Source organism: Onychostoma macrolepis, chromosome 21 (assembly GCF_012432095.1).
Source record: "Onychostoma macrolepis isolate SWU-2019 chromosome 21, ASM1243209v1, whole genome shotgun sequence".
NCBI lineage: Eukaryota > Metazoa > Chordata > Actinopteri > Cypriniformes > Cyprinidae > Onychostoma > Onychostoma macrolepis.
Window position 1 is genome coordinate 25015986 of NC_081175.1, and position 72089 is coordinate 25088074.

Below are 72089 nucleotides of genomic sequence, written 5' to 3' on the forward strand. Positions count from 1 at the left end.
CATGATTGGCTCATATTTCAAACAATTGAATATGCTTTTTTGAGAAGTTTAACACTGTGAATAGAGTACTAATTAATCCCAACACAACCTCAGGAGGAGGACAGACAAATCAGAATTAATCATGTGAGGTTTATCTTTGCTTCATTAATGCAGACGTTCAAGCCCTCTGATCGCATGCTGGTGCAATTCCCCTCGGACGCGGCAGCGGTTCAAAGAGGACAATGAAAAAGTTCTTCTAAAACTGGAAGATTTCTCTTCATCTTCCAGCTTCTTTCTTTCTCTCTCTCTCTGCCTCCAAGAAAGATACTCCACTCTATTACACCCACTTTTCCTGCTTCCCGTCTCTCCGCAATCTCCTCGCTCTCCCTCCCGCGCCGCTTCCCTCTGTTCGTCTCTCTAATGATCAGTGGAGCAGTGTCTCTAAATTATTTAATGATCATGGGAGGAATTTTGGATTCTCTCTCACCTCGCTCTCTTTTAGCACATCCTCTCCTCGAGCGCTCGACACGGGGAGGAAATTCGAGAGCGAATAAACCATTTGCTCATTTGGTTTCTGTGCATGTGAATACCACCTTCATGAGTTTTCTTCCCTCTGAGAAAGAGGCCGACTGCGTGAGCATTAATGTGTGTCCGGGAGCAAAAGGGGAAGGATAGACAAATCCATCATTCCCCTGTGATGTGCTCTGATCGGATTTGGAGATGCACAGGGATAGAGATTGCTCAGGGGAGTGTGTGTGTGTTGGTCTGTTCAAATGACTGCAATTTGTTTCCCTAGGAATTTAGTTCTTGTGTTTTTGTTAGAAAATACAAACAGGCAAATCATGCAAATGCTCTGAAACACACAAACAACATATAACAGATATTTATTTATTTACTTATTTTTGTGAAATGTATCTTTGATTTCTGACACTGGAGAGGTTTTCATCGTCTCTGGTGCAGCAGAATGAATATAAACGCTGTGCTCCTGTAAGATCTCTGGCCCGTGCATCTCTGAGGGCGTTTAACACCAACACAATCTCGCTCCAACTGCTGTTCCTTCCTTTCAGAACAAAATCCTCTGCATTGTCTCATATAACATAGATTTTGAAATTATGTAAGGCCTGGAAGGACTCTATTATAAGGATTTGCTTTATTCTACAACTTACAACATTTCCATCTGTTTTTTGTTTTTTTTATTGTACTTTTTAATATTATACTGTGTATATATACTGTACATACTGTGTGTGTGTGTGTGTGTGTGTGTGTGTGTAACCCTAACACTATATACAGTATAATCCACAAAGCTTCAACCCAGTTTGCATACCAAAAAATAAAAAATAAATAAATAAACTAAAAATAAAAAAATAGTGTAGGATTTACTTTGAAACCATTTTCACTCAAACTGTAAATAAATTTCACAAATAATTACAAGTAAATCTCAAACATCATATTATGTAACAGTAGAAAGACAGGAGTATATCAATTAGTAATGTAATGTTATATTGCCTAGTGTTATTTAATAATAGCAACAACAACAATAATATAATAATGATGATAATAAATAACACTAGGCAATATAACATTACATTACTAAGTTGGGTCACACTTTATATTAGGTGGCCTTAACTACTATGTACTTACATCAAAAAATAAGTACAATGTACTTATTGTGTTCATATTGTATTGCAAAACACAATTGCTGCTATTGAGGTGGGATACGGGTAAGGTTAGGGACAGGTTTGGTGGTATGGGTAGGTTTAAGGGTGGGTTAAGGTTTAAGGGATGGGTCAACAGTGTAATTATAAATGTAATTACAGAAATTAATTACAGATGTAATTACATATATGTATTTTTAAAAATATAAGTACAATGTAAAAACATGTATGTACACAATAAGTGCATTGTACCAAATGCTTAATTTAAATGTAAGTACATAGTAGTTAAGGCCACCTAATATAAAGTGGGACCATATTTATATAATTTAACTTATTTATTTTCATTTTCCATTAACTGATAATACACCTAATTGAAGGTAATTGGGATAATAACAGATTTGGAGGTCTTAAATGATTGCGTTGATTTTAATATGACCTAAATATAATAAATATGTATTATAAATGGGAATAATAGGGTAACACAACTGATGGCCAATTTAAAATCAATTTAGAAACAAGATTTCAATATCCATGTCTATGTAAGGGATAATCAACGGCTAGCTATGCATTAAACGATTTGAATGCACGACGTGGAGGCGAAGAACCACCCGACGCGCAGCGGAGCGTGGTTGCCTCCCGTTTATGCCATGGTCATTTGCCAGAATTCACATATTAAAGATGTTAATAATATTTGCGCTCCAATATTTGACCGGAACGATAAAAATGACGGTTATTTTCGTCTGTATTACTATTCAACCGTAAATGTGTGTTACTATGGTTACCAATGTTTATAGGAAGCGCATTAATATAGAACATGATTAAACTGACCTGGAACTACCTGTGCGGTTCAACGAATTGCCTGCCAGCCAATCAGAATCAAGTATTCAGACAGACCATGGCATAAAATATTATATTTTAGAGTAAATAATTTCTTAAAAAAAAAAAAAAAAGTTCAATTAAATAGCAAACTGTCTAAGTTGCATTATAGATCAATGACGTATGTTTCAAAATTAAAATAATTGATAACGTTAGAAATATTAGTAATTCCAGGTTTCAGGGTAATACATTTGTATAGTGCTCATTTTAGATTGACATCTTGCATTCTGTAAGAGAAAAACAGCATGTAGATGATCTGTTTCTGTTTTCTCCTCCCTCTTACTTTTCTCTTCTTTTCTCACTGACATTTTACATAAGCTGAATATTATGTGAAGCATCTGCCCTGCATTTGGAAACATGACCCTCACAAAGCTCCACACACACACCGAGAGAGGAGGATCATTACTAGAGAAAATGAGTTATGGATTTATCAAGGATATCGCATGATACATTCTTCATCAGTCCTTCCGTTTAAATCCGCCTTTATCTTTCCTAGTCCAGGCACAGAGTCTCATGTTAACGGATCTGAGAGAATGTAATTACCCGCAGCTAATTTAGAAACTTCTCAGAAAATGAACATACAGTGAGAGTGAGATAATGACTTATGTAAAACACACATACACACACACACACACTAATTACACTATCAGCCCATTTCTCACCATCAGATTCTCCCATCAGGGCTTTTCTTACTTATCGCAATGGCATATCCTGAATAAACCACATCCGGATGAATCAAAGGGCCTTTTAAATGGAAGAAAGAGAGAGTCATATATCTTGTTCAAAAACGTTCTCAGACAGTGTGTTAAATCTTTAGATGCAATAGATGCAATCACAACAGCCGACTACTCGATTAGTAGGGTTGAGTAATTGATCTAGATTATTATTATTTTTAAAGTAACTTGTTTTTGGTCTTTTAAAGGGTTTAAATCAAGAAACACAACATCTGAGTGTATTGACAGCATGTTGTAGTTCAGTCGCTTAATTTGTTCTTTTTTGTGAGTAAATTCTATTGAGATTTCTATTAAAATCATTTGGATTCCAGACGATAATTTTGCACATCCCTAGCACGAATCTTCTGTGGATAAGGCAATCCCAAAATACACTGCAAAAAAAAAATATATATATATATATCAGTGGAATAAAAATAGACAGAGAAATTGGCTCTGAATATATTTAGCAATCTATATGTTTCATTCAAAATATGTTGGGAATTAATTAGAATTTTAATTAGAATATTTGTAATTAGAATAAAAGTCAAAGTATAATGAATGTTTAATAAGTGTTGAATAATAATAACAGAAATGTTTTAGATTTAATGTGCCTTGATACTATGCTGTTCAGCTTTAAAGGTGCAGTAGGAGATCTTGGAAAATGCTAACTTTAGCCTGATAGCACTGAGGGCGAAAGTCCCACCCTCCCTGTAATTGCCGTCTAAAGCCACGCCCCCTGCATGTATATAAGCTCACAGACCAGAATACCAGACACAAATTTACTACAATAGGCTACATCAGCGGTTCCCCCCCCCTCCGAAGTGAAGTAAACTTCAATGGATTTCCCCTGCTCGGGGAGTAATGTCAGGGAGCAAAGAACACTGTGTAGGGAGCATGTCAATCAGAACACAGTTCATGCACGTAGCTCTCTTCTAACGAGCTGGTTATCTGAATCGGGTGTGTTAACTGCGAGACATACAAAATATGCAGAGCGGGGGGCGTGACTAGAATTGGGAACCGCTTGGCTACATCATGTGTCATTCACCGCTGAGAAAACATTATAATACAGTTAGTAAAAGTACTACAATACCAGGAAGGAAGATCGGGTTGTTGATGTTTGTCTGCCATTCTCACTCTGTCTGCACAGCGTTCGTGAACGCACTGATGACGTATCCTGTCTGCGCGAACCGGGTGCGCAGAGGTATGCAAATACATATGTTGACAGGCAGGTAGGAAAGCCAATCAAAACGCTCGGTCTGGTTCGCGCAGACCTCTTTCTTGGTCCTATACCTTCGACAGAATTTATAAATACAGATAAATACATTTAGACCACTTAACTTAATGATTGCTATCGGGATGTGAAGAGACTTTCAACCAGCATAACAAAAAATGTTTCTGAAGACAATCACCTATTGCATCTTTAAGAATACATTTCCCATAAGGCTTTGCAGAAAGTGAGTGAGAAAGAGAACTGAGTGAGTGATTCAAAGTGATTTTGCTGGAGAAATGAATTAAACCGTGTATAATACAGATCGGAAATTCAGTAAACAGTTTGTTTTATTTTAATTCAAGTTGTCAGTTGTCATTATTGCATGCTAAAAATAAATGTATTGTTATTAAGCTTAATAAAAAAATGCAAAAATGAATGAACCTAGTCGCACTTGAGTAGAGCGCCGTACGTTTGGCCCCTTTTTGGAGTTTTTTTCATTTTATTTTAAGTTTTATTCTGACGAGCAAAGAGATAGAAGTGGAGCGAGTGCATCGCGTGTACACAAGGCTGTCCTCAGATCGTATTAAACCACGGGTTTTCATCTTTAAACTGTTACGGTACACGGAAAGGGGGCTCATTCTGAAATGGTTGGGTGACTGTCTCTTTCACTGTTCACTTTAATGTTCGCTTCTTAATTCATAGCTACTAGAAGCTTTCATTGTGCATACAGTATCGCTTACTGATTATGATGTTATTTTATTTGTGTTTCTATGTTGTATTCCTTCTCTCTCTCTCTCTCCTTTATTTATTTATTTTTTAAATTTTTTTAATAGAGATACTACCTAGCCACACTGTGTGACTATGGGGCCAATGTTGGTGCTTCAGTAATGTGCAGGTTTTTGTTGACGCCACGGACGTTATTAAGGGATGCTGGCAGATCAAGGTTTGATCTGCCATAGTTCATGGGAATGTATTTATAGTGACGGGAAGGGTGGGGGGTGGTTTAATGGTAGACTCAACTGGTTTTATTTTCAAGCTTGTATTTTGTCTTATTATGCAGTAATTCTGTTCTAGTGAGACCAGCAGGGGGTGCTCACCCTGTGGTCTGTGTGGGTCCTAACGCCCCAGTATAGTGATGGGGACACTATACTGTCAGAAGAGCACCGTCTTTCGGATGAGACGTTAAACCGAGGTCCTGACTCTCTGTGGTCATTAAAAAATCCCATGACACTCATCGTAAAGAGTAGGGGTGTAACCCCGGTGTCTCCGCCACTGGCCCTTGTCAATCATGGCCTCCTAATAATCCCCATCCACTTGATTGGCTCTGACACTCTCTCCTCTCCACCTGTAGCTGGTGTGTGGTGAGCGCACTGGCACCGTTGTCCTGTGGCTGCCGTCGCATCATCCAAGTGGATGCTGCACACTGGTGGTGGTTGAGAAGAGACCCCCACACATGATTGTAAAGCGCTTTGGGTATATAGCAATACACAATAAAAGCGCTATATAAATGCTTCATTCATTCCTTCCTTCCTGTTCGATACCTATGACTGACCTTAATATTCTGAGTTGTAATATTAATGGCCTAAATGGCCCTCACAAACGTTCAGGTTTTATGGATTTTTGGTGAAGAAGAAAGATTGATATAGTGTTAGTTCCAGAATCCCATTTGAAAGAGGAGGATATACACAGGTGTAATAAGTTTTATGAAGTGGCATCTCACTCATCTTCGGATACTAAAACCAAGGGTGTACTAATATTGGTGCAGAAGACGTTAAATATTACTATTTTAGATAAAGGTTGTGATACAGACGGTAGAATAACACATATACTGTATATGGACCAAAGGAATCACACTCTCATGCTTTTTTATTTTTATTTTAAAAAAATTCTGAATATGAATCTGTCGTCTTCTCCTAACTGTAATCTCTGTTCGCAAAGATCTTTAGTCACATTTTCGCATTGTTTTTTGGGGAGTGCCTCTCTCTCTCACCTTTTTGGTCTCAGCTCTCACAGGACCTATTATATTTGTTGGGTACTGAGATATGTTTGACTCCGCACCATTTTTTCATGAATGACATTTGGGACTTTACCTTGTCCGTCCAATAAAGATGTTTACTGTTAGCTGCTCTCACAGCAGCAAAAAAATGCTAGTCAACTGTTGGAGTCTTCCTCACACAATGGACAGACAAACCTGGACTGTGTATTTGTTGGACATTGTCTCGATGGAACTCTCAACTTCTCGTGTGCATGGATCTAGTGTGGAAACTGTAAGTTTGTGGCATTCAGCTTTTGATGTTGTCTCATCTTTTCTGGAATCCTTGTGAAAATGATTTTATTGTGGGTTCTGAATTTGCACAGTTGCTTTTTGTTTGTTACTGCTGTCTCAGGAAGGAAATTTTATAAAACATTGTTAAAAAAAATGCTAAAATGGTGGAGTAAAATATTGATTTAAATATACTTAACAAATAATGTCTATAAAAAAAGGAGGCTCTACTCCTCTAACCTGACTGATCTTCCTCACCTGCAACACAATTCACTGACATCGGTAATAAGCAAGAGAAAGAGTCAGAAGTGGAAAGAGAGGGAGATTTAGAGGTGTATTGGAGCATAACACCCTGAGAATCGGATGGACCGGAGGTGTTAGTGGAGGAGGACATTTATATTCATTCCATTTGTGTGTGTGTGTGTGTGACAGTGATGTGGGCAGCACTTTTAACACTCCGTGAAGGTTGTTCTTTGTGCAAAATAATTAATAATCTGCATTATAAGCCTGCGTATGAAAGCCCTGCATTGTTTCTGGGTTGTTTATTACTGAATGTCGTAAAAGTGAAATAAAATGCAGCTTTGAACATGAACAGAATGGCCTTCAGTTGACCGCTGTTCTGGACAGACTGATTTAGCTGGTAAAAAGGACATGACTTTTAAAGTTGGACACTTAATGTTGAAATGTCAGTGCATTAGATACTAAATACTGAAGCAGCGAATCAACTGGTGTTTTGGTGATTTATAGTGGAAGTCACTTCTTCTCATTTTCACAATATATTTATTTTATTTTGATTTAAGCTCTAACAAAGTTTTTGTATGTTTTTCTTGTGCTAGCTTTCTTGAAATCCAGCTAACAATTTTCCGTTCTAAAATGTTTTCAGAACATTCATAAATTCATACATTTTGAGACATGACATATTTCTTTAAGGAAAAAGCATGTTATTTTTAGATTTGCAGAACGTTCCCCTAAAAATATGAAAGAGTTCAGATGCAAAAGCCTCTAAGTGCCGTCTGAAATTTTCTTCAAAATTGAGCATTTTTGTCAGGCTCCTATATTTATGTTCAGTTATTTCACTTTAATGACATTGTATAGGTGCTTTTCTATGCAAATAGAGTAAAATTACTGAACCTACAAGTAGGAGCCTGATAAAAATGCTCATTTAAGAAGAAGATTTCAGACGGCACTTAGAGGCTTTTGCATCTGAACTCTTCATATAGAAGTGTTTTGTGTAAAATATTTTATGGCTGTGAAATATTAAAATGACCGTTATGGAACATTCTAGATAAGCTATTTCATGATTTTGAAAATAAAACATAAAAATAAACTTTAGGGAACATTCTGTATAATCAACCAATCAATCAATCAATCAATAAAAATTTGAAAAACTTCCCTGAATGTTCTAGTGATGTTTTTGATTCAGAGAATGATTCATGATTCATGATTCATAACATTCCCAAAACATAATTTTTTTTTTTTTTTGGTTAAGCAATGAAAACTTTATTTACTGAACTAGTCTGTTCTTTCTAGAATTTCAGAATGTTTACTAAAGGTAACTTTTATGGAGCTTTTGTATAAGTTATTTTATGGTGGTAAAAATAAAACCTAAAAATAACCTTTAGGGAACATTCTGTGTAATCTTTTCTCTCTCTCTATGTGTGTGTATAATATATATGAAGAAAAAATAAATTAATAAATTAATAAAAAAAAAAAATTATATATATATATATATATATATATATATATATATATATATAAACTTAAAAGAACATTCCTATTACATTATTAGGGATATATAAGGGAATGTTCTGTATTTGCTGGGAAAGATTTTATATAATGCCAAGGACATTCCTGTAATCCTGTGTTTCCAAGTGCTTTTTGGGACAGTTCACTCTCTGAATCACAAAATCTGATCATAAATGCTCACAGGAGGTGCTTTTGAGATGCATTCAGTTCACTTCAGTTCTTTTCCCTCTGTTTCCCAGATTGTGCCTGTGAACTTCCTGCGTGACCTTCAGCAGTTGTGTCACGCACTTACAGCTCCACCGCTTATTAAAAATCCATCTGAGAGAGAAGGAGAAGCCCGGGATTTTATATGTCCTTGTTACAGCTGTGAAAAGACCTCCGGATAGAAAGACTTTCTGCTGACTCACTGTCTGTCCTGCTCTTTTGTTCTTGCAAGACTCGCTCTTCTCCTTCAAGCACTGTTATTACAGCTTCACTCATTCTGTGCTGTATGTTTTAATGCTTCAAACAGAGAATAGCAACTTTCATCCTTTTACAGTATCTCTCAGAGAAACATTTTGTGAACTGAAGTGGTTCGTTTGTAGACTTGAGGTTGGGGGTGAAAACTCTTAAGGGAACCAGCGCTGGCAGAAATATATTAATCAATTGCAGTCTTATACATAATTTAAAATCTCTCCTGTTGATCCAGCAACATGTTCAAACAGGTACAGGGTTCACTAAAATCATTCAGTTATTTAGTGATTTCAGTTTTCTTCTGTGCACTGATCTGATGCACATTCAAATAACAACAAAAAGATTTTGAAAAGAGAAATAGAATAGTTTTGTTCTTGTCAATCTGCCACAGTTTACAGAAATACATGTTGTGTAAGATTAAATCTGCTCCCATAATAGAAAGAAAGAGGATCATGGGTAATGGAATCCAAGGCAAGAGAATATAAACCGCAAGGGGCCATTCAGAATAGCATACTTTCATACATCTCTTACAATTTCTGTTTCTAGCTATATATTCTAGATAATGTACACGCACCCAGGCCATCCAAGATGTAGATGAGTTCGTTTCGTCATCAGAACAGATTTGGAGAAATGTAGCATTACATTACTTACTCACCAATGAATCCTTTGCAGTTAATGGGTGCCGTCAGAATGAGAGTCCAAACAGCTGATAAAAACATCACAGTAATCCGCATGACTCTAGTTAATGTCTTGTGAAGCAAAAAGTTGCATGTTTGTAAGAAACAAAACAAATCAATACGTTTTTAACCTCAAACCATTGCTTCTGGCTAAAATATGAGTCTCTATCAATAATATTGCTTTCTCCAGTGAAGTCATCTCGTCTGATTCAGGAGCGAATTATGCACAGATCAAACACCATTTATAAGTCAAAACAGGTCTAAACAAATGTGTGGATGGAATCTGATGAGAGCGGACAACAGGGGATGGACTTCAGTGGAGGAAGATATTAATGTTAAAATATTTTAATCCTGGATTTGTTTCTTACAAAAATGCAGCTTTTCGCTTCACAAGACATTAACTAGAGTCGTGCGGATTACTGTGATGTTTTTATCAGCTGTTTGGACTCTCATTCTGACGGCACCCATTCACTGCAGAGGATTCATTGGTGAGATACTGATGTAATGCTACATTTCTCCAAATCTGATGAAGAAACAAACTCCTCTACATCTTGGAAGGCTTACATTTTCAGCAAATTTTTATTATTGGGTAAACTGCTAGAATGTCATGTGACTAAACAGAGTACAACTCTTTGAAATGTTTATGTAATCTGTACTCTTTCACATACTATTTTTAAAAACAGTAGGCAGTTTTCAGTGTAGCTGTTCAGTATGAAATATACTAATATTTCATTCTGAACTCACAGCCACCTTCACTGAAACACCCGGCATACACCAGCATTACTTCTGATTCAAATGATGCACAGAGAAGGAAAATTAAAAGGTGATTTAAAAATGTCATTAAAAATCATTAAAGAATCATTAAAGAATAAATGATTTAGTTAATTTCACTGAAGACAATGAGAGATAAAAGGAAAGGTGAAAATGAGACCAGACAGGTGAAATGCCACTAACAGTTATTTTATTTATTTTTTTTAAAAAGGTGAAGACAGAAGGTGAAAAGTGAGAGAACAAGATATTCTGCATTATAAGTTGTTATTATAGACAGACATTCATCAGGATTTTTTCCATAACCACAGCCACTAGATGATTAGGTGTGTTTTTATTTATTTATGTATGGCTCATAGTTTTGGACTTCCTGTTTCTGGCTCTAGTTTAAGAAACCTGTCCAGACAGCCAGCCAGACCGCTGCATGCTAAGAATTTGGCAGTGCTGCAGTGCATTATGGGACAGGCCTGACCTCCTGTAGAGAGCTGAAGGAAATCAGCAGTTCCCCCGGAACAGTGCGGACAGAAGTTAAAGGTCATGATGCAATAAATAGACATTGCTGGATAAAGATGGAGGGAGGAGAGGGCTGTAAAGCAATGAGATGCAACCTGCATTTCTGAAACTCCTTTCAATTTCATTCAGACTGATTCGTGTAGCTAAAGAAAAGGAGTTATGATTTACAAAAGACTGGTTATGTATTAGTCCTCAAGTGTGTCCTCAGCCACTGTGACTGTTTCAGTGAACCTGTAAAGGCTGGAATGTCTTTCCACCACAGAAAGACACTGAGAGTTTGTAAGCAATAACACATTAGCCTAAATCAATATACAAATAGGTGAAAGCGCAGCTAAGGGATTCACTCACGGCTGGTTTTGTGTGCAAATATTTGAACATGATGTGAATTCATTATCATTTAAATGAATGCAGAATTAGCAAAGTACGGTATAAGCAATGGTCTGAGTGAGCAAGTCCAGTGTTTTCAAAAAAGAATAGCTGGAAAAGAATGATAATGTTAATTTGTAAATATTATTATATATAAAATATTATAACATTTACTTATCTGACTTATCAGAAATGTTCAATTGCTAAATTGATTTGATTGATTATAGTTGTTTATTTATGTAATCATAGTCTGTTTATTAGGTTGTTTTAATTTAATTGTTTTATTTACTTTTTGTTTCTATGTATGTTGTTGGTAGGTTAGTTATTTGTACATTTAGTTGTTAAAATATTTTTTTAGTTTATTTATTAGTTAGTTACACTGTAGATGTTTGTTAGTCAGTTAGTTGTTTTTATTTATTTATTTATTTGTTGTTAGTCTGTTAGTTGATTCTTTACTTATCAGTTAGTTGTTTATTTAGTAGTTTAGTTAATAGTCAGTTGCTTTTTCTTTTATTTATTTAGTTGTTTGGTTCATTTAGTTATTTAGTTAGGTGTTTATTTAGCTAATTGTTTTAGTCTGTTAGATGTTGTCAATTTATTTAGTTATTTATTAGTAGTTGTTTAAGCTATTTGTTTTATTTAGTTGCTTATTTAGTCTTAGTTGTTATTTACATTATTCTATTTTTTTAGTAGTCAGTTGTTTATTTAGTTGTTTAGTTTTTTGTTTGTTTACTTAGTTGTTTAAATATGTTAGTTGTTTATTAATTTAGTTTATTAATTTACTAGTTGTTTATTTTATTTAGTTGTCTTTATTTAGTTGTTTATGTAGTTTGTCTGTTACTTGTTTCTTTAGTAGACAGGCTCGTGCTGATCATAACGTTATGCTCAAATAAGGTGTATGAATGCATGGGAATTCATATGTCAATAAAAATGTAGAATCTTAAATCAGATGCTTTTTTTAAATTTTTTTATTGTATTTGTGCAGCTGTAGACATCCTAGGATCAGCTGTGAAGTGCAGATCCTCTGATGTGGACAGGAGGATATGGTGATTTACGGGCAGGTCCATTAAGACGAGGATAGATGATTTGGGGTTGTTGTGAGATGCTGATGCTCAGGAGTCATAGAGAGCCATCTGTGTCCAGCAGCTTCAGCTGATGTGTGTTCTGACGTGTCTGTCATCATTGTCTGTGATGAACATCACAGAATTACGTCACACCACAGACGCACGCGCACCACATATGCAACCTCCAGTTTCATAGAAAATACTGTAGGGTGTTGTAAGTGAAACTGATTTCCATTTGAAACTCATTAGCCACACACATACATACACACACACACACACACACACACACACTGCGCATGGTTCAAATAACTGAGGTGCTCCATTCACAAACAAACATTATCACACAAGACATTTTGCATATGAAAATAAGGAGTAAATGTTTGCTTCCTCTGTAGATTAATAAACTCATTTGCAGGAAATGGAAATTTGATTATATTCTCATCAATTAATGTTGTCATCTTGTCTTTATGACTAATAGAGTTGTTCTGACAAGGATGTGGCCTACAGCCTCTTACTCTCGCTCTCTCTCTCACACACACACACACACACACACACACACGCACACATCTGTACAGAGAAATGTAGACATTAGGTGTGTGAGAGTTGATTCTCTTCCTCAGGTCTCACATGAACAGATGGAGTTCATTGATTATTCATAGCTGCCGATGGATGCGTCTGTCACATTAAGGGAGAGAAGAGACTTGCGTGTGTGTGTGTGTTTAGATGCAGAGCAATCCCTTGGTGAAGTGATGAGATTTTAGATGAAATACACCATCAATAAGAGAAGGACAGATGGGGAATATACCGACACACAGGAAGAAAATTGAAAAATAATGTTATTGGATAAGATCAAGTTTGTAACAATTAAACTACCATTATGAAAGATTCAAATACTTTTACTCCTACACCAATTTTTATATCCTAATTTAATTAGATTAAAGAATATAAAGTTTCAGGGTTGTACAATTAATCATTTATTTCAAATATTGTGTTCATCATTTCTGTGCAATGTTATGCTATGTTTCTATGCTATGTTATGTTATACAAATATCAAATATATAAATATGTATATTCAAGATTTTTTATGTTTTTGCAGAAGTAGTAAGTCATATTGTGAAAGTGAAAACAGTAATATTGTAAAATATTATTACAAATTTTTAAATAATGGAATTTACTCCTGTGAAGCAAAGCTAAATTTTCAGCATCATTACTCCATTAAACCATGTTAATATGCAGATTTAGTGCTCCAGCAACATTTCTTATTATTCATTTCTTAATATTATTAATGTTGAAAACTGTAATTCTGCTTCATATTTTTGTGGAACCCATAACACATTTTATTTCAGAATTCTTTGTTAAATAGAAATTCAAAATTTATTTGAAATAGAAATCTTTTGTTATCTTATAAACATCTTTGCCATCTTTTACGTGTGTGTGTGTGTGTAAAATGCACACATGCTCCATTATTTTATTTTATTGTTAAGTAATTAATTTACTTGTTTGTTCATTTATCCATTCATGCATTCATAGCACTAAATAAAACGGGTCACAAAAGTCTAGATACGTGTTTGAAAACTTAAACTAATTTTACATCACTGTTGTAATTCACTCCCTAGTGAACACCTCTCTTAAAATTATATGTAAAGGTTAATCTTCAGGGCTGACAGGTGTGTGTGTGTTTCAGTGTCATCTCAGGCCGTGGCTTTTATCCAGATGTGGCATAAACATCAGCTCATTTCAGCAGCTCTCTCTCATCTGCTGTGTGATTGGAGCCAGAATTCCGCTCAACAGGTGCGTGAGAGCGGAGACTCAATCTGGAGGCCGCTTGAATAATGAGGAGAGCAGGTGTTACTCGGGCAGCAGTCTGGCAAAAATCATAATGCCCAGATTAATCTGCCTGACATCACACTCTCAAATCTGGCAACCTGCGCATGTGTGAGCCTCGAATCCCAATTTACATAATTCTACATATGAGAAGTATGTACTGTTCTAAGTTATAAGTATGAAATAAGGAGCAAAACAAAGAGGAGTTTATTTTTTTATCCAATCAGATTGCTAATTATTATTTTATTTTTTTCTCTCCATTTCTGTCACCTGATGGAGTCTGGGTTCCTCGCCACTGTAGCCTTTTGGCTTGCTTAGTTGGGCTTTAAAAGACAACTATACTCAGTAATAATATTAATTTGATGGCAATGACACTGTCGGATGAGAACAAAACAAACCTTGAAGTGAATTTAACTGAATATGACACATCTGTAGAGCTGCTTTATATCTGAATCAATTTAATTTCAGAATCAGATTAATTTTGCAACATTGACACTGTTATTGAACCGAACTGAATCATCGCTGAACTGACTTGAGCTGAATAATGACACTATTGTGTGCTTTTCAGCTTTTGAATTTGTATCATATTTAAATAATTTACTTGATTTTGTTATTTTCTTTTTTATTACTGTGAAGCTGCTTTAAAACAATTCATACGATATGTATTATGTATGCACTATACACATGACTTGACGTATTTTCATAATTTACTTTATTTCATGATATACTTTTGAGTCTTTTGTCTTCAAGCTTTTTACATTTTTTGCATACTTATGTTTTTTGCTCAATTTTCTCAAAAGAGACAATAATGAAGATGAAGCACATATATTTAAGCACAATATATTTAATTCACTTAAAAATAGGCATTACCACATTATTTCATCTAAATTACTTTTTGGTTTAATTTCCAGCACAAATAATCATGACAATTAAGATTTTTTAAATAAATAAAATAATACTAAGTCTACTTCAAAATTGTATGTATAACAATGTATTAGGCGCCGTTTCTTTATTGTTAATGGTGAAATTGACTAGAAGTTTCTGAGTGAAAATTCCAGAATAGTATGATTTGGGACATGCTAATGTTAGTCTAACATACTTCATAGGGTGGATAGTATGCAGATTTCAACTTTTCGAGCAGCCAGATCTACTGCGAGCTTCAGGGTGATTTTTAGATTGAAAGTATGACAATGTTACAATCTATGTATGATAATCTAGCTGAACTTTTGCCAGACAGACCTTAAACATGGTAACAATTTGTGCCACACTCTGCTAATTGACGACTGTTGAGTCTTTCACACAGAGCGCTCGTGTGTCAATGAACTGTATGAAAATGATTGACGGTGCGTTTTTGGCCCGCGGGCCACAAGTGGAACATCCATGGCGTAACTGGCTGGCAGAGAGAGAAGAAGGTGAGAGAAAGAGTGATTGATGAAGAGGTGGAAGATGACAGATGTGTAGAGAAGAGCTGAGCTGGAGAGAAGAATCTCGGCCCTGTTTAGGATGTAGATTGATTCAGTCCAAATGACGGTGCATTGTTTCACACAGCGAGAGTCTGTTATTTCACTCTGTATTTTGTTCAATCTCTCAGTTTCTCCCCGACCGTGCGGCTCAGAATAGAAACAATCATTTATTCATCGATTGAAAGATCAAATGAGAGAGAAAGGGAAGGGGAAGAGGAGAGGATGACAGGACGGACAGCTTGCAGCGGGAAAGAGAGAGAGTGTAAGAGAGCAAGCTTACGGAGGGCAGGAGAAACAGGAAGAATGAGAGAAGGGGGAAGGGAGAAATTTGCAGATTGAAGATTTATCGTTGAGCTTTACCAAGAGAGACTGTAAAAACCCACATGAGAGCGATAAGAACACTATCTAAATGGAGAAGGAAAGAGAAAAAGAGATTCAGAAGGAAGCATTTGACTTTTTAGGGCCGTTTCCAGAGAGATAGAGGGATGATAGTTTCTCATTCTAAACGTCTAATACTTTTTGCCTAAATCCCATCATATTTTCATCAGGACACGAGGGGTCACTGCCTCAGGTCTCTTATATTCATGTGCAGCTGTATCTGCTCACTGCATTACTGCCCATTTCAGTTCCATTATTAACTTAGAAGGTGCACGCTTCCTCTGAATTTTTTGATGAAACGGTTCCTCCGTTTTCTTTTTTTTGTTGTTTTTTTTTTCTTCTTTCTTTTTTTAAATCAACATAAAACTGCTTTTGCTACTCATTTGGCTCCAGGTATTTCCTAGTAGTGAAGCAGTACACTCTCAGAAATAAAGGTACAAAAGCTGTCACTGGGGCGGTACCATTTCAAAAGGTACACTTTTGTACCTATTAGGTTCAAATATGTACCTTTAAGGTACCAAAATGGACCCTTTAGGTACAAACATGTACCTTTTGAAAAGGTACCGCCCCAGTGACAGCTTTTGTACCTTTATTTCTGAGAGTGTAAGAAATCTATGAAAGGATTTTCTCCACTAAAAATTATTTGGATGGTGAAAAAATATACATATATTTTTTTTATATTATATTTATATTATATTTTTGTATTATATTAAATTGTTGTATTGTATTATGTCAGGTTTTATTTATATTTTTTTAAAAATTGTATTTTTAACTATATAATATTTTAATAAGTTGTAATATTTTATATATAAAGTCATGGCCAAAAATATTGGCACCCTTGGTAAATATGATCAAAGAAGGCTGTGGAAATTAATCTGCATTGTTAATCCTTTTTATCTTTTATTAAAAAAATTCACAAAAATCTAACCTTTCATTGGATAATAAGAATTTAAAATGGGGGGAAATATCATTATGAAATAAATGTTTTTCTCTAATACACATTGGTCACAATTAACGGCACCCTTTAATTCAATACTTTTTGAAACCTCCATTTGCCAGTTTAACAGCTCTAAATTTTCTCCTATAATGCCTGATGAGGTTAGAGACACCTGACAAGAGATCAGAGACCATTCCTTCATCCAGAATCACTCCAGACCCTTTAGATTCCCAGCTCCATGTTGGTGCTTCTTCTCTTCAGTTCACTTCACTCATTTTCTATAGGGTTCAGGTCAGAGGACTGGAATGGCCAACAGAAGCTTGGTTTTGTGCTCAGTGACCCATTTTTGTGTTGTTTTTGAGGTTTGTGTTTGGATTATTGTCCGGTTGGAAGATCCAAACATGGCCCATTATAAGATTTCTAACAGAGTCAGTCACTTGTTGATTTTTTATCTGTTGGTATTTGATAGAATTCATGATGCCATGTGTCTAAACAAGATGTCCAGGACCTCCAGCAGAAATATAGGCCCACAACATCAAAAATACAGCAGTATATTTCATTGTACACATGGGGTACTTTTTATCCCTGTGTTCACCAAACCTGAGTGTTTACTGCTAAAAAGCTCATTTTTTAGTTTCATCTGACCATAGAAGCCAGTCCCATTTGAAGTTCCAGTCGTGTCTGATAATTGAATATGCTGGAAACCCTCCCAAACAACAAGTGGTGATGTAGGTGCTGTTTGACATTTTTTTAAAAGGTTTTCTGACCCCGAGACTCTGCAATTCTCCAGCTATGGTCCTTGGAGAGTATTTAGCCACTCAAACTCTCCTCCTCACCGAGCATTAGGACGATATAGACACACGTCCTCTTCCAGGCAGTTTCGTAACATTTTATGTTGATTGGAAATTATTAATTATTGCCCTGATGGTGGAAATGGGAATTTTCTTTTCTTAAAGCCACTTCACAAATTTGTGAAGCTCAATTATCTTTTGCTGCACATCAGAAATATATTCTTTGTTTTTTCTCATTGTGATGGATGATTAAGGGAATTTGGGTTTTGTTTTCCCTCATATTTATATTTCTGTGAAACAGGAAGCCATGGCTGGATAATTGTATGTTCATAATCACCCTGGAGTGCTCAAAATTGTGAATATGAATGGGAATATACTTCAGAGATATTTTACTCATAAGAATTTCTAGGGGTGCCAATAATTGTGTCCAACATGTGTTTTAGAAAAACATTTATTTCATAATGATATTTCCCCCCATTTTAAATTCTTATTATCCAATGAAAGGTTAGATTTTTGTGATTTTTATTTTTATTTTTAATAAAAGATCAAAAGGATTAACAATGCAGATTAATTTACACAGCCTTCTTTGATCATATTTACCAAGGATGCAAAACCAAGGGTGTATATATACAATACAATACAACACAACATAGTATTAAAACATAATCAACATTCTTCTGAAATTAAGTGTATTTCAGCAGTTTGCTGTCTAAACATATGCATCTTAGCATCTTCATTTGGGATGGAATAGCAGTTTTGTTTTCGATAAAAGTTTAAATCAATATTAATTTAGTGTCCCTTCTAAAATCATTGCTGTTTCATAGTGTTAGTATCTGCTCCTTCCATTCCACTCCACAAAACATCAATAATATTCAACTTAAAAATACAGTTAAAAAAGTCAAAACGGTGTTCACTCCTGCCATTTTACCCTTATAAAACTAGCTTAGCAAGTTTAGCATCGTGTAATTCTTAGCCCCCTGTCCTAGTAGATGGCAGTAAAGTGATTTGTGTACCACTACATTTGGGTAAGAAAGTGTCTTCAAAGTATATAATTTTAATATAATTGGAGCCCTCAACAGGCAGGACAAAAACTAGCAATGCTCAGCAGTGTTTTAGTTGAGCTAGCCATTGCTACATTATGCCCATGTGGGCTCATAAGTGCAGTATGTTGTAAAAACTTGGTGGTTGTTGTAATGTTTTATTATCAGCCCACTTTTTAAAATTGCAACCAAACTGCAACAATGTTAAAACGTTTTGTGCATGCTGGACTTTGACTGTGGTTTGTACTGTATAATAACAGCAATAATGATTACAATATTTGTCAGACTTGCTTTAAAATAGGAAATAGAAAGCTATAACCTTTGATCAGTCATGTTACATGACTAGCACATGCTAGGACGTTTTTATAATATTTGTTAAAACTGCAACTAAAATGCAACTTTTGTACTCTATTATAACAGTAATAATCATTAGAATATTTTTCAGACAGGGCTTAAGAATAGGAAGCAGAAAGCAATAATCTTTGATCAGTCATGTTACGTAACTGAATGCCATGATAACTTTTTTAGCAGTTTAATGCAGAATCTGTTCATGAACTTTAATTCACCCTATCCTCCGCATGTATAACAGCTAATGAAGCTTGTCTAACTAACATCAGTTAACATCTAGTTAATCAAGGTAGTCTTGTTGGTTAAACCATAGCAAAAACCAGGATTACGAAGCTAGTTTTTGAGTTTCTTTCAACATTTGGAATAAAACCTTGACCTCACGATGAAACACACTCAGAGATCAATACCGAATGATGACATCAGGACATAAATCCTCTTTTATTGATAAGAATCATCGTATTACGGGTACAACACACATCCAGCTAAGCGCAAAAAGAATGAAAGCTGGAATTAGCTTTAGCTAATTAGCTTCATAAGACAGTATGAGCCTTGATAAAATGAGTACATTATATATTAGACTGCTCAATGATGTTATAGTTTCATATTTCATATTTTAGATGTCCTCCAAAGTGACGTAGAGACATTTTACATTCTGATATCAATCTTTTTCGTGACAGAAATGTGGCTTTCTAACGCCAACAAACTAAAACAAAGACACTGAAGCATCACCCAAGCAGACGGTACTACTGTAAATTACAAAAAACATCAAACTGTAAATCTACAAAAATCAAGAATGGGCGTTAAGAAACAAGCCACTCGAACAAACCAGATAGAAACAAGCATCTTTTTTTTAATTCCCAGGTTTCTAAAGAACCAACCCCACCCTCCCTCCCGCCCACCATCCCTTATCCCAAATCAGTCATGTATGGCGTCACACAGGTAAACATTCCTTTGAGCACACCTGCGCATGTAGAAACTGCTCATGCAAAACTAAAGAATCATTTTACAAGAATTCACCAGCACGGAGACTAAAACAGAGTAAGATTGTACCTGAACCATCTGCTAGTAAAACCGGCACATCTGTTACGCGGAGTTGGCGTATCGTAGCAATCACGGGGCAGATGCAGCTGACATCCAGTTACAAGCACAACAACGTGTGTATCAGTAGCCTGAAGGGTGATAAACTCACCAGAGAAGGTTTAAAGTCAACATGAAATTATGTTTTTGTGTTATCAGGATATTCGATAAGAAAAATGTTGGACGAGATTTGATTTTATCCATTGGGAATTGATTGCACTGGTAAATGTGACCAGAATGATGGATATGTTCAAATAAGAGTTCTTGAAGGTGTCATCCAAAAATGAAGGTCGTTTCAGAGGCGGAGCAAGTTATGCAAGTTAATTATGCATATTAAGACCGGGAATGTGTGATTTCATGTTGACTTTAATAGCACGCTTTGGTCTGTTCTCAGGTGCTACATACATGTAGGTCGTTATAAAATACCATGATATGGTCCGCGTCACAAGAACTTAATCGCAGGTAAGTTCAAGTAAAATCTCACGAGAGTCCTTTGAACAAGCTCCTTTGAACAGTCAGCGCCTTCAGCCAATCACATTTTTCCGTATTACCTAAAGAAATGAGCTTTGCAAAGCACACGAGTTGGACTTAGGATATTGCACAGACTGGTAAGCCGTCCGTGTTAGTTTGCCAAGTGAAGCACCATCGGTTTTCCTGCACACGCTCCGTTTATGAGGTTGAGTGTGGGCTACTAGTCCGTAACTAATCCCAACGTTCCCTACATTTCAGTGCGCAGAAAAGCATGGAGAAATGTCTTTTTAGTGCTACTGGAAAACATCTGATCAGACAGTGTCCTAGAAAGTAAAGTTGTTTTGTAAAAAAAGAAAGGCGTGGCTTTATTTAATTTTTTTGGCATCTGTTCATGATTTTGTGTTCTATTTTCCATTCACATGTCTATTGTTCAAGTTTAGTTTTCATTCAGCATAGCATTTTTTATAACAATCTGTTGAAGAACATTCCTAAAGATTGTCTTCAGATACTCCCACCCAAATCCTCCAAGGTTACAGTTGCTCCGAGCGGATGACGTGGAAAAGCGTAACGTTGTACAGGACTTGATGTCCGTTATTCCAGGCGTACAGCGCGCGATCTCGTGGGTTGTAGTCCAGCATGGAGATGTGTGAGTACTTGTTCTGCAGAACGATATCGATGTACTCGTATGTCGAGGAGTTGGTGTGGTAGGCGTAATAGACTTTCGTCCCTCCCGAGTAGCCGTTGGTCACGTACAACGTCCCGCAAATCATAAACGACTCCCCGGCGCTGCGTCTCGGGTGATTGGTCGTCCAGCTCTGGATTATATGCAGGGTCAGGGGGTGGAGCTTGCTGATGACGATGTTACCCGCATTCTGATTGGTGGCGTAGACGGCCCAGAGCCCACCCTCGTCCACCATGAGGTCGATGTCAGAGTGTCCGCCCCAGGCGTAGTGGTAGGTGTTACTGTAGCCCGCGTTGTCCAGACGCTGAGATTTACTTATGGTAGAAGTCTTGAAGTCAAACTTGATGATCATGTTGCTTTGGAACTTGTTGAAATATATGGAGCCGTTGTAGACCACCTGACCTGTCCCGGACCAAGGGTGCGGCAGGCGGTGAGACGTGAAGTTATCTGACGTCATGAAGTCCGCCATAGACTTATATTCCCGCACAAAACGGTTGTTATGATAGCCGTCCATGTACCACACCTGAACAGAAGTGAGAGAGTAAGTGATTAATATAAATTAATTAACAATACAAGGAATTGAGTTAATGAGACACATCCCTATAGCACGAGTATTTTGAGCAGATGTGCATTAGTTTTCATCTAGAGGATGTCGTTTTTAGCATTTGCTCAACTAGAGTATGTCTGCCGAAACATTCCCTGTCGGATGTCTGCGCAACAGGCAGCAGATGTTTGTCAGAATGTATTGAACGCGATCTTTTTAAGATGTTCATCAGGGTTGTGCACCATTTTTAAATGAGAGGCAGCAAACAGGAATTTCAATTGAAATTCAGATTTATGTTGAATCTTGAATCTTGGCTTTACAAAGTCTTATTTGAAAATTTTGTAGCTCAAAAAACCTTGAAGTGTGTAAGTGGATGGATGGATGGACGGACGGATTGATGGACAGATTGAGGGACGGTTGGATGGATGGATGGACGGACAGACGGACGGACAGATGGATGGATGGATTAATAGAAGAATAGATAGGCTGATGGGTGAGCGGATGGATAGACAGACAGACGGACGGAAGGACAGATGGTCAGAATTGTGGCTTGACATTCACAGAATCAAAACTCGAGAACAGAAGGTTAAACTACAGACTCATCCTTTCAGCGATCAATGGAAGTAGGTCAAGTTGTTCTTTATTTTGTCTGTGCTTGCATTAGATTTTTTTGTTCTGGCATGAATTTGCCAGCACAGCAGGACGTGTTCAGCGAGGTCTTAATTAAATTCCAGACTGAAGGTGTCCATCCTTCCCTGGCTGTGGCAGAACGCAGGCGGTGAAAACTGACAGCCAGGAAGTTGCTGTGTGCCAGGCATTACGAACCCTATGGGGATAATTCCAGATCATTCCGGATAAAAGCGACTCTCCATGGAGATTTCCCAGCATGGCTGGGGCTTCTGTCTCTTGGTGTGCGAATGGAAAGGTAGAGCAGTCACGCATATGGAATATTCCAGAGCCTCGCGGCCCAGCGGGACGTCTGTGTGCTCTCTTATAGGAGGCACGATGCAGTAAACAACATCTACTATATATATCAACATACAAACTCGCTCTTTCTGCATGTTTGAACATACTGCACAACCTTTATCTCTTTTGAAACCCACAGTTGTTCACTGTAAGGCTGTAGCAATAACACTTGATTAGATTTCGTTGTGTTTTAACAGCATTTTTCAAAATATAAACTGTTCCAAAGCAGCTTTACACAGTAGTTTGGTAATACTCTCAGTGTGTGAGTCCTGGGCAGAAGTGGCAACTAATAAAATCCCCAAAAGTAGAAGGATGTGCCAAGAATCAGCTAAGGGAGCTCATCCTTTGGCCAACACCGAAATAACACCATAAAACATTTTTTCCCCCCAAACAGATGTTTTTTGAGCCAGGATCTGGTCAGCTTTCCATGTAAAACCTGGCTGTTGTTTAAATGTTGTTTAAAGAAGTCTCTTATGCTCACATTTATTTGCTAAAAAAAAAATAGTAATACTGTGAAATATTATTTTAATTTAAAATAAGTGTTTTCTTTTTAAATATATTTTAAAATGTTGTTTATTCCTGTGATGCAAAGCTGAATTTTTAGCATCATTACTCCAGTCTTAAGTGTCACATGATCCTCATTCTATTATCATTAATGTTGAAAACAGTTGTGCTTCTTCATATTTTTGTGGAAAATGTACTTTTTTCCATAATTCTTTGATGCAGTGTTATTTTAGTATCACTGAGATACTATTGAATCAGGTTTGATTTCTATATTTTTCATTTTAAGTTTAGTAATAGTTTTATTAATCTAGTTGTGTTTTTCTCATTTTTAGTATTTTTTATTTTTTTTTGTCAATCTAGTTTTTATTAATTCATTTTTTGTTTTATTATTTTAGTTTATCAAGTTAAACTAAATAAAAATGAGAAATATTGGCTTGGCAACTAGCTGAAATCATTTTTAAATATATTTTCTTTTATTTAATTTAACATTTATTTTATAAGTAACATGTTTTTTAATGGTTTTAATTTTAGTTTCTGTTTTAGTTAACTACAATAACCCTGCTTTAATGAATAGAAAGATCAAAAGTATAGCATTTATTTGAAATAGAAATCATTATACATGTCTATACTGTCACCTTTGATCAAATTAATGACTGAAAATATAAATTTATTAGGCACCCCAATTTTATAATAAACAATACAAAAAAATGGATATTCATTATGAGATCTGAAATGTGATGTTTATATGCAAATAAGTTGCTTTAGTGAGTCAGATGTCAATCATTATATGCTAATAAAACTCCTTTGCAGAGACGAGTGTGTAAAACACGGTAAATAATCCTCTCTGATACATGCAGAATAAATATGATTTTATCCTGTGCGATTTGGATGCCTTTTTGTTGATTTGTAAAGCTACTGGTAGCATTGCCAATTTAATTTCTGTATGCATTACCTTCAGGCCACAAAATACCTTTATGGCCAGAAGTTGGAAATCAAATAGGAAAAAGATCAGAATATAGAACGCAGCATTAATATTTGACCATATTCTGGTCGGTCACAGGGTGTTTGTTCGGCTTTAACTTAACACTCATGCAGAGCTTGAATGCTGCTCCATCTCTGCTTGGTATCTCTGACAGCAACACGCTGCTCTGCCAAAGCTTTTTATCTTTGAAGAGCCAAAAACCGCTCTGAGATATTGCTTATTGTTCACACCCCCCCACACACACACACACACACACACACGTCTCTCTCTCTCCATGCTCTGTCTGTCTCACACATACAGCCTACGGTCTCATCAATCTTTGAGAAGAAAGAGCCTCCAACCCAAAGTGTGAGAAAAACAGAATAAGAGGGAGGGGGAAGCACTAAAACCGGGTCTGTGGGTGTGAATGAAGGTAATATGTTCACCAGCCTGATTTATAATTGCTCTGCTGCGTTTATGGGGTTTGGAGGGACTAGCTTGCGCAAGGCATCACTTTAATGGCTTTTTGTGCTCGTAATTGTGTATTTTGAGGTGAATGTGTCTTGTTTCTAAATCAGAGGTCTAGTATGAGTGTTTGCAATGGGATCTAATATTTTTTGGTTTTGTATTGGAGTAGCTATGTGTTGTTCTTTTGTATTTTCCAGTCTGCTGTACACTGTACAATTGGTGGTTGGTGATCATTGATTTTTTTTAATTTTTTTATTGTAAATAAAACAAAGATTATTGGAATGCATTGTACGTGAAAATACAATTTTAGCCTATCTACTTCAACATTTTACGTTTAATTGAATGGAACACATGAAGTTTTGCCATTTTTTGATAATTATTTTTGGAATTTACTAGCAATTTGTGAGTAAAACCTTTATCACTAATTGTTTTTTTGTTTTGTTTTTTTCAGTGTACCATTTATATAATTCTTTGCCAAATGTAATAAGAGCTAAACTACATTATGAATATAGCCACATCATTGCTATACTCATAATATAAGAAAAATTCAAGAAAAATGATAAGGACACAAAATGTCTTTAAATTGTTATTTTATAAAGTAAATTCATTTAAGTGCCCTTCTTTTCGGGGATGCACAATATATCGGTACCAATTATCGGATAATATTCATTTATTTTTTAATTATATATATTTTTTTGTACATATTTAATATTTAATTGTACATGGTAATTTTCCCTATGTTTACTTTTAGGTTATTTTTGATTATCTAATTTTGGAAGAAAAAAAACCTAATAATTGTTAAATGCAGTCTTCATTAAATCTAATATAATTTCAAATAGCACATTTTTTGATGCCTAAATTCATTTATACAAAAAAAAAAAAAAATAAATAAAAAATTTCAGTATCAGCTATATATAGTAATAATGGTTCATTTTTGATGAAATTTTGGTGCATGAAGATCTAAGAATTCAACTTTATTTATATACAGTAGTGCTTTACAGCTTCACAGTAATAGACAAGAAAATACCAGAATTAATGATGCAAACGTCATCAAATATGAGACAAATTCAAATTCTGTTGTAAAGCAGCTCCACTGAAGACAATATTGTCGTTATTCAGCTCAGGTCAGTGTTGATTCATTTCAGTTCGATAAGTCTCTTGATTCCAATTTGATTCAGCTATAAAGCAGCTGACAATACTGTCATTATTCAGCTCAATTCACTTTTTAAGTTTTGTTCTCATCAGTGAGAACTGGAAAGCTGCTTGCTGAGAAACTTCTCACAAACGCAGCAGTTAAAGCATATGCAGCTCTGGGATGCCAACCGCTAATTGCCAATTTGTCATTTAGCCACACTTTAATGCAAAGCTGCGTGCAGGACATTTATTACAGGAACAGTCGCTTGCAACCTGGGGTTAAGATCCTGGCCACGGATGCAGTGCTGATGCCTCATAGATCAACCCGTGTGGGTTCGATACTATAACGTTTGGTAACCGGCCCAGATCTTTAACCACAACGACATGCAATCCTACAGATAAATAGGTCAAATGTTATAGCACACTTCTGCTCTACCATACAACATCCCCACAAACCCTCTTCACACTCTCACAAATGTCTGAGAAATGATTAGGCTAAGAATCAGCTTATACACACGGGCTACCAGGAACGTCTCACACTCATTTCCAGCTGCCTTCATTCATCCTCCACAGTCTGCTGTTTCTTAACCTCCACCCGTTATCACAAGCCCCTCGGCGGCCTCCATTATGAGCCCCGCTGGAGCACTTCACATCTGGACGAGTGGAAAATTATTTGGCCTCGCTCATTTTTCCCTCGTGCCACTCTGAGTCTTAGTGACCTGACTTCAACTCCGTGAATGTCCAACTTTGCAAACGAATTGCTGTTTTGGACTGGATCCTTGTGTAAGTGATTCATAAACTGTTTATAAATGTGACCCTGGAGCACAAAACCAGTCTTAAGTCGCTGGGGTATATTTGTAGCAATAGCCAAAAATACATTGTAAGGGTCAAAATGATCAATTTTTCTTTTATGCCAAAAATCATTAGGATATTAAGTAAAGATCATGTTCCATGAAGATATTTTGTAAAGTTCTTACCGTAAATATATAAAAACTTAATTGTTGATTAGTAATATGCATTGCTAAGAACTTCATTTGGACAACTTTAAAGGTGATTTTCTCAATATTTAGATTTTTTTTTGCACCCTCAGATTCCAGATTTTCAAATAGTCGTATCTCGGCCAAATATTGTACGATCCTAACAAACCATACATCAATGGAAATCTTATTTATTCAGCTTTCATATGATGTATAAATCTCAATTTCGAAAAATTGACACTTAAGACTGGTTTTGTGGTTTTGTGGTCCAGGGTCACAAATGTGTTTGAAATGATAAACTGTAAAAGCAAACTCACAAACAAATTATTGCAAACTTTTTTGATTCTTTTGTTCCAGTGGACTCTCAAACTGTTTGTAAATGTTGTTTGAATTAGAAATAATGTAAAAGTAAACTTGCAAACAAAAGGTTCTTACGAATAGTTTTTTTGATTCTTTCATTCCAAGTCATTCACAAACTGTTCATAAATGTTGAATGAATAATAAACCGCATAAAAAGTGAACTCACAAATGAGTGAGTTTAAAAAATAAAATAAATGTCTCTGTAAATGTTGTTGGAAATTAAGTAAACTCGCAAATGAATGGTTATGAACTGATTCTCACAAATTAATGTTTATTGCGAACTGGTTCTTGTTCTAGTGGACTCACAAACTGTTTGTAAATGTTGTTTGAATGATAAATAATAATAATAAAGCAACCAATTCATCTGCCACACAGTGATCGTGTGTTTTAGCAGATCCTGATGATGGAATAAATATTTAGATGATGAATTTTTTGAAATGGCATAAGGACAAAGAACTTCATTGTGCGTGTTAACTTTTCTCTGTGTACGAATATAGGACGTAATTTTCCTCAAGCATGTATATTTGCATTTGTGTATGACGGCTCAGCCTTGAGGTTTGTTTTTCTTATGGTTATAAAGCAACATGGTTATAAAGCGGTTGCCGGCAGCTATGTGCTTGTGGGTTTTTACTGCCGGCATAAAATAACCAGCTATCCTCCACGACCTGCATGTTAATGAATCTCAGAAATGAATCCTGTTTGTCCTACAAAAGGAATTTACTGTTATTCAAATACTAAGAAATGCAGAAATACAAGGAATGCACATTAAACTGATCAAAAGTGACAGTCGTGACATTTAAAATACTATTTTGAATAAATGTTGTTCTGATGTTGAATCTTTAAAAAATGGTTTCCATAAAAATATCAAGTAGCATAACTGTTTTAAACATTGACAATCATAAGAAATGTTTCTTGAGCAGCAAATCAGCAAATTAGAATGATTTCTGAAGGATCATGTGACACTAAAGACAGAAAATTCAGCTTTGCATCACAGGAATAAATTACATTTTACAATATATTTAAATAGAAAACAGTTATTTAAAAATTGAAATAATATTTCACAATATTAGTGATTTTACTGTGTTTTTGGTCAAATAAATGCAGCCTTGGTGATCAAAAGAGACTTCCTTTGACATGACACTCCATTTCCCCAAACGCTTGAATGGTAATGTATGTCTGATTACATGTGTATATATATTTAAAATTGTGAAATATGTATATGTTTTTGCGTTTACACTCACCCTAGTGTCTCCTTCAGGAGCGAGAGGGTCCGTCATCCAGGATCCGAATCGAGACCCGGATGTTTTAATAGTGATTGCATCACTAATGCCGGTCAGCTTACCACACGCTGCAGGATGCACAACACACACATTTAATTACACACACGTATATATAATTGCACTCACACACACACACTTTCTTACGAGAAGCCTATTGTCACACAGACAAGTTTAATGAGTTTAGAGATTTAATGCTGTAATGTTATGATGAGTCTGATTCAGTCATAATTACTGTGGTAATCTTATATCTTGGTGTGAAGGTCATGATTAAATGACTTTAATTGAGTCACACTGAGCTTCATTATGAGTTTTCATGACGCAGAGAGAGAGAAAAAGTCTTCACTGATAATACAGGGAAACATACGAATGTTTTTCATGTGTGTGACAGGGAGAGAGAATATAATAAACGGATAAATCGTAAGATAAATATTAAAAATTATGGTTTTTGACATCCTGTGGTGATAGTGAGTAATAACCGTGGTGTGTGTGTATTTTCCTGCTCGGCCTCACCCATTCAACACACACACACACACACACACACACACACACACACACGCTTGAGATTAACACACTGAGCTGTAATCTGTTGTCTGGAGGGAGATACAGGACTAAATTATTACGCTACTATCTTTAGACTAAAGCCCTGATTCTCTCACACTGCAGACACACATCTGCAGAAAAAACACACAACCTTCTCACACAATGTAATGAAGCAATGTATGAGATTACAGTTTCATTATTGTCAAAATACACTGTAAAAATGATTTTCGAAGTATTAGAATGTTTTACAAGAGAATAGGATTTAAGTCTTTCTACTTCTATTTCATGTTTATTTCAGTGTTACTTGCTGTTTCTTTTTCATTATATGTGACCCTGGACCACAAAACCAGTCTTAAGTCGCTGGGGTATATTTTTTAGCAATAGCCAAAAATACACTGTATGGGTCAAAATTATCCATTTTTCTTTTATGCCAAAAATCATTAGGATATTAAGTAAAGATCATGTTCCATGAAGATATTTAGTGAATTTCCTAACGCAAATATATAAAAACTTAATTTTTGATCAGTAATATGCATTGCTAAGAACTTTATTTGGACAACTTTAAAGGTGATTTTCTCTATATTTTGATTTTTTTTTTTTTTTGCACCCTCAGATTCCAGATTTTCAAATAGTTGTATCTCAGCCAAATATTGTCCGATCCTAACAAACCATACATCAATGGAAAGCTTATTTATTAATCTTTCATCTTTCTTTAAAACTCAATTTCGAAAAAAATAACACTTATGACTGGTTTTGTGGTCCTGGGTCACATTTACTATCAATTTTTGAGGGAAAATTGTTTGTAGACCGTACAGGAAACAAACATGAATTTCACGTGTGAGCACATGTGAGAACATGTTAAATTCATGTGTTCTTGTTTAATCTCATATGATCATATCAAAATGGCATTGGAGGATTTATGTTTGAAATAGTGAACTACATTTTTACGTTTCTGATGAAAATGTGATTTTTGCTGTAAATCTGATGGCTTAGAACAGTAATAGTACTGCATCTTTCCTTGACAAAGCACAAACTCATTCAGGTCACATGTGGGATGAAATGTGCATGGGAATATTTGAGATCCATATGGTTTTCCTGTAAATGTTTCATATCATCAGAAGCGACGCACATGGATGAAGCTCAAGTGTGTGTGTGAAGGAGAGATCAATCAGTTGTTTTAAAGCCGTATTGATCGTACAGTGAAACTGGCCCAGATTTCTCTTCCAGAAACTCAGCGTGAAGGAGAAAGAAAGATGATACACACCAGAGAAAAGATTCTGGTGTGTATGTGTGCATGGATGCTGGGAAATGGAGGCTGTGATGGTGAATGCATAATTTTACTCTCTTATAGCTCAGGAGACTTGAACTGAGTTCTCAGTAATGCTTCATTTAAGTGTCAGCTACATCTCAGATGTTTCTGCTAAAATAAAAACAGACCTCAATGAAAGATTAGTTGACATACAGTAAGAGTACAGAGCTGTAAAATGAATGTGGAGAGCAGCTCAGAACATTTGAGCTTAGTAGAAATGGGTGAAAAATATTGAATACTCAATATTTTTTGATTACAGACGTTTGGTCAAATCACACTGTTTGAGATGTTGAGATCTCCTCTGAAAACTCCAGAAGAGACGCTGGAGAATACTGGGCTCATCTGAAACATTCGAGATGTAAGCAGACGTTTCCAGTTGCTCTCCATTTCATCGAGAAGAAACGGTGAATTTGAAGAGATCTTGTTTAAAATTTGTCTTCATCATTGGGAAACAGCAGACAACGTGTTTGAGAAATCAGATTAGAGTGAATCAGAGACAGGCGAGTTTAGATTCTGATTTTGACTTCATTTCTCTTATAATCAGTGCCTTAATTTGTACCCGATTTTTATAAATCGCTCTTTAGTTTGCTCTTAAAAATAAAGGTTCCAAAAAAGTTTGTATGTAGTTATGTCAGAAGAACCCGTTTCCTTTTAGTGAACTTTTCCGTTTTTCTTAGTGTGAAAAACTGTTTCCATTATAAAGAACCTGAAATAGAAAGGTTCCATTGATGTTAAAGGTTCTTAATGGAACCATGGATGCCAATAAAGGTTTGTTTAGGTAACACTTCAGAATACTGTTCCATCATTAATGAATAACCCAATCTAGTGACTACTAGTAGCTAACAAGAAACTCTGATTAATGAATTAGTAAGTGATGTTAGTCGAATGTGGTAGTTCACTAGCTAATCAGTAACTATTAGTTTTTCATACCTCCCTAAGAACTACTGCACTGTAAAAAGTGATAAGTTGACTTAACCTGTTGCCTTAAAATTAAGTAAATAATAATAATTTTAAAAAAAAGTTAAGTGAACTTGACAATTCACTTCACTTTTTTTTTTTTTTAATTATATCATTTATTTAAAATTTTTAAGGCAACGGGTTTCCTCAATTTTTTTTAAGTTAAGTCAACGTATCACTTTTTACAGTGTGTATACAGGTTCATAATTAAAAGGTCATGGTAACCCCCTTAATGTCTCAAGCGTTACCAAATTCTTCAGAAGGAATTACTAAAATCATGATAATTCCTCACTAATTACTGAAATCATTGTAAGCTTTTGAGGGTTTTGTAAAGTATTGGATAGTAGTTATTCAGGTGTTACTACATCCTTCTAAAGGAATTACAATTTTTTGGATCAGTATTCTAAAGTGAAGATCGCAATAACTCTCTAGTAATTACTGAAGTCATTGTAACCATTGTAAAGGTTTTTGTAAGGTTTTGTTTATAAATTCATTTTTCTTCACTTTAGAATACTGATCTACGTAATTAGTAGTTCCTTTAGAAGGATTTGATTATACTTGAGTCATTACTCGTGGGTTACCATGATCTTCATTTTAGAATTAATTATTCATTATGCATAATTCACATTAATTATGAACCTGTATACAGTAGTTCCTAGGAATTCTCCAGGATATATGAAACAAATAGTAGTTATTGATTAGCTAATAGTGAACTACCAGTTTCAACTGAGTGCTACTACTTACTAAATCATTAATCAGAGTTTCTTGTTTGGTAATGGTAGTTACTATGTTAATAGTGCATTAGTCATTTGTTCCTGTGTTCAATTCATTAACGATGGACCAGTATTCTAAAGTGTTACCTTTGTTTGTTTTTATGTGCTTTTGAAAACCATCATGTGTGCTTTAGAGAACAGAGGAGCCAAAACACTGATCTTAAGAACCTATAATGTGACAAGAACTTTTTTTAATCTCCAAAGAACCCCACAGAACATCTGGAACTGGACCAAATAGTTCTTGTTCGGAAAGTTCTTTTAACCTGAGATGCTGCTAAGAACGCTGCTGGAAGTAATTAACGCTGCACCCTTGATTAACCATCAGATGTTTGTGACACATGGCGGCTCATACCCATGACTTTTTTTGGCTATTACGTTAGGAAGGTATATTTGTGACACATGTTTAGTCTGTGAGTAGCTAAATCAGACAAAGTTGTTGTCCTGTCTCAGCAATGTCCTCTCAGAAAAAATGATTCATAAATTAAGTAAATACTGCTTGTTTTAATTCTAAAATGATAGCTTTTCTTAAATTAATACTACAAGTTTGGTACAAACATGTGGCATAATTTTAATTGCCACAAAAATAATTTGGGGAAAAAAATAAAATTGAGGTTACAACAAGACGCATACAATGGAAGTTAACGGGGCCAATTTCAATTTCTGGAGTATTTACAGTAAGATTATCATTTTATAAAATTAGTTCTGTTAAAATGTGCATTGTTTTAACTGTAAAGGTGTTTAAATGATAATTTTACACTTTTTAAACTTTTTCTACACTGTTGTTAATTCTAATATATTTCTAGTATATGTTAATTTATGTAATTTAATGTTTTATTGTATTTTTTCTTTGTGCAGAAAGTCAAAAAAGCATTTCACTGCACGTCAAATGTATGGTTATGCTCAGGGCCGTCCTTTGGCCGGTGCAACTGGTGCGGTCGATTTTGTGGAGATCAACATAATACCACAAATTGAGCTGATTTTATACTGTACCTGGAATTCAAATGATGTTGAGACAGTATAATGTCTTGGCTAAACTTTGTTGAGAAAGATAAACACGTATTTGTTGTGTGTCTTACCGAGCTTCTGCATGCACGCGCGTAGCCGCTCCTCGAGACTAACCACGCGGGAGTGCAGGTCGTCGTAGTCGTAGGCTCCCATCTCCTGCTGGAGGAGGTTGAGGCTGGACGTCAAGTTCTGCACCTCCTCCTTAAACTGCTGAACCAGCCGCGCGTCCGCTTTGTACTCCTCCAGTACAGGGATCAGCGGACGCAGCTCCGCCATTTTTGCCTTTATGGCCTGTAAGTATGTAACGTGAAAACATTGGAAAGTCTTGCCTACTGTACGTTCTGAAACCTGCCTGAACCCTTGCTGCCTATGCTAATTTGAACAATCTAGGTGTTGAACACTGTTGTGTATAGTGTGTTTGTTCATCTCGACACTCTTAAAATAAACGTTTCAAATGGGTTTTACAGCCATTGGGGTCTTATAGAAAACCATATCTGCCTCAAAGTATGTGGACATCTAAACACCACACCAATGTGCTTCAATTTCAAAACCATTGGCATTTACGACGAGTTGAGACCCATTCACACCAAGGATAAAACTATAATGATAAAGATATGGTTCTCAATTTAAAAGAATGGCGGAGTCCACACCACTTTTATAATAATAACAGCACAACTGAACAATGTCTTTGGAGACACTTACAGAATGATTTTTCCAGCTGATGAACGATAAAAATATTGACAGCCAATCAGAATTCACCTGACTTTAAAGAGGCAAGCGGACAACAAAACTGCAGTGTGCTTGTAATAAACAAAGTTGTCTTGCGTCTGTGTGGACGCTAATCGTTATAGTCGTCTACAACTTGCTTCTATAACAGTTTTTACTCTTCTGGGGAAGTTTTTCTAGATGCTGAAACAAGGATGCAGAGATCTGCTCCTGAGCATCAGTGAGGTCAGGAATCGATGTTGGATGATTGAAAAAGGTTGCAAAGGTCTTCTATGTTCAGGTCTGGGTTTTGTGCAGGTCAGTCCAGTTTTTCCCCACCAGACGACTGGATAAACCATTTTTTATGAACTTCGCTAGTGCAAAAAAGTTCCGTTCTACTTTAAATGCTTGTTTACCCTTGTGAAAAAGAAGTGTGCTTTTTGTATAGAATTGAATTAATTGTATTGAATGTGCACTTAAAATCAGTCATTCTTTATGGTTGTACTTTGAAGAAATGCACTTATTTCAATGTGTTGACTAACATACTAAAGTGCATGTAAAGTACTTGATTATAATTTTAACTATAGTGTGTTATTCAATGTTCACGTAGAATTCATTCTACGTTTAGAGTTAATATTTTTTGTAAAAGTACTAAATCACAATTTCATCATTACAAAGGACCAATAAACAATGATTTTAATTGACCATAAATGCTTGTCTGCACATTCAGCAGTACACTTTAACCATATTTCAGACAATTTAAATTTGAATATAACATTGAACTTAAGTCCTAAAATCACTCTAATTGCATTTAATATAAATGTAAACTAATACAGTTTCATTTAATTGTAAATAACATGCAATTACTGCAAGTTTCTGAAAATATTACATTCAGTTCACACTTGAGTGTATTCTTAAGTAAATTATGTGTACTTATTTTTCACAAGGTAAAGAGACTGTTTTGGGCGTAGTCTTGATTTTATACATCTTTAAGTGATGTTGTAGAGGAAAATTGTTTAACGTTAATGTGTCCACATACTTTTGGCCATGTAGTGTATGTACCAATGCTTAAAAAAATCCACTTTTGTAACAAATGATGCTAATATCAAGAACTTCAAATGTAATACAAACTTAAATTTGCATATAGCACCTCAGGAACCATGAGAAATGGTTTTTAATAAGAGGATTCTTTGCTGAAGTGCTTTAATAAACCAATAAAAACGTTTATTTTTAGCAGTTTGTGTGTGTGTGTGTGTGTGTGTGTGTGTGTGTGTGTGTGCGTGCGCTTGTAGAGCCAGTGAGAGACCAGAGGCCAAGTTGCAGTAAAACTACTCATATCCGTATAAAACTTATATATCTACAAACATTTATCGACGAAATCAAGCGCTCTGAACACGGTAAACAATTGGGAAAAGACTTTATTAGTTGTCGTTTAGAATGCAACAGCAGAAAGGGACACATGCTGAAATTACAACTCACATACAACAATGTGATGTTAAGATTAAATTCTTTACTTCAAAAACGCATATTACTTCAAAAACCAAAGACTCATAGTGACAAATAATAAGAGTAATAATAATATTAAAAAAAAAAAAAATTTAAGCAATACTAGCAAAGATGAGAATAATTATGGTGGTAATAGTAATAATAATAGCAATATAGCAATGAAACTAAATAAAACGTAACAATTCTTTAGAGTAGCATGCAGGAGGAGATCTGATTGGTGGTTGGATAAGGGAGGGGGAGAAGTGTTTCTTACAGCTAATGTCGAATAGAATATGAGAATCGTGACATAAACAGCGTGACTGACGCCCACTTCAGCCAATCGTGGGTTAGACCTGCCTCTTCTGGCCTCTGGCTCTCCTATCATGTCTTTATAGTTAGCCCTGCAAGCAAGAAACAACACACTCAGCACAGGGAGCTAACTCACTAACCTAGCTAACACATTCACGTGCTCTCACAGTCACACACGCACATCTCATGCACTCGCACACTCACACTTGTGTTACAAAGTGCAAACAAAATTACAGTCCATGCATGTGTCACGTAGTATAGTGTGTCATGGAATGCTTTGATTGGTACATTATAGAAAAATCGAAATGTGCAGATCCTATATTTATTTTTAATATTTAATATTTTTTATTTTATTTCATTTTTATATTTTAGTTTTTTATTCTGTTATTATTTTTTATAATTTTTTATTTAATAATTACTATTTAATTTAGAATTTTTTGTTCGGAAATGTAAAAATGTAAAAATGCAAATATTGATAATAAAGTTCACTAATTGTTTGGATCGAATCAGACAGGTCTGCATATTTCGCAAGCATCACACAAGCATTTATAGGTGTGCATGCAATCTGCAGTGTTTGTGTATGAAAGTGTGGAACGATGTGTGCATTCGTGTCAAATATGTGCACTGCTTGCATTTAATTGTGTGTTTACCTTGTATTGCTTGGCGATGTTTTGTTTGTGGTTCTCCTCCACCTGTCTGAATTTGGTCTCCAGGCCACGGAGTTGATCTTCCATCTTCACAACGTACTGCAGGTCCCTCTGGGTCCGCTGGTCCAATACTTGGATTGATTGCGTCATATTTTGCACCTAAAAACACACACACAAGTACCAGAGAGAAAGTGGTTTTGTAAGTAAACACATTTCATATAATTCTTCTTCTTATATGTGTATTATGTGTATATATATATATAAGAAGAATATATATTTTCTCTCTCTATCTATCTCTATCTATCTATATCTCTCTCTCTCTCTATATATATATATATATATATATATACACACACACACAGAATATTGAGTTTATTTTTTAGTTTAGAATTTCATGGTAGATTTTTCTTTAATTTATTACATTTGCTATATATTATTAAGTATATACATTTAAATTAAATATTAAAATAAATGTAAAATGGTAAAAATATATAATAATAGAATATTATATATATATTTAATTTGTTATAACTACATATTTTACCAGATATTAAGTTTATTTATTTTCTTCCACTAAACTTAAAATGATCTGATTTTGAAGAAACGTCTAAATATATCAATATATAACGAATCTAGTGACCTTCAGCAAACTAGCGAGTTCTGCAGCTATTCCATGTCTGCTAATGATTTGATGTGTTCGAGGAGTTGCATCATTGTCTTTCTGAGGAAAGGCTGTTTGCCTTTGTGCCAGCCGTGTTCCAGAGGAACTCATTAACTCTGTGTGTTTGTATGCGAATAATATTGTTGTTAGGCTCATGCCTCTAGGTCACGTTCATCTCTGGAGGAAAGCTCTGGTTGTCATAGATTCTGTGTCTGTGGCAACTTTAGGTAGGTAACATGATGCCCAAGGGCAAACCAATAGGGCATTATGGGTCGGGAGGTCACCTTCTCCAGTAGCTGGCGGAGTTGTTTGGTGCGGGCATCTCTTGAGCACATGGTCTGCTGAGGTGCGACGACCGTACACACACACCTGCCCTCGCTGTCCTGAGCCGAGCTGTACACCTGCCAGGATTCCTCTGGGTTAGCGGGTAAAACCTGACAACGAGAAATATTACAACATCTAAACTTAATAGTTTCATTTATAATCCCAGACTTATTGGCATTGCAAACACATGACACAAGATTACGCAAAATCCCATCTGCTCGTGCCACATCAGACCACGCCCACTTCCCCACCCTCCAATCAAAACGCAGCGGCTTTACATCAGTCTCATTCATGCGCACAGTTCTGTAGTCTATTTGACTGACAGCTGTTAGAGAGAGGCGATCTATCCTGCTCAGCTGTGTCATTCTTCAACTGCTGTAGAGTTACAGATCCAATCACAGTCTGTCTGGAGTTGGTGAGCGTGAGGGACAGATGGAGGATTGATGAACATCCGCTGATGCAGGTCTGGAGAATCCTAAATCTCCACACCAGTGGAATATTACAACACTACAGATTCGGTCTGCTTTGCAGTCTTTTCATGTTATCTTCCATTTTTAATCTGGCCCGTGGTAAACCCCATAGATTTTTGCTAATATTCAAAGTCATATTAATATTAAAATTGTCCATGAAAGAGCTACACAGCTGCGTTACATCTACAGTGTATTTGATGATGAAGTCTATTTGTTCCATTCTTTATTCTATACTTTAACATAAGAATGTGCTCAAAACACGTTCTTGCGTTCGAAAGAATGCTAGGGACTCGAGACGTGTTAAAACGCTATTTTATGTCTGTGTCTTAGTCCTCTTTGCTTCTTTCAGTAAAATCACGGAAAAAAATGCTCCTGATATCTATTGACTTATTGCAGCAATTTTGGTTTATTCAAATAAAATAATAAAAAAGTTGTATTAGAGCTAATTAGAACGCGAAAACATTACGAACTGTAATATGAATGAGCTGAGCGTTCGAAATTCCATGACATCACAACCAGCAGGTCCGTGAACGCCACTTTTTGAAACGGAGAAAGCGCAAGGAGGCGTGCACACACGTTCCTGCATTGGAGAATTTTAAAGAAAGAAAGGAACAGAATGCAAAACAATGAACATTTGTATACAAAAAGCGCTTTAAATGTTGGAAAACGGGAATAGCGACGCGCTGCTATAGTGTACAATATTTTTACATGTTAAAGGCTTAGTATTTGAACTTTTCGTTTGAATTTTCAGGGGAAATAACCCGAGACTTACTCCTATACTCCGGTCGGGATAGCCGCCCTGCGCCGCGGTCAGTTTGGTGGTGTTGAGCCCCACTAGTGATGGCAGTGTCTGGGACATCCAGTTGGTGATCATTGCCATGGTGCTGAGCACCACACCGATCTTCAGCAAAGGCACCGACATCTCTGCGCAATGACCCAAACTCTCATTCTACACAAGCCACCGGGAAACCGTAACGGCGAGCATCGTTGCCCGTGAGCGCCTCGTGCATCACCATCATCCGCATCATCTCCTCTGACGGTCCCGGTTCGGACGGTCTCACGGTGCTCATCTTGATGTATGCCAGTGATTTAATGGAGTCCGGTGTTGTTAAAGTGATCAAAACTGAGCGGTTGTGACCTTCGTCTCCTCGCGCTGCTCCCGTCTGGTGTCTTTTGCGTTATCCGTGCCTCTTTTGTGTGCGTTCACGCCCTTATTGGTCCGCCTTCCCCACGCAAGTGAATTACTCAGGATGGATTACAACTGCACACACCGACTGCTCTCCGTGGATGAGAAAGGAGGCGGCGCCACGCGTTCCTATATAAGGGAACGCGTGAACGCGTCAGGAGCTCCTCTGCGCTTACGAGACGCGCCACCGGGGATATGCACTTGGCAACGGATCGCGTTAATGGCCCGATATTGTCATAGCCACGCGCCCGGGACGGTTGTAAACCGAGCATCCCAATATCACGCCCCAGTCCGGGTCAATGCGAGTGAAGCGATCACATTTCTCCCGCGGGCCCTTTCTTACTGTTGCTCTATTGTAAGCATTTTTAAATGTCAACACTGTGCAAATTACAAAAACACTTTAAGGGGCGTCAAATTTTCGGTCAGTAATTTTCGCGGCAAATTCTCCTGAGGTTTTTTTCGTGCAACCAAAGTTTTCTCTTTGGCGCCAAACAGTTAACAGTCTATGAAGACGTTTTAAACAAAACATTTGAGCTTTTTGTGATTAAAATTGTAATATGTGAATCTATAATAAGGTTAAAAGGTCAGTTTTATAGTTTTCCTTTTCTATTATGAAGAAAAAAAACCGCAAGCAGCGTACTGTTGCTATGGATACCGCTTCAGGCAAACGCGACTTGGTGTTTTCTGACTTGTAATGCCACTTGTTGTTACTGAAACGTTGTTTGACTTTAAATACACAAAGCTAAAGGGTTATTTTAACAAGCACCCTGTCATAAATTACTTATATCAGTGTTTTTTTATTTTTATTCCAGAAATAGTACCATTAGAGGACTCACAAGATGTGTCAAGAGGACATACTACTCATATAAGCGCCTGTGAAATAAATGGAAACATAAGTGCCATATTTGCTTGGAATCTCTTTATTGCAACATTATGTAAATATCTGACATGCACATGTGTAGATGGATTATATATAAGAGAGTCCCGGAAAGGACCCGCCCTGCATTCATCCTACACATTCAGTGCCGTATTAGTGCATTAATTCAGTTAGCATTAGAATGACTCGTGCGCCCCCGTGTTGTGATCGGGGGTACTGTGATGCAATTACACCCGACCACTACCTGGCACTATGACAGAATGAGTAGTGCAGTCTCATGCATCACTTGTTTAACACCTATTATTCACAGACCTAGACATGTCAGTGAGTAGTCGTGACACAGTAAGAGGTGCAAAACACGTCATAGTTAGATGTGCATGAATCGTGATACCAAAAATAAGATATAAATATACTGGGGAAAACCAGGACTATGTGTCACACTTCTTAGCCCAGTGAATATTTCTCAGGGAATGTTTATTATTGTGTTTTTTTAAAGACAATTTTTGTAGAAGTTCAGGCTGCATAAAAGTTTTTAATAATTATACTCTTATTGCCCAGGGAGAAATAGATACAGTTAATTTTGTACATTTAACTTTGTCCCCTGCACTCAGGCATTTTGTCACACTACATGAGATAAGTTGTCACAATGGGAACCTGCTTTTTTAAACTGATTTGAGAATATTGTTTACAGTAGTACAGTAGTAGAAGTATGAAACAAGTTTTGCTGAATAAGGAAATCAAGTTTAAATATACAGAATGTACAGTATGTGACAATATTCCCCAAAATTTAATGTAGCAGGTGTGTGTTCCCCCTAAAAAAAGAGAATGGAACCCTATAAATGAACCAGATTTTAAGTCCAAAATAACTTTTTTGGGGGCATAAATATGTCAAAGGTATGGCACTTTACGTAGACTGACCTTTGAGTGAGAGAGAAACAGGCTGAGAGATATTCGGGGAGTGTCAGGCATCCAGTTGTGTCTCTGTCAGCATATCCAACCTCACTTTAATAAAACATCACACAGAAAACATCTAAAACACTGAATCTAGGGCAGATATTCTTTCCGGGCCTGTCACTGTCTATTACATACACATGCACACACACTTTTTGGTTTGCTTGTGGATCCACAATGATCCGATCTTTCTGTACTGGCCTTAAAGGACCGGTTCTGCCATCATTTACTCATCCTCATGTCCTTAGAAACCTGTATGATTTCGGGTGTCCCGTAGAGCACAAAAATGATTTATAACAGAATGTCTAAGTTGTTCTTTTCCTTACAGTGTAAGTGAATGGTGACCACAGCTGTCAGTCAAGTTTGAAATGTTAAGACTGAAATTTCAGGCTGTTCCTCTCACAAAGCTATGGTGTGACTTGAAATTTAATGCACAACTTGGAAATAACTACTTTTTTAAAGGAATGGTTCACCCAAAATAAGAATTAGCTGAAAATCTACCCTCAGGCCAAGATAAGTTTGTTTCTTCATTAGCATAGATATGGAGATCTTTAGCATTACATCACTTGCTCACTGGAGTGGTGTGGATTGTGATATTTTTATCAGTCGTTTGCACTCTCATTCTGACGGCACCCATTCACTGCAGAGGATTCGCTGGTGAGCAAGTGATGCAATGCTACATTTCTCCTAATTTATTGACGAAACAAACTCATTTACATTGTGGATTGCCTGAGGGTGAGTACCTTTTTGGCAAATTCTCATTTGTTGATATATTCCTTTAATGTGTTTTCCCTAATTTTTACAGTTCAACTGGAAGTGAGCAGCTCAGTCATTCTGATAAACGTCTCCTTTGGTGCTCCATGGAAAAAATCAGAGATTGGACCAACATGAGGGTGAGTAAATGATGAATTTTTAGGTAAACTGTCCCTTTAAATATCTTCTGAACATGTCATCCCTATAGGTAACATGGTTACCATCCTGCACTATGGTTGCGTTTTCATGTGGGAGGAGATGGAGAGAGACATAAAAGAAAGATGGAGTGAATGAATGATAGAGCCATAGAAATAGAAGGTCACTTCAGCACAAATCACTCTGGGCTTGGATTTGTTTGGCCTTGAGATCCCTCAGCGTGTGTGCCAGTGAACAATGCAACTTGAATCACATTGGCTTGTTTTTATTTCAGAGATTAATGAGTAACATATCAGCGCACATGGTAGGACTGTGTTTTGCATAAAAATAGTGCAGCACAGACTTTTAGAACGCTCTCAATGTTGGGCTGACCTTGTGTCACGGCCTCGGACTTGTAAGCGGCAAAAAGACGCTTATCTACAAATTAGTGCCCTTGGGAGGTTGCTTTTCATTTTTGATGGAACATTTGGTCTCGTTAGTTCTCTCTAAACTCTCTGAACTTGACCGTGTTAATTAAATACTTCTTTCAAACCTAGATTTCTTTCTGGCTTTTGATAAAAGCTAACAATTTTTTAATTAAAATGCTGTGCTAAATAATACTTTTCAATAAAGCAGTTTTTGGCTAATGAATCAAACAATCAAACTTAATGCCAAATGTCTATGCTGATTAATTTATGCAACACCAGGAACTTAACTGAGTTTATTAGCTTTTTCTCTATACACATTAACACTAGAATAAAAATCTAGTTTTTTCATGGAGTTAAGACAGCAAATTAAAAATGAAGCTTGAATTGTGGTAAATTAAGCTGCAAAACTGATCAACTAATCAACATTCAACCTCAACCATTGAGGATAAAGCTAAACCTTAAAGGGATTTTTAAACATTGTCATCATGTACTCACCCTCATGTTGTTATTTTTTATTTATTTATTTATTTTTTTAAGATTGACAGCATCTGCTAACATTTAGTTTCATTGGAAATGAGCAGCATGAACATTCTGCTAAACATCTACTTTTGTGTTCAACAGAAGAAATTCAATCATATGGGGTTGGAGCGACATGAAGGTAAATACATTTTTTTTTTCATCAATGAACAGCTTCTTTAATCTATGGAAATCTTTTTCTGCCACTGAATAAAAAATTTGATTTTTGTATCTCGCAATTCTGACTTGTTTTCTTGCTATTTTGATTCTATAACACACAATTGTAAGAAAAGTTTTTATTCTCATTATTGGGATTTATAACATGCATTTGCAACTTTATATCCTACAATTCTGACTTTATAACTGAACTGCATGTTTATATCCTGCAATTTTGAGAGAAAAAAAAAGTCAGAATTGTGAAATGTAAACTTGCAATTGTGAGTTATAAAGTCCAATACTGCGAAAAAATGATTATATTCTTAAAATTGTGAGTTTATAACTCGCAACTGCATGTTATAGAGTCAGAATTGTGACATATAAACTTTTTTCTGGTGCTCGCCCTCATGTTATTTTTCTTTTGTCATTTTAAAGCTTGACAGCATCCGTTGACGTTCAGTTTCTGCTTTTGTGTCCAATAAATGACATGAGGGTGAGTATATAATTTTTTTATTTGTGGGTTTCTTTAATTTCTTTAAAACAGCTTCTTTAATTCTGTACAAACACATGGATTAGTTTTACAAAAGCGCTGATCTGTTTGGTCAGGTGCATATTGCTATTAATTCTAAAACAAGATATGCAGTAAATGTCTGATATGAATGTTTTATAGCTGCGTTCTTTAAGGCAACAGCGATCAATTTTACTTTCATCAATGTGAGAGCAGCAAAACCGTAATCTCGAGCTGGGATTCCCTTTAACACTGTTCTTTCTGCTTTTTATCATCTTTTAATAATTCATGTGTAGGCTGTGCGATTTCTGCAGCCCCCAGCAAAACGATAATATCCTGGAGATCAGGAGCGATGGATGACGATTGGTTCAGAATGTACCAGCAGAAACCATCTGAGCTGTTGGACAGAAGGAGACTGTGGCAGCAGTAACTCATCTGTAATGGTCTACTGTAAAGCCTTCAGCTTGAGGCTGAGTGTAAAAAAAACAGTCCAACACGATATGAGTGATTTATCAATCGGTCTGTGCTGGAGACCTCCCCAATGATTCTGCAGTGTGGAGAGGAAGAAGTAAAGTCCATGTTTTTAGAAGTTTTCTTCTGCAGAACTTCAAATGGTCTGCCTCGTGGTGCCCGTGGTACTGCAGAGGTGTTTGGAACGGAGCCCTGCTGTTTGAACACTTACTCTCCCCTACCCCTGCGCCTCCTCCTCTGCCTCTCCAAGCAGCCTGTTCTTCCTGCTGTTTTCAGTGTTAGTTTACAGAATATCCGTCGGCAGCTGAAATACTACTGGTTCAAACATAGCGATTTATTTTGTGATTTAGGAAAATTTTGTTTTATATCTTGGTAAAGGGAAGGAGAGAAATGTGTGTTTGTGTGTGAACAGATGGTAGATTTTTACATTTCCTTGAAGAAAATGAGTGGTGCTTGGCTGTGCAAATTTCACAGGCGAGTTTCAAGGGTGTTTTGGGTGGTTGCCAGGGTGGTATAATGGTACTAAAGTGTACTTTAGTACCAAGCCAGTTGCTATGCAGTTGCTAGGGTGTTCTGATTATTTGCCAGGGCCTTTGCTATGATTCTAAAGCGTACTTAGTGATGTTAGCGTGTTTTGTTGGTTGTTGGTATTTGGTTGCTTGGGTGTTCTGGGTGGTTACCAGGGTGTTGCTATGCTACTGAAGTGTGCTTTAGCACTATGTCAGTTGCTATACAATTGTTAGGGTGTTCTGAGTACTTGGCAGGAACATTGCTATGATTCTAAATATACTTAGTGATTGTTAATGCATTGCTAGGATTTTGTTGGTTGTTCGTATGTTAGGATTTGGTTGCTAGGGTGTTCTGAAAGGTTGCCAGGGCGTTGCTATGCTACTAAAGTGTGTTTAGCGATTTTATGGTGCTTTGCAGTTGCTAAGGTGTTTTGAATAGTTGTTTGTGTGTTGCAGTTTGGTTGATAAGGTGTTTTGGGTAGTTGCCAGGGTGTTGCTATCCTACTAAAGTCTGCTTAGTAATTTTGTTGTTTTGCAGTTGCTAGAGTGGTTTGAAAATTTGTTTGTGTGTTGCAGTTGGATTGCTAGGGTGTTTTGAGTTGCTATGCGATTCAAGTGTACTTTTGTGCTAAATAGATTGCTGTACAGTTGCTAAGATGTTCTAAGTGGTTGCCAGGGCTGTTGATATGATTCTAAAGCGTACTTTGTGATGTTTGTGTTGCTCGGGAGTTTTGAACAGTTGTTTGTATTTTGGTATTTGTTCGTTAGGGTGTTCGTGGTGGTTGCCAGGGCATTGCTATGCTGTTAAAATGTTTTTAGTGATTGTGTGTTGCTTTGCAGTTGCTAGGCTGTTTTGAATAGTTGTTTGTGAGTTGAAATTTGATTGCCAGGGAGTTTTGGGTGGTTCCCCGAGTGTTGCTATGCTCCTCTGGTATACTTAGTGAATGATAGTGTTGCTAGGGTGGTCTGAATGGTTGTTAAGAGTGTAATTTGTTAGTATTTGCTAAGCATCAGCTTGCTAAGCTGCTAAGTGTACTTTAGCGATTGTTAATGTTTTGCTATGTAGCTTCTAGGGTGTTCTGAATAGTTCTTAGTATGTTGCCTTTTGGCTGCGTTGCTGTTTAGGCTGTTTACTGATATATTAAATGTATTGATGATATGGTTGCTAATATTTTCTCACTCGCTAAGGTTTCTGGGTAGTTTCTTAGTGGCTGGACAACAGTGGCTGTGCCGGTTTGACTTTGGTCATCCACCACATTGGCCAAGATTAAAACTGCCTGACCTATAGTCTCTATAATATCCTAGTCACTGGTTATCATATTTCTGATTGTTAAAAAGTAACAACACACCTTTTCAAATCATTCACTGTCCTTAACACAGAAGGGACAGTCAGTGTGTCTCTGCATCCTCCTGCTGTCTGTCTCTTTCTTTACAAAACAGTAAACACACACACTTGCCCTTTCACAATTCAGATGCTACAGAATTATATGATGGACAACACAAGTATAAAGATTGAGCGCATGCTGATGATAGATCTGTCTTGCTATCGATTGGAGATTTCAACAAACTTGTGTGCATATGATTTATGGGTTGTTAGAGAGAAACAATGAGTGTCACTGCTGGTGAAATGCCATCATATAAACAACAGCTTGTGTTTCCTTTTAAACGCACACACACGCTTTCCTTTTATCTCCCTTTCATACTCAAAACCAGACACAATCGATTAAAGGCAGAGCCATTACTAATATGATAATTCTTCTCATCCACAGGCTAGATTATTCTCTTCTGTGAGAGCGTAGTGATGACCTTTATCTCCATGAAGGTGATAAGACCATAGAAGACACATATCTGTACCGTGGTAATCAAGAACTAATCTTATTCATTCTATAGCTGGAGGAGAAAGAGACATTATCCTCTCTCTTGCTCTCTCCCTCTCTCTCTCTCTCTCTCTCTCTCTCTCTCGTTAATGGAAGGTTGAATGGATTCTACATTTGGACTTGGGCTACATACTGAAATACGATTAGGACATTAACACAAATTGAAAAGACAGCATAAGCATCACTGGGAACAGAAGCATCATGCCAACTGAAACTAAACATGCACGTGTCATCAGAATTATTAGCTAAGTGTTAAATACAGCTTTATGTAATGTATATATAATTTATTTTAATCAAGATTCTTTTAAATGAATTCCAATTAAAAAAAATTTTTATTATATATATATATATATATATATATACAGTATATACAGTATCTCACAGAAGTGAGTACACCCCTCATATTTTTGTAAATATTTTATCATATCTTTTCATGTGACAACACTGAAGAAATGACACTTTGCTACAATGTAAAGTAGTGAGTGTACAGCTTGTATAACAGTGTAAACTCAACACACAGCCATTAATGTCTAAACCGTTGGCCACGAAAGTGAGTACACCCCTAAGTGAAAATGTCCAAATTGAGCCCAAAGTGTCAATATTTTGTGTGGCCACCATTATTTTCCAGCATTGCCTTAACCCTCTTGGGCATGGAGTTCACCAGAGCTTCACAGGTTGCCACTGGAGTCCTCTTCCACTCCTCCATGACGACATCACAGAGCTGGTGGATGTTAGAGACCTTGCGCTCCTCCACCTTCTGTCTGAGGATGCCCCACAGATGCTCACTAGGTCTGGAGACACGCTTGGCCAGTCCATCACCTTTACCCTCAGCTTCTTTAGCAAGGCAGTGGTCGTCTTGGAGGTGTGTTAGGGGTCGTTATCATGTTGGAATACTGCCCTGCGGCCCAGTCTCCGAAGGGAGGGGATTATGCTCTGCTTCAGTATGTCACAGTACATGTTGGCATTCATGGTTCCCTCAATGAACTGTAGCTCCCCAGTGCCGGCAGCACTCATGCAGCCCCAGACCATGACACTCCCACCACCATACCTGACTGTAGGCAAGACACACTTGTCTTTGTACTCCTCACCTGGTTGCCGCCACACACGCTTGACACCATCTGAACCAAATAAGTTTATCTGTGGTCTCATCAGATCACAGGACATGGTTCCAGTAATCCATGTCCTTAGTCTGATTGACTTCAGCAAACTGTTTGCGGGCTTTCTTGTGCATCATCTTTAGAAGAGGCTTCCTTCTGGGAAGACTGCCATGCAGACCAATTTGATGCAGTGTGCGGCGTATGGTCTGAGCACTGACAGGCTGACCCCCCACCCCTTCAACCTCTGCAGCAATGCTGGCAGCACTCATACGTCTATTTCCCAAACACAACCGCTCAGTTTCAGGATCTTGGCAATCTTCTTATAGCCTACACCATCTTTATGTAGAGCAACAATTATATTTTTCAGATCCTCAGAGAGTTCTTTGCCATGAGGTGCCATGTTGAACTTCCAGTGACCAGTATAAGAGTGAGAGCGATAACACCAAATTTAACACACCTGCTCCCCATTCACACCTGAGACCTTGTAACACTAACGAGTCACATGATACCGGGGAGAGAAAATGGCTAATTGGGCCCAATTTGGACATTTTCACTTAGGGGTGTACTCACTTTTGTGGCCGGCGGTTTAGACATTAATGGCTGTGTGTTGAGTTATTTTGAGGGGACAGCAAATTTACACTGTTATACAAGCTGTACACTCACTAATGTGAGTGTCATTTCTTCAGTGTTGTCACATGAAAAGATATAATAAAATATTTACAAAAATGTGAGGGGTGTACTCACTTCTGTGAGATACTGTATGTGTGTATATATATATATATATATATATATATATATAAAATATATTATGCAAATACAAATATATAAATATTACTAAAAGTAAAAAACAAACAAACAGGTGCACCTGTTGCACATCATTTACTTCTGTCATTCAATTTAGTTGTGATTTTGTGTGGTTTGGAGACTGTGAAATCATCTGACGATTGTAGTTTTCTTTCCTGTGTTAACTTTTTCCATTGAAAACAGGACATTTGGACGGGACATATCTGACATACAAATAAAGAGCTACCCATTTATTAGAAATGAGGACAATTCTTTGGTCTTATGTCTCCTAGGACTTTAAGTGGTGCATGATGCTCCTGGCTAGGAAGAGCTGATGCTCATCTCTATCCTGCATATGTCTGAAAGTGCCTGTCAAACAAACTCAAATCAGTGGTGCTTTGCATGATCACACAGTCAAGTCATCTTGTGTAATCTGACCAACTCAATGCTTTAATACAGTAGTTTTAGATCTATTAGGCCCTCTAGAAAAACTGCTGGATGGATCAATTTAAATCCAATCGATGGTTGGCGCATAACTTGGACAGGGGAAATATTTTGTTCCAGCTTGCATTCTGACCTAAATTATGTTACTGATTTTCAAATGAGATCAGTTTAGACCTCATTCTGTCAAACTGTTTCAGGTTGGGAACTAGTTGATAATGAGTGGGTGAAATGATGGAGGTGTTTAGCAAATCTGTAGTATGAGATCCATCAGCTGTTCTGTGGGTGGTGTTATGGGCTTTTTTTCTTAGTGGTGTTCAGTAAGTGGTGTTTCCATTAAGGAGATGTTTTGTGGGTTGTGTTTAGTAGGTGTACTTCTTGAGCTTTTGAGTTTTGGTTCAGCTGCTGTAAGCGGTTTTAAGCTTTGTGTGTGTTTAGGGGTGTTCTGTGATGAGTATTTACATTTTAAGAGATGTTTTGTGGATGTTGTTTTTTGAACGTGGTGTTATGGTGTGTTTTGTACACTCTATAAATAAAGGTTTTTAATAGTTTTTTTCTTCTCAACTTGATAAGAAAAAACACTTGATACACTCTTAAAAATAAAGATTCCAAAAGCGTGTTTTTGCAGTAATGCCATAGAAGAACCATTTTTTCAGTCTTAGTGTGAGGAGCGTTTTAAAAATCTAGAGAACCTTTTTCCACTGTTATGAACCCTTTGTGGAATGTAAAGGTTCCATGGATGTTTAAGATTCTTCATGGAACCATCAATTCCAATAAAGTGCATTTGTTTTTGTGTAGTTTTCTTGAGTTCTTATCTTTCACTCTTAAAAAAAGTTCCAAATGGTTTTTCTTTTTGTCGTGATGCCATAGAAGAACCAATTTTGGTTCCCCCAAGAACCTTTCAGTAATAATTTCTTAAAATAACCTTTTTTTCTTGGTGTGAAGGACATTTTAGTGATCTATAGACAATAGGGATCTATAGGGATAGGCAACGTCAGTCCTAGAGTGCCGATGTCCTGCAAAGTTTAGCTCCAACCCTGAAAAAAAACTCACCTGCCTGTAGCCCTAGTAATTCTGAAGACCTTGATTAGCTTGTTCAGGTGTGTTTGATTAGGGTTGGAGCTAAACTCTGCAGGACAGCGGCACTCCAGGACCGATGTTGCCTATCCCTGATCTAAAGAAATTTTTTTTTTTTGCAATGGAAATGTTCCATGGAAGTAAAAGTTTCTTCATGGAACCATCAATGCCAATAAAGAACCTTTATTTTTAAGAAGAACCATTTTGATTCCCCAAAGGATCTTTCAGTGAACAGTTCCGTTGTCAGAACCATTTTCTTAGAATTGATCCATGAAGGTTCTTCAAGGAACCATAGATGTCAATAAAGAGCGTGGGAGTGGGAGCAAGAGAGTGTTCTTTGGAAGATACTGAATTCGCATCATACATATTCAAGATAAGTGCTTTGGTTCATGATCCATTAAAGCACCACTACACAACTGGTTTTCTAAAGAGCTAGAGGATAAAAAAAGCTTTTTGAGGAGCTCAAGTAGACTCTCTTTTGACATTAATCCATAAACTCTTAGGTTTCTAAACATAATCTTTATTTTTTAAGAGTGTTGAATCCAGTAATAAAGCATGTATGCCATGCTCAGAACAGAAAATGGGCCCTGTGACTCATCTCAACTCCTCCTAAACACACACACAAACTGAAAGCCAACTCAATTTCCACAGCGCAATTATCAAACAATGACAATTTCCTGAGTTTGAAACTAGATCACTGCATTTGTGAGAGACGAGCATATGACTTTGTCCCGACATGCATTTGCTCACACCTGTGCTCCTAAGGTACTTCATGTGTTTAATTTAACACTGACAGTAGCCAAATTGAATCCCAGAATGCTGTTTTGCTGTTTTTGTCCTTGTGTATTTATGGGACAGTTATGATTTTTGGATATGAAATGATTGTATGTGACATGTCTTTCATCTAATACTTGAATGGATTTGATGTGTTTGTTTATATGTTGCGAGGTCTTCTTCTCAAACCCGGCTAAAGCTGAGGAAAATGCCAAATTGTCACCGATTCAATGGGCCGTAAATCTCCGAGATGAGAAGATGAACAGAGCCACGCGGCGGTAATTGATGGGTTTGGCAGAGTCAGTTTGAGATTTACTTGCGCGCACATGCCGAGTAAGCATGCTGCCCCGCTGCGAGCCTAATGCAACATTTACACAGGCTGTACGGTTCACATGCTCATCCTTTCCGATCAATATGAAAATACATGCTACAGTGAGATGCTGGTTAAAGTAATAACTGAAGCGTGAAGAGCTCTGTTTGCATATGTAGGAGCCAAGAACACTGCACACTGGGTAATGTTAGTAAGAGCGGCCAAATGCTCTTCAATTCTCTAGTGCAAAGCTCTAGTTTCTTTCTGTAACACTTTACCATATTAGTGTCCATTTTACCAAGGATGTACACCTTTGGGGGAGAGTTTTTTGAGTTTTTTTGTGTCTCATTTCAGTGTTGCATTGCTTAACAATTAAAATAAAAATAGAGGTACAGTTTAACCCATTAAACACTATACATCTACAACATATTTTCATTCATGCATAATTAAATATGGCATATGTCCCAAGGTATATAGAAACCATTATGACAGGTGGTGACTTGTTGGCCCCAATTTGAGAAATTTCTATATTCGTTCCCTCTCTTTTTGCGAAATAATCATAATCAGGCGCTATTATGTGCACTTTTTTGAATTATTCCTACTCTCTTTCATGTAATTAGTAGTGCTGGTCCCACTTTATATTAGGTGGCCTTAACTACTGTGTACTTACATTTGAATTAATCATTTGGTACAATGCACTTATTGTGTACATACGTGTTTTTACATTGTACTTATATTTTTAAAATTTCTGTAATTACATCTGTAATTAATTTCTGTAATTACATTTATAGTTACACTGTTGACCCATCCCTTACACCTAACCCACCCTTAAACCTACCCATACCACCAAGCCTGTCCCTAACCTTACCCGTATCCCACCCACCTTAATAGCAGCAATAGTGTTTTGCAATACAGTATGAACACAATAAGTACATTGTACTTATTTTTTGATGTAAGTGCATAGTAGTTAAGGCCACCTAATATAAAGTGTGACCGTAGTGCTAATAATAGCAATGTGCAATTACAGCTCTACAAAATGTGAAGTGTATTAATATTACTTAGCACTTCTCAAGTTCTGTTTGGGGTCTCCCAAGGCCTTCAATAGCTCAAAAACGTACTTATATCAGCTTGATACTCATTGACTTGCGTTAGTTATATATGTGAGCTTGTTATAACACACTTAAAACATAATTTAGGTCTCAGAAATATGAGTAAATGCAATAAAATGCAACATTAAATACAGTTCTGCTAGATTTGTTTTGTGTTTTTCTGCAAATGTATACTTTCAATGATCAAAATGACCCCAAACAGAAGCATTTGGTCACATTTCTGAAAAGTGCATGTGCGCTTTAGGATAATATCTGCTGGATTGAGGTTGATTCCATGAGAAGAAAATAAAAAGCTTAGGTTACACTTTATTTTAAGGAGTACTTGTTACAGTGTAATTATACATTTAATTACGGACTAGGGTTTTAGTTTAGGGTTACTTGCATGTAATTATGCATAATTTGTTGTTATTATAATAGCAAGCACATGTAACCTGTAACAAGGACACCTTAAAATAAAGTGTCACCAAAGCTTATTTTCACTATTGTTATTTCTATGCTTACAGAATTGGAATCCTTGGGACCCCAAACAAGGAATGCAAAGTCAGACTAAACAATAGATTGAATAGGTTGAATACAGTCATATAAATGTTTGCTTTAATACATGAGATGTAAATTTGTAAATAACGCGCTTTTCGTGCAACTTGGTCGTGCGTGCTTGTTTCTCCTGTTTGCTGTGAGCTGTCATTGAGTATAAACGTGGACTCTTCATATCTCTGGGCTTGTAATCCCATTCGTTAATCTCTTCTGCCCATTAATTCGGCTAATTCACCGCAGTCGGATCTGTGTGAGACGTGAGTGTGTGTGTGTGTGTGTGTGTGTGAGAGAGAGAGAGAGAGAGAGAGCGTGTGTGTGTGTGTGTGTGTGTGTGTGTGTGGGAGGTAAAGATGGCGATAGACCTACTTGCGTGAGTTCCGTGCCCATCAGCACCAGCACGATGAGACTCAAGAGCTTGTTCACGCGCTGCATCTCGCGCCTCCGCTCGTTCGGTCTCGCTCTCGCATGCAGATCCGGTCCGGTGCCTCGTTAAGACCCGCTCTTCGGTGCTCTCTCCTCGCTCCTCTGTCCCCGGTTCTCGCTGCTCTCTCTTTCTCGTTCTCGCTCTCTCTCTCTCTCTCTCTCTTCTCTTCTCTTCTCAGCAACGGAATGACAGAGAAACAGCACTCGGTCTCGCGCAGCCGTCTCTGGGCATCTCGCGTGCGGAGCGTCGTCTCTCTGCCTCCCTGCGACTCCCGTTCCCGTTAGATGAGCGGCTCCGGAGGTCTAGCGTCACGCAGGGAGGTCTGGTTAGCCCCAAACTTTGTGTGTATCTCGTTGTGTGAGGCAGAGAGATTGGGGAGCGCGAGCTGTCCTAGGTAATGAAACCGGATGTGACATACGGCGCGCGTGGGAAATTCAACGGGGATGAGAGAGAGGAGGAAGAGCGGGACTGAGCTAATTGGTCGAACCTTGCGCGGCGTCAAAACAGTCTTAATACACTTGTTACGGACATTTTATCTGCAAAAGGCGTTTGAAACGAAGGATAGGCTACAACGAATTTCAAACGAAATTAGATGATAGATTTTCTAAAGCAAATCTGGTAATTCTTGTATGTATCACAGTTTCCACAAAAGAAGAATCAATCCTTTGATACATTACCTGAAAGCTGAATAAATAAGCTTGCCATTGATTTATGGTTTGTTAGGATAGGACAATATTTGGCCGAGATACAATTATTTGGAAATCTGGAATCTGAGGGTGCAAAAAAATAAAAAATAAATATTGAGAAAGTCGCTTGTCCAAGTGAAGTTCTTAGCTATGCATATTACTAATCAAAAATTAAGTTTTGATACATTTACGGTAGGAAATTTAAAAAAAAATATCTCCATGGAACATATAATATTCTAATGATTTTTGGCATAAAAGAAAAAATAATTTTGACCCATAGGCTATTTTTGGCTATTGCTACAAATATACCAGTGCTACTTATGTCTGGTTTTGTGGTTCAGGGTCACAAATATCCAGCAGCATAGCTGTTTTCTACATTGATGATGATAAAAAAAAAAATTATTGAGTAGCAAATCAACATATTAGAATGATTTCTGAAAATTCAGATTTGCATCAAAGGAATAAATTACATAAATTAATTAAAATATGTTACAATACAAAACTGTTTTTATTGTACATTTAAACAAAAAATGCAGCCATGGTGAGCCTAAGAGATGTCTTCAAAAACTTTTTTAAAAATCATACCAACCTACACCTGACAGCAAACAAGACTTGGGAGTTTTGTGGTTTTTGTTGTTTTAAATTGTAATAATATTTCACAATATTCAGTTTTACTGTATTTTTGATTAAATAAATGCAGCCTAGGTGAGCATGGCATAAGTACTGTATAATGACCTCTAAAATTTTGGGAGATTATTAAGTGTGACTTAAGCCACACTTACTGTAAATTATATATTGACTTAATTGCATTAGGTAACAAAATATAACACCAAGTGGCATTTATCTTGAAGAAAGTGAGCACACAACACTTTTCAAGCAAAACTTTTAACACAAAGAAGTTTAGGGTGTAAGATATACTGTTCTTCTAAAAGCTAAAGTTACAAGTCATTGAGCAAAAATGAAGAAAATTAAAGTCATTCCTGAGAAAAGATGCTGCGGCATTTGTCAAAATGCCACTTGAATTGATGTTTTATCATCTTTGCAATAACATTCAGACATTTTAAGTATCCAAATATATTTTGGGGCCACTCTATTTGTGTGTGTGTGGAGAAAGTTTGTGGTCAGTTTGCAAGATTTATATTATCAATAGCAGCATTATTCCAGTTCTATGCATTATTGATTGGTGTGTGGAAGCTATTATGGCAAATTGATATGCCTTTATTTCACTGCAGAAAGGACGAGTAATGTGCTCAGCCCGTATAAGACATTTAGACTAACACCCATGTAGATAATATAGTAAGGTGTTTAAAAATATGATTAAATATTAGACATGATTCATATCAGCAGCACAGGGTTTAAAATAATTATGAGAAGGCTACATTTTACGATTCAGTAGAAGCATTAATGATTCAGTTTGGTTTAGAAATTTGTGTTAATGCTTATTAATAAAATCATAGCAGGTGCTTTTCTAACATCTCTGTCTTATTAAATAAACTCACATCTTTGTGACCAACTAAGGTTTGCAGAAGGTAAAACATGTATTGGTGTGTTTATGGCATGACAAAACACATTTACATGTAAATCTATGCAGTGCAGCTTATTTTGTATATGCAATTTTGCTTTTGCCATTAATCTTCAGTGGATGATTTCTCTTGCTGCATTACAACATTATTGGCTCTGTTTGCAAAGAAAGTTTAAATTCCTACTTTGTAATACAAAATGTTTTCAATTAGACAAGTCTGGTTATCCACTTTGTTTGTCTGAGCTGGTTTGCCAAAATGTTGGGTGACGTCACCATTCAAACATTTGGCAGCATATTTATTCAATTAATTAAAACATTTATAACAGGTTCTGTTGCTGAGCAACACGCCAGCTTGCTGGTCTGTTGATATTGGTTGGCAAATGAGAAAATTAACATTTCATTGATACACAATGTATCCATAAATTTGACGATTCAGATGGCTACATTGAACGTCACATGAGAAATAATGGTCTTGTTAACTGTAGAAGTCGTGGTGCTACTGTATGATCTCCTGTGGTGTATCTTGAAGTCATATCATATAGTGTATATAATATACAGTAATAGTAATAAGTACTGATTATTATTTTACAGAAAGAATATACAGTTCTGTTCATGGATCTCTAGTTTGCATGCTACAAAGTGCCTCTTTTAAAGATTTTATGCTGAACACATCAATATGATGATTAGTTCATCCAAAGAAATGTTTTATAATATCCCTCTAGTATCTTTTAAAAAGATTTTGCTTCTTAGTGGACTGTTAAGAACCCACTGACCTTGCATCGGATGAGCCTTTTCAGACTGAGACTAGGAGCCAAGAAAATCACTGTCCTTATTGCATTAGAAACTCTGGTAAAATATATCCAGTGCGGTCTATAGACCTTTCACATGAATTATCAGTGATTCAGTGTGAAGGTTTAAAGAGTTAGTTCACCTAAAAACGATTTGCTGGAAATGTCCTCACCCTCAGGACATCCTAAATCTAGATGAGTTTGTTTCTTCATCAGATTTGGAGAAATTTAGCAATGCATCATTTGCGCACCAATGGAGTGAATGGGTGCCGTCAGAATGAGAGTCCAAACAGCTGATAAAAACATTACAATAATCCACAAATCCACACCACTCCAGTCCATCAGTTAATGCCTTGAAAAATGAAAAGCTGCGTGTTTGTAAGAAACAAATCCATCATTAAGGTGTTTTAAGTTTAAGCCGTCACTTCTGGCCAAAATACGAGTCCATAATTAATTATAACGCTTCCTCCAGTGAAAACGTCCATCCCCTGTTGTCCTCTCCAATCCACCAACATGCTTGTTTAGAACTGTTTTAGACTTTTTTCGCATACAAATGGTGCTTAATCTGTGAATATTTCTCTCCTGATTCAGACAAGATGACTTTTTCACTTGGGAAAACAATATTAGGGATAGAGGACTCGTATTTTAGTCGGAAGCAATGGTTTTTCACTTCTTTTCACAAGATGTTAATTGATGGACTGGAGTGGCGTGGATTACTTGTGAATTATTGTCGTGGTTTTATCAGATGTTTTGACTCTTATTCTGACGGCACCCATTCACTGCAGAGGATCCATTAGGGAGCAAGTGGTGGAATGATGAATTTCTCCAAATCTGTTCTGATGAAGACACAAACTGAATCTTGGATGGCCTGAGGGTGAGTAAATGTTCAGCAAATTTTTATTTTTGGATGAACTATTCATTTAATCACTTTTATATTTGCACGGAGGTGCACAGAGATCTGGTTTCTGCTTTTAAAGGCCAGCTGAAATTCATCAGCAATTCATGGAGTGTGAATGCAACCTCATGTCACAGAAGGGTTGGGTTTGACTAGACATCATTACCTTATTCATTAAAACGCCCTTGCGCAGGTTTATTCACGCCATTTAACATTCAGAGCAGTTATAATGCTGGAAATCATGACTGACTTTGGAGCACTTTTTATCATATAAATGGGAGTGTTAACCAGGATGCTTTCACCATTTTATTCATTTTCACCCCTGATTTCTCACCATGCTACAGAAAATCTGTAATGATCTCTTTCTGTGGCTGTGAAAGATTTACTAAAACCGATTTTTCCCTGCAGAAATGTCAATATGAATCTGAACCTCAGATCCTCCTGCGTCGCTGCAGTTTATTCTGTCCTGGCAGAAAACTAGACACAGGGAACAGAGCTTGTCTGGGTGCTTTTATATTTATACGGCTCTCCGCGTGTATGTGACGATCTCCTCGCTGGGAATGTTTCTCATGGGAACACAACCTAATTGGTTTCATCTCAGCCGGCTGTTTTATGAACATTAGTGCTCGTAAAATATCTTTATGCGTGTGTGTTTTTGCACGCCGTGTTTGGAGCATTGATCAAGCTGAGAAACTGCATATAGGATTCTTTAATGGAGTGAAATAAAGGCGGCACAAATGTGTGCTCTATTTTCGCTCACATCTATGTGTTTATGTGTCCATGTGTGGCAGTGAATGCTTTATATAACATCGTTAAGTTGTGTGTGTGTTGCATGCTCTGTTTCACATATTGTTTATAGGCTTTCTGCTCCTCTCTCTCATTCTTATTCAGACTCACTGTGATTTGCTTGGACTGTAGCTGCCAGACATTATGTAACTTGGGCGTTTTGATGCCATCCTGAATTGGTCACACAGATAAAGACAAACATAGCCACCCACAAACTGTGTCACTCTGCTGCTTCTCAAAGAGGTCTGAACATTAATTTTCTGCTTTAACCAGAGGCAAAAAGAGAGAAAATCTGCTTCAAAATCTTGAGCTTACATGATATTTACTGTTTTCATAGGCAAGCTTATCTAATTGTGCCTGATTTTTATAGGATGTCTCTGCATTAGAGTTCACAAGTTTAGCCACCGTAGACTTTGCTGTTGACATGATATTATGAGCTTCCTTGCACAAAAATGTGTACTTTTGGGCCCCAAAGTCAGTTTTCACCTAATGCCTGGAATATGATCTGCTTCTAGTCTATATATTTTAAATATGATCTTTATATTTCTGATATTTGTGCTACCATTTAAAAGTTTGTGGTTGGGAAAGTGTTTTTTTTTATTTTTTATGTTTTTGAATTTCTCTTCTGCTCACCAAGGCTGCAGTTATTTGATCCAAAAATACAGTAAAAACAGATCCTTCAGAAATGATTGGGATCAGTAGGATTTTTTTTTTTTTTTTTTTTTAAGGATTCTTTGATTGATAGAAAGTTTAAAAGAATAGCTTTAATTTGAATTAGAACTATATTTTGTAACATTGAAAATGTCTTTACTGTTACTTTATAATTAATTTGAATGAATTTCTAAATAAATAAAGAATCCTATATATATATATATATATATACAGTGGGGCAAAAAAGTATTTAGTCAGCCACCAATTGTGCAAGTTCTCCCACTTAAAAAGATGAGAGAGGCATGTAATTTTCATCATAGGTATACCTCAACTATGAGAGACAAAATGAGAAGAAAAAAAATCCAGAAAATCACATTGCAGGATTTTTAAAGAATTTATTTGCAAATTATGGTGGAAAATAAGTATTTGGTCAATAACAAAATTTCATCTCAATACTTTGTTATATACCCTTTGTTGGCAATGACAGAGGTCAAACGTTTTCTGTAAGTCTTCACAAGGTTTTCACACACTGTTGCTGGTATTTTGGCCCATTCCTCCATGCAGATCTCCTCTAGAGCAGTAATGTTTTGGGGCTGTCGCTGGGCAACACGGACTTCAAAGATTTTCGATGGGGTTGAGATCTGGAGACTGGCTAGGCCACTCCAGGATCTTGAAATGCTTCTTACGAAGCCACTCCTTCGTTGCCCGGGCGGTGTGTTTGGGATCATTGTCATGCTGAAAGACCCAGCCACGTTTCATCTTCAATGCCCTTGCTGATGGAAGGAGGTTTTCACTCAAAATCTCACGATACATGGCCCCATTCATTCTTTCGTTTACGGATCAGTCGTCCTGGTCCCTTTGCAGAAAAACAGCCCCAAAGCATGATGTTTCCACCCCCATGCTTCACAGTAGGTATGGTGTTCTTTGGATGCAACTCAGCATTCTTTCTCCTCCAAACACGACAAGTTGAGTTTTTACCAAAAAGTTCTATTTTGGTTTCATCTGACCATATGACATTCTCCCAATCCTCTTCTGGATCATCCAAATGCTCTCTAGCAAACTTCAGACGGGCCGGACATGTACTGGCTTAAGCAGGGGACACGTCTGGCACTGCAGGATTTGAGTCCCTGGCGGCGCAGTGTTACTGATGGTAGCCTTTGTTACTTTGGTCCCAGCTCTCTGCAGGTCATTCACTAGGTCCCCCCGTGTGGTTCTGGGATTTTTGCTCACAGTTCTTGTGATCATTTTGACCCCACGGGGTGAGATCTTGCGTGGAGCCCCAGATCGAGGGAGATTATCAGTGGTCTTGTATGTCTTCCATTTTCTAATAATTGCTCCCACAGTTGATTTCTTCACACCAAGCTGCTTACCTATTGCAGATTCAGTCTTCCCAGCCTGGTGCAGGTCTACAATTTTGTTTCTGGTGTCCTTTGACAGCTCTTTGGTCTTAGCCATGGTGGAGTTTGGAGTTGGACTGTTTGAGGTTGTGGACAGGTGTCTTTTATACTGATAACGAGTTCAAACAGATGCCATTAATACAGGTAACGAGTGGAGGACAGAGGAGCCTCTTAAAGAAGTTGTTACAGGTCTGTGAGAGCCAGAAATCTTGCTTGTTTGTAGGTGACCAAATACTTATTTTACAGAGGAATTTACCAATTAATTCTTTAAAAATCCTACAATGTGATTTTCTGGATTTTTTTTCTCATTTTGTCTCTCATAGTTGAGGTATACCTATGATGAAAATTACAGGCCTCTCTCATCTTTTTAAGTGGAAGAACTTGCACAATTGGTGGCTGACTAAATACTTTTTTGCCCCACTATATATATGTATATAAAACTGGTTTAAAATACAAAATAATATCATTTGAGTGGGTCTGTGAGTCTGATGCATTGAGGGAAAGGCAGAGGTGTTCATCTAGAGATCAGGGATGATGCAAGACCCGATATGCATTTAGAAATGTTCCAAACCGTACTGACTTCCTTCTTCTGTGGAACATGAAAGAAGGTATTTTAAAGAATACTTCAGCTGTTTTTGTCCATGCAGTGAAAGTCAGTGGGGTCCAAACCAATACTGGACTCCACTGACTTTCATTTTATGGATGAACAAAACTGATTTCAACATATCTCATATTTTATTATTGTGTGTTCCACAGAGGAATGAAAGTCATTCAGGTTTGGAGTAAATGATGACAGAATTGTATTTTTTGAGTGATCTATCACTTTAAACGATTACATTTGATCACTCTCCATTCTGATGTGGTTACATCAGTGCTAGAGATCAAAGTTTTTTGTACAAGTGGGAAGCGTTTTCCCTATAGAGATCCATTACGGATTCAGCGGTGTCTGTCAGGGGCTTAATTTACTTCCTCAGATTTAAAAATATCTCTAATTATGGTTTGACAGACATCATGAGATGGGGTGACCTAGTTAGTGTTAACATCTGCATTTTAAACGAGCCGCAACAGGGAAAAAATCGGTTTCGGAAGAACTGGACAGAATGAGGAACAGAAGAATCTTTGTGTAAGAGGACAAAATGTTCCCTCGCTCGTGAAAGAGAACAAAAAAAGTGAATAATTGCATCAAGTGCGTGCTGTGTTTTGAGTCCTGACCTTTTAGAGAGGATCGGTCCTGCCTATTAAAACTAATCTCAGGGCTCATCTCACTTACACACACACACACACACTCATCCCAGAGCTTATCACTCACAATAAACAGATCAATACGGAGATCAATATACAAACATCCACACACAAGTGAACAAACACTCCCACACACAGGGCAAAGTCTGTATAACAAACAAAACCCAGGCCTGATTACATCCAGAAGGCTGTTCAGACACTAGCAGCAGAGTTCAGACCAGACTGGCTGGTTTTGGCGTCACCGGTGTTGAGGAAAAACTAGATAAAAGCTGCAATGCTATTAACTTTATGTTTTTCAGTAGCATGACTGTGAATGAGCTGTTTTCATAATAGCTATTCCAGTAGCAAATACTTTAAAATGTTTTAATGTATAGCAACAAAACATTAAACAACTATTATTAATTATTAAATCTAACTATTAATTATAATTTTTAATATTATTTTATCTTGAATAATTAAATGCATTCTAAAATATCATCTCACTATTAATATAAGCACACTGCTAATTAGCAATTATTATAATTATTTTTCTTTAAAAAAATCAAATGCCTTTTCCTAAAATAACATTTTGTAGAACACAGCGTTAATCAATAATTGTCAATTATGAAAAATTAAATTGATAATGATTGTTTTTATTGTTATTTTTATATTTAAATGTCGTTTAACATTTAATAATTATTATTAATTATTAATCGGTACTAATAATTAAATATAATTATTAATTATAATTATTCATTATTCATATTAATTTTCTAATGACTAATTCTGATAATAATTAATTGTATATATTAATTATTAATATTATATTAATTAAATTCCTTCTAAAATTTCCTCTGTCTGGCATTCATAGCACACAGTTTTAATAATTATTTTCAATAATTATTATTAATTATTAATCAAAAATACTAATACTAATCAATAATATTAAAGCTAATTAGTAATTATTTTAAATAATAAATTAAACACCTTCTCATAAAATAGCATTTTTTGCACACACCTTTAATAATTAATTATTAATACATTAAAAGAATTATTAATTATAACTATTATAGAGAGAGAGAGATTTGTTGATTTGTTGCAAATATTTATAATTATTTCTTTTTAATTGTATTATATATATATATATATATATATATATATATATATATATTAATATAAAATATCAATATTATATATATATATTAATATAAAATATCAATATTATATATATATATATATATATATATATATATATTGATATTTTATATTAATGATTCTAATTCTGCACAGAAGTGTCTTTGTGTCTTTTCATGTTAAACCCTTCTGTTTATCACTGTTTTCAGTTCAGTTATATACAATCTGTTTTGTTCTTAAATTATAAATTACATCATCTTATATATTTTAAAAGGTAATAAATTGCTGCAATTTTTGTTAGTTGCTTGTATTGTAGCTCTTTTGAGTTGTTTTTGTTAGTATTGTAGTTGCTTGTTCAGAACTACCACTCAGTGTAAATGGGCCTAATGGTTAGCGAGTCAGACTTGTAATTCAAAGGTCACGGGTTTGAGTCTTGGTACTGGCAGGGATTGAAGGAGGGGGAGTGAATGACCAGAGAGTGCTATTCAGTATGGGACACCATACTTTGCCACATGTCACCTCCTCCTCCTCCTTTAACTTCACAAACTACAGTTTTATAGTTTCCACAGAACTTCACAAAATCAGCTATGGCATAAAGTGATTGAGGAAATATCCATATATCCTGCTACCCATCATGCAACAGGAAAGGCAGGAGTGGAGATGTGTGAGTTGGTGGCTCAATCCATTCTTGTGTAATTCTCAGCCTTACCGTGTGATTAAGAGTCCTCCGCCAGACAGGAAGCGCTCTGACATTTACGCTTCTTTACGAGACCTGATATTCTTGTCAAAACCAGTGAAACACGGAGGTGTGGATAATAACTCAACTAAAAGCTGCAATGCTATTAACTTTATGTTTTTCAGTAGCATGACTGTGAATGAGCTGTTTTCATAATAGCTATTCCAGTAGCAAATACTTTAAAATGTTTTAATGTATAGCAACAAAACATTAAACAACTATTATTAATTATTAAATCTAACTATTAATTATAATTTTTAATATTATTTTATCTTGAATAATTAAATGCATTCTAAAATATCATCTCACTATTAATATAAGCACACTGCTAATTAGCAATTATTATAATTATTTTTCTTTAAAAAATCAAATGCCTTTTCCTAAAATAACATTTTGTAGAACACAGCGTTAATCAATAATTGTCAATTATGAAAAATTAAATTGATAATGATTGTTTTTATTGTTATTTTTATATTTAAATGTCGTTTAACATTTAATAATTATTATTAATTATTAATCGGTACTAATAATTAAATATAATTATTAATTATAATTATTCATTATTCATATTAATTTTCTAATGACTAATTCTGATAATAATTAATTGTATATATTAATTATTAATATTATATTAATTAAATTCCTTCTAAAATTTCCTCTGTCTGGCATTCATAGCACACAGTTTTAATAATTATTTTCAATAATTATTATTAATTATTAATCAAAAATACTAATACTAATCAATAATATTAAAGCTAATTAGTAATTATTTTAAATAATAAATTAAACACCTTCTCATAAAATAGCATTTTTTGCACACACCTTTAATAATTAATTATTAATACATTAAAAGAATTATTAATTATAACTATTATAGAGAGAGAGAGATTTGTTGATTTGTTGCAAATATTTATAATTATTTCTTTTTAATTGTATTATATATATATATATATATATATATATATATATATATATATATTAATATAATATTAATATAATATATATATTAATATAAAATATCAATATTATATATATATATATATATATATATATATATTGATATTTTATATTAATGATTCTAATTCTGCACAGAAGTGTCTTTGTGTCTTTTCATGTTAAACCCTTCTGTTTATCACTGTTTTCAGTTCAGTTATATACAATCTGTTTTGTTCTTAAATTATAAATTACATCATCTTATATATTTTAAAAGGTAATAAATTGCTGCAATTTTTGTTAGTTGCTTGTATTGTAGCTCTTTTGAGTTGTTTTTGTTAGTATTGTAGTTGCTTGTTCAGAACTACCACTCAGTGTAAATGGGCCTAATGGTTAGCGAGTCAGACTTGTAATTCAAAGGTCACGGGTTTGAGTCTTGGTACTGGCAGGGATTGAAGGAGGGGGAGTGAATGACCAGGGAGTGCTATTCCGAGTATGGGACACCATACTTTGCCACATGTCACCTCCTCCTCCTCCTTTAACTTCACAAACTACAGTTTTATAGTTTCCACAGAACTTCACAAAATCAGCTATGGCATAAAGTGATGAGGAAATATCCATATATCCTGCTACCCATCATGCAACAGGAAAGGCAGGAGTGGAGATGTGTGAGTTGGTGGCTCAATCCATTCTTGTGTAATTCTCAGCCTTACCGTGTGATTAAGAGTCCTCCGCCAGACAGGAAGCGCTCTGACATTTACGCTTCTTTACGAGACCTGATATTCTTGTCAAAACCAGTGAAACACGGAGGTGTGGATAATAACTCAACTAAAAGTTGGTTTGCTTTGAACTTAGAAAAGATTTACGCTGAGCTTTACAGATTCACAGCCTGTCAGAGAGTGTTGATCATTTTAATTGTTTCATACAGACTCCTCCTGACTTCCAGCGCAAGCATCACTTTTACTATCACTCATGTACGGTTCGTTATTTGAACAAACCACCAATCCTAAACTTTGGTGCATAACTAATCCTGCACTGTTTCTTCTACAGACACGAATGAACCCTTAAATCAGGTGATTTAATGAGATGTTTTTTCTGTTATGGTGAATTCATATGATCTCATTCATACACTGATGAATATGAATGAAGAAAGCCATTAATGTTCTTTTCTTTTTCTTAAGATTGGAATTAGAATTCTTGAAAAGCATGTTTTTAAACTTCATTGTAAAAAACAACAACAACTTGTCATATAGTAATCTCTTTAATAATAATAATAATGATTATTTATTTATTTATCAAAACATACAAATTCATAAGAATTTCCCAACAATTCACCAACATAGTCTCGTTTTCTCATGAGTTTTTTCTTAAGATTTGAATTAGAATTCTTGAAAAGGATATTATTAAAAATGTAACATGTCTTAAATCATCAAAGATGAAGCCTGAAGTCTTTTTATTCATAAAATAAGAAATATTATAGAAAATTACGAACATCCTAGAATTTCTCGTAAGGCTTTTCTTAAGAAGATTTTCCCCAGGATGTCACAGAAAGTTTGAGGCCGACCAGAAACCATCCACAACACTCACTGTGGCTGCAAGTTTTTGCGCTGACAAACGCCGCCCACATTTCCACCAGAATCTAGTTGTATTTATGATTTAGCAGATGATAAATATTACAGCGTACACCGCTGGAGCTGTCGGTCACAGATTCGTCCGGTGTGCAGGAGCTTGTGCGCTTCATGTTGCTCATGATTGGCCTCCAGAGCTGTCAATCATTAGCAGGCATTACACAGTCTGAGTGCAGTGCACTTGACCTTGCTGATTAGAAGAGGCTGTATCTGCCTCGGGGGAGTTTAACACATCTGACGAGATCTTAATGAGGCCGTTCACCTTGTCAGGATCCCTGTAATGTGAACCTTGACAGCGCTGGGAAAACACTCAGACGTACACGCACGCAGTCAGTGAGATCCGTTATTCATGGTTGAAAAAGGGCCAGTCACTGACGGCTGTATGCCGACACCCACGTCCTGATGTCATGTGGCCCTCATGCATATTCGTAATGATCCAGAATGTTCCACATCTATTTTTTGCCCAACTTTCGCTGTCAGCCCCTCTCGTCAAACTACATGGATGCAGGCCAAGACATCCGTGAGAAATGATGCATCTGTGTTTCTCAACACTACAAGCCTATTGCATCAGGTGACAATGAGTTCAGGATGAGATCTGGAATCTGGATTTATGTTCTCGAATTTGGGATCTTCTTTATCTCTCTCATTTTCAATTGTCAATCTTTGTCCTACATTCACCACACTCTCTTCCTTTTTTCTCGCTCTATTTTTAGCTGTACCCATCTCTGTGTTACTCCCAATTTTTCCACCCCATCTTTCACCGTTCAGAGTTTCCTCTTCATATTCATTTTCTTTTCAATTTCCGTTCTCTGCCATCTTTCTTCCCTTCCTGCCTTTCCAAATGGAAACCAAATGTGAAACCTACTTTGCATTATTTATTAATGCATTAAATTGACATTTTATAATGTAATATCATTTCTAAAAATATAAGCAGCACAACTGTTTTCAACATTGATAATAATAAATCAGCATATTAGAATGATTTCTGAAGGATCGTGTAAAACTGAAGGCTGGAGTAATGAGCTGAAAATTCAGCTTTGCATCACAGGAATAAATTACATTTTACTCTATATTCAAATAGAAAAGAGTTATTTTGAATTGTAATAATATTCTACAGTATTACTGTTTTTACTGTATTTTTGATCAAATAAATGCAGCCTAGGTGAGCAGAAGAGACTTTAAACACCAATCTTAATATCACCAAAATTTTTACATTTTGTTGTGTCACAATAAATCAGTGTAATATTTTAAGACTAAATTGTTTCAGACAAATAAATTTAGTTTTTATTTAGCTTGCATATTTGCAACAAACAGCACAGGTCATCATGTCTCCCTCAGTCACAAAAATATCTAGACTCATCCCAATTTACTCGCTTATATTTCTGTTTTGGCGCCACAAATGTGTCAGCACATGGTGCTCTGTGGTTATGGCAGTAGCAAAGAAAAACACTAGGCTTGCTGCTTTACTGCTGATGGTAAATTTTCATCTGTCCAGTAACTCTTTTATTTGTCAATTTGTACTCGCATTTGGTGCTTGATGAGTGTTATTTTTAGATATTGTGTGGTAGTAAGCTTCGCAACTCTTTCGCTAATGTTTTCTTAATGTTCAGTCATTAAAAAGTTTGAAACAACAGTTCATTATATTGGTGAATCTCAAACAAACATCATGATGAGCATGAGCATGTCTGTGTTTATCTGCGGCCGAATCAGAGTCGTAATCAGAGTCGATTGTCTGCAAATCAACAAACCCATGTCTGCACTATTTGTGTAACTGTTTTCACTGTAAATGTAACTTCATTTTAAATGATTACGCAAAATGTCTTCAGAACATGAACAAAAACCAATGATTGCTCTTCTTTCTGTTAGGAACTAATTTGCAATGTCTCACATTGAACCGCAGTAATTATAAAGCCTCTTTATAACATCAATAAGCTCTGCTTTAGATTCGCACAATTGCAAATTTGCCATGTCTTGTAAGAGTTTCTCACATTTTCTTCATTTCATTGCTATGGAGAGTCTCTGATATTACATACACTTGTTTAAAGCAGTGAAGGCTGTAATGTTCTGGTTGTTCTGGGTGGCTCTGAACTCCAGCACACCTTTACAATTGTTCATTCGTGTTGGACAGAGGCTGGGATTGCCCTCGGTCACGGGTTCGAAATGTCTCGCCAGTAATTTACTTTATGTTGGTGTTCAATAGTCATTAAAGAAACTAATTGGAAGATCTCCAGCAAGTATGGATTGAAGATTGAGTGCGATCGCGTCTCTATTACACAGAAACGAGTGGAAGGGAGGAGCTGGGAAAGACGAGTATGTGATTTGTTTCTAGATGAAAATGGAGGAGGTGATTTGTTTTTTCCCCTTTTGATCTACAACACACTTCAATCTCCTCCAGGAGAGAAAAATCTGAATAAGAGCTTTAATATCTCAACCGTCTCTCCTGGACTGCATTAGAGATTAAATGAAGAGCAAAAGGAGCAACCTCAAATGTTTATCCTGATTTCCATATTTGATTGCATATTATGCGTTTAATGATATTCTCCAAGATCAAGTGATCTGAGCTGCTCCCTATTTATTTTATAGCTCTTTGCTCTTATTTTATGACAACTGTGGACGTATATGTGCCCATTTTTTCCTCTTGAAGGAATTAAAGAGTCAAAGTTGATGAAACTTCATTAAGTCTCATGAGCTAAAAGTGCAATAAACTGTTCCTCTGGGCTGGATCCATATAAAACCATGTAACACTTTGCGTGTGTGTGTGTGTGTGTGTGTGTGAGAGAGAGAGAAAGATACGCTCTTCTACATGCAGTATTGATGCCCGGGGTGTATGTAGGTCACTGATGGCTTCCCAGTTATGGAGAGAGAATGAGATCGGGAAGAAATAAAATACTAGAATGTAAAAGATGAGGAAACCTTAAAGGAATACTTCAGCCAAAAAGTCATTTCACTCTCCTTCATACTTTCCTCTGTGCAACACAAAAGATGTTATCCACCACCTTATTCTGCTGAAGTAGGCTATGCTATTTTCTGTCCATGTGCGAGACTTCAGATTCATTAGCCATTATACAGTGAGGAAAATAAGTATTTGAACACCCTGCTATTTTGCAAGTTCTCCCACTTAGAAATCATGGAGGGGTCTGAAATTGTCATCGTAGGTGCATGTCCACTGTGAGAGACATAATCTAAAAAAATAAATCCAGAAATCACAATGTATGATTTTTTAACTATTTATTTGTATGATACAGCTGCAAATAAGTATTTGAACACCTGTCTATCAGCTAGAATTCTGACCCTCAAAGACCTGTTAGTCTGCCTTTAAAATGTCCACCTCCACTCCATTTATTATCCTAAATTAGATGCACCTCTTTGAGGTCATTAGTTGCATAAAGACACCTGTCCACCCCATACAATCAGTAAGAATCCAACTACTAACATGGCCAAGACCAAAGAGCTGTCCAAAGACACTAGAGACAAAATTGTACACCTCCACAAGGCTGGAAAGGGTTACGGGAAATTGCCAAGCAGCTTGGTGAAAAAGGTCCACTGTTGGAGCAATCATTAGAAAATGGAAGAAGCTAAACATGACTGTCAATCTCCCTCGGACTGGGGCTCCATGCAAGATCTCACCTCGTGGGGTCTCAATGATCCTAAGAAAGGTGAGAAATCAGCCCAGAACTACATGGGAGGAGCTGGTCAATGACCAGAAAAGAGCCGGGACCACCGTTTCCAAGGTTACTGTTGGTAATACACTAAGACGTCATGGTTTGAAATCATGCATGGCACGGAAGGTTCCCCTGCTTAAACCAGCACATGTCCAGGCCCGACTTAAGTTTGCCAATGACCATTTGGATGATCCAGAGGAGTCATGGGAGAAAGTCATGTGGTCAGATGAGACCAAAACAGAACTTTTGGTCATAATTCCACTAAACGTGTTTGGAGGAAGAAGAATGATGAGTACCATCCCAAGAACACCATCCCTACTGTGAAGCATGGGGTGGTAGCATCATGCTTTGGGGTGTTTTCTGCACATGGGACAGGCGACTGCACTGTATTAAGGAGAGGATGACCGGGGCCATGTATTGCGAGATTTTGGGGAACAACCTCCTTCCCTCAGTTAGAGCATTGAAGATGGGTCGAGGCTGGGTCTTCCAACATGACAATGACCAAGCACACAGCCAGGATAACCAAGGAGTGGCTCTGTAAGAAGCATATCAAGGTTCTGGCGTGGCCTAGCCAGTCTCCAGACCTAAACCCAATAGAGAATCTTTGGAGGAGCTCAAACTCCGTGTTTCTCAGCGACAGGCCAGAAACCTGACTGATCTAGAGAAGATCTGTGTGGAGAAGTGGGCCAAAATCCCTCCTGCAGTGTGTGCAAACCTGGTGAAAAACTACAGGAAACGTTTGACCTCTGTAATTGCAAACAAAGGCTACTGTACCAAATATTAACATTGATTTTCTCAGGTGTTCAAATACTTATTTGCAGCTGTATCATACAAATAAATAGTTAAAAAATCATACATTGTGATTTCTGGAATTTTTTTTTTTAGATTATGTCTCTCACAGTGGACATGCACCTACGATGACAATTTCAGATCCCTCCATGATTTCTAAGTGGGAGAACTTGCAAAATAGCAGGGTGTTCAAATACTTATTTTCCTCACTGTAGGTATAGGTAGTTAACTTTAAAACTATTTGTGCTACAATCCAGTGTGCTTATAATTAAGGCAATGCATTAAAATATTATGATAAGAAACACCAGTTTGCATTATTAAGCAGCATAACGAGTGGTTTTGGACATTCAAAATTGTAAATGGCCGTGTCTGCATTTTTGTTATGGATAGAGAATGTTGACGCTGCTCTTTTATATATTAATAAACATGGATGGAGACCAGGATAACAGAAAATAAAATAAAAAATCTTTCACTTTCAAACCAAATAGCTTTCTTGTAATGCTGTGAATTTGTGTGACCAACTTGAACCATTACGAAATCCTCCTGCGGAAATCGTTGCGCGGGATTCTCATTTACTTCATTCCTATTGAAATGATTGGAGTTCGCTGCCAAAATTCACCAAACAAAGGGAAATTTGACTGCACCTTCATAGCTTAAAAAGTAATATTTTTGTTAGTGGAAAATACCAAACTGACTGGAAGTCTTCGGCTGTAACATTTAAATACCATTGTTGTGATTTGAAAGAGCATCATTAATGATAAGCCTGCCATGACATGTCTTTATCTTAATTTTTGGCTGAATTATTTCTTTTTGGCTGTAAGGAGGACAGATTGTAAACACCCTTGGGCATTACGCTGGTTTGGTTTAAGGGGAGCATGTGTTGGAGTGTGGATGTGTGCGTGTTTGATGGTAGAGAGTAAAGACACTCTCTGTGCTCAGGGGGGTTTCGAATCCGTCTTCACTCGTCTCTTAATTACACCCTCACATAGCCTCGCTGACGGGTTGCCAGATTGTTTAGCGTCTGGGCCAGAGAGGGTCTGTGTGAATGAGTCGCCATGTTGAGATGTCAGAACATGTCTGGAGGGATTCTCAGGTACAGAAAGCCAAGTGATATGAGGACAAAACACTGCTGAACTCTGTGTGTGTGTGTGTGTGTGTGTAGGTCAGGTTTTGTATTCATTCTGGGGACCAAATGTTCCCAAACAAGAGAGTGAAACCTGAAATAACTCACCTTGTGGAAAGCAGCCAAAGTCCCCCTGAGGAAACAGCTTCATAAACATTAAATAATGTGTTAAAGGGGTCATCGGATGTAAAATTCATTTTACAAGTTGTTTGAACATAAATATGTGTTGGAAGTGTGTGTACGCATCCATTCTATAATGATAAAAATCCACCCAGTGGCTTTTTTAAAATCCCTGTTTTAAAATCCCCTTTCTCAAGTCAGGCTGTTCTGTGATTCCTGTCAGAATGACGTAGTTTTGCACAGGCCGCTTAGACCTGCCCTGAGTGAGCTGAGAGCTGTCCGCCTCCGGTGCAGCGGAAGACAAGATGTCTCCGATTAAGCGATTGAGGCGTTTTGTTGTTGGATGTAATAATGAATATAGCAGTCGTCATTTACTCCCGACATCTGAGCCACTGAAGACGCAGGGGATTAACGTTACTTTCGTTTTGAAGGGAATGCGCTGATCCCCGATCTGCCTAGATGCGCTTATGTTTCGCGCGAATCATTCATGATCCAGCTTCACTTACAGCAGAAGTCAGTATAAGGGTTTTGTTATGAATCTTTGCAAATTGCCTTTACTTATATTGTGCTAGTCAGCCAGTTTCGCTGCTGAAGTTTACAGTCTGCTTGTCACCCCACGGAAGATAGGGGTGGAGTCAGCAGAGCTCATTAGCATTTAAAGCAACATGGACTGGAATGGCTCGCTGAAAACAGAGCTGATTTTGACAGGGTAAAAAAGGTGTTTTTTACACTACCATTGAGAAATTTTAACCAAAGTATGTTGTAGACTTTTCATTAAGACCCTGAAGAATCATATCAACTTGTGGAAAATGGGCATCCAATGACCCCTTTAATGAAAATCTAAAAATGCAGAAAGGTTTGTGTGAGTGTTAGAAAATGTCAATAAAGGGATAGTCCATCCAGAAATTAAAATTCTCTCATAATTTAGTCACCTTCATGTGGTTCTTTTCGTTACCAACATTTAAAAAATGAGAATTTATCATTCTCTTCCCATCTCCTCTGCTACAGCTGTAGCTCAAGTTCTTGCCTCTATAAAGGAACAAGATTTGATTGCTTTTTAATCAAATAATATAATGTATTCAAAAATATATTTATTAATATATATTAATTAACTAAAATTAATTTACAATTTAATTAATTTATAAATAAAATATATACTGAATTTTTATATATTTTGTTTTTTCAATATATAATTATATACCTATTTAAATAATATATAAATATATGTAATCAAATATTACAATTATATATATATATATTCCATAATTAATAAATATGCTATTACTATCACATAAATAATGAATAATTAGTAAATATAATTAACATTAATAATATCAATAATAATAATTTATATTGAAAAGTTATGTATAATAATAATAATAAATATATTACACTGAACAAAATTATAAACGCAATACTTTTGTTTTTG

General features: G+C 36.4%; 1 protein-coding gene across 2 annotated transcripts; it reads right to left on the reverse strand.

Moving 5' to 3' along the window:
- Positions 1–19979: 19979 nt before the first annotated feature.
- olfm1b (olfactomedin 1b) lies at positions 19980–53016 on the reverse strand. 2 transcript variants are annotated; one of them, XM_058758913.1, is made up of 6 exons: positions 52532–53016; positions 37164–37313; positions 36222–36377; positions 33144–33363; positions 28450–28556; positions 19980–21817 (listed from the first exon to the last, which is right to left on the reverse strand). In XM_058758913.1, exons 1-6 carry the CDS (start codon positions 52595–52597, stop codon positions 21143–21145), a joined length of 1374 nt encoding a protein of 457 aa, XP_058614896.1. In that variant the 5' UTR covers positions 52598–53016; the 3' UTR covers positions 19980–21142. The 2 variants fall into 2 exon arrangements, with proteins under 2 accessions (XP_058614896.1, XP_058614895.1); XM_058758912.1 differs by lacking the exon at positions 52532–53016 and adding an exon at positions 38446–38954.
- Positions 53017–72089: the final 19073 nt, after the last annotated feature.

Bases quoted from the DNA above. Each gene is read 5' to 3' on its own strand.
- olfm1b (XM_058758912.1), bottom strand. From the start codon at position 38,595: ATGTCGGTGCCTTTGCTGAAGATCGGTGTGGTGCTCAGCACCATGGCA. The intron at 37,314-38,445 runs GTAAGTCTCGGG...TCTCGTTGTCAG, and splicing joins ATCCCGACCGGAGTATAGGA to GTTTTACCCGCTAACCCAGA. The intron at 21,818-28,449 runs GTGAGTGTAAAC...ACTTCTGTTCAG, and splicing joins CTCCTGAAGGAGACACTAGG to GTGTGGTACATGGACGGCTA.